This window comes from Triticum urartu, chromosome 7A (assembly GCF_056163025.1).
Source record: "Triticum urartu cultivar PI428250 chromosome 7A, HENAU_Tu73, whole genome shotgun sequence".
Taxonomy (NCBI): domain Eukaryota; kingdom Viridiplantae; phylum Streptophyta; class Magnoliopsida; order Poales; family Poaceae; genus Triticum; species Triticum urartu.
In genome coordinates, this window is record NC_141879.1 from 739296989 (window position 1) to 739369077 (window position 72089).

The 72089-nt window shown below is 47.0% G+C and overlaps 2 protein-coding genes and 1 pseudogene across 3 annotated transcripts in view; 1 reads left to right on the forward strand and 2 right to left on the reverse strand.

The window, feature by feature from the left end:
* The first annotated feature begins 15689 nt into the window (after window positions 1-15689).
* Window positions 15690-18781, forward strand: LOC147962542 (disease resistance protein RGA5-like; annotated as a pseudogene).
* Window positions 18782-25676: 6895 nt separating this feature from the next.
* Window positions 25677-29510, reverse strand: LOC125533669 (uncharacterized). Its single transcript, XM_048697043.2, has 4 exons — window positions 29128-29510; window positions 28389-28572; window positions 27511-28306; window positions 25677-25719 (listed from the first exon to the last, which is right to left on the reverse strand). The coding sequence occupies exons 1-3, from the start codon at window positions 29484-29486 to the stop codon at window positions 27512-27514; spliced, it is 1338 nt and encodes a 445-aa protein (XP_048553000.2). The 5' UTR covers window positions 29487-29510; the 3' UTR covers window positions 25677-25719; window position 27511.
* Window positions 29511-65841: 36331 nt separating this feature from the next.
* LOC147962543 (putative disease resistance protein RGA1) overlaps window positions 65842-72089 on the reverse strand; it is a 6676-nt gene continuing 428 nt past the window's right edge. The window contains exons 1-8 of one of the 2 annotated variants that reach the window (XM_087536357.1): window positions 68493-72089; window positions 68081-68392; window positions 67825-67958; window positions 67634-67746; window positions 67446-67541; window positions 67164-67255; window positions 66933-67062; window positions 65842-66810 (exon numbers count right to left, since the gene is read on the reverse strand). The exon at window positions 68493-72089 is cut by the window's right edge and continues 428 nt beyond it. In XM_087536357.1, the coding sequence (XP_087392483.1) occupies window positions 68499-72089 (3591 nt within the window). In that variant the 3' untranslated portion in view covers window positions 65842-66810; window positions 66933-67062; window positions 67164-67255; ... (3 more) ...; window positions 68081-68392; window positions 68493-68498. The remainder of the gene's footprint in view (window positions 66811-66932; window positions 67063-67163; window positions 67256-67445; window positions 67542-67633; window positions 67747-67824; window positions 67959-68080; window positions 68393-68492) is intronic. The other variant, XM_087536358.1, reaches the window with a different exon arrangement.

Below are 72089 nucleotides of genomic sequence, written 5' to 3' on the forward strand. Positions count from 1 at the left end.
ACCCACAGTGCCTGATGAAGCTTCAAGACCGCAAATAGACAAGCCCATGGAGAAACAACATCCTTGTGTATCTTGAGTTGCTGCATCACTTGATGGAACGAGATATGGTGTCGGGAACACAGCAGGATTAGCAAGTAATTTCGAGAGTAATCTTGTATGCGCCCTGGGCTCAGTTTGCACCGCAATAAATTGTTTTCAACATGTAATACATTTTTTCGCCGCATGCCAGGTGAGATGGCGAACTGGGTGTGCTTTCTGTGTTTGTGTTGTGTGGGACCGTGGGAGAGTGATTTTTCTTCAGAATGTTCAGAGTTCTATTGGGTTAAGGTGAACTCAGCTTATCGTACAGTCTTGTTCAAACCGTGATTTTTCTTCAGAAGGTTCAGAGTTCTATTGGTTTAGAAACATGTACAATTTGTCACGTTGTTTCAGGTCATCTAAATATGGAGTTCTAGACTGTATGATCTACTGGGTTGCCTGCGCCGGTCGTCGAAGCCTACCGAGGTGGTGCCCCACTGCTGCCAGCGTCTCACTGCACCCCTCCTCCACACCACAAGGACGACCAAGATATCAGGTTGTTGTTGTTGCTCTTCTACTACATCTTCAGGTTTAGAAAAGGCAACAACAACGTTTCACTGTGCGGTGTAGGCTGCGGCGGCAGGACCATTTTCCTCTTGAAATTGTTTTAATTTATGTGTTTCTCCTACTGCCAATAGAGGAGAAGAAAGGCTAGCACCGAGCTACTGTTGCTACTGCCTGTTTTAGCTTGCACAACCAATTTGGGCGTTACCAGGAAGAAGACAGAGAGAAAATTATGGAGTGAAAGAGATAAAAGAGTAGAGTGCCTACGTAGTGTGGATATGAAACGTGTGGTGTGTGAGAGGATAAGGGATGTGTGTTACTATTCACTGATAAAAATAACTTGTGGTTTAGAGAAAAAGCAACGTTCTATTTACCCAGTGCTCACGATCAGCTATAAAGCTTGAACTTCTTGAACTTTTTTTAACACTGATTCACACTAGAACTTTATAAAAGAATTTGAGATTATTTGCTCTAATATTTTCACTACTTACAGTTCAAAAACAAGAATATTTAAATTTCAAGATATGTAATACTTGACAATAAAGAAGAAAAATAACATTCAAAAAAGTCGAAAACTTCAATGACATAAACAAGCAGATTTCATTCACTCTCTCACTTCTAAACACATGGGAAAAGCCATGTAAAATTCATGCGAGAAGTTCATCATTAAAAAAAGGCGAAGTTCAAACGAGCACAAAAGGAAGAAAGTATCACGTCACTAATAATCAGAAAGGAAGTTCATCATTAAAAAAAGATGAAGTTCAAACGAGAACAAAAGGAAGAAATTATCACGTCACCGAAAATCAAAAAGGAAGTTAATCATTAAAAAAAGACGAAATTCAAACGAGAACAAAAGGAAGAATTAAAAGGCAAACTCTATAAATTTTGTTGCTAGAAGTTCAAGTGATCGGCTCGAGAAAAATTCATAATTCTTGTGAGAGAGGTTCACCTTGTATTTCCATGCTCGATTTTTTTTCGTATAAAAATCGAATACAATTCTTTAATCAAAATATAAAAAGGTGAAGTTCAAACTGAAATAACACAGAAGTTCGAAGTTTATTAAAACCTAGGATTTACCTGTTCAAAAAATAAAAAACCCAACGCCATTTTTTGCACTTTTAAAAAAACTCATAAACGGAAAAAATGGTTGCTAGAAGTTCAAGTGCTCGGCGTGGAAAAGTTCAAAAAATTCTTGTGAGAGAGGTTCACCATGTATTTAGATGTCCAAAATACATAAAAAATGTAGTTTTTTGTGCTTTAAAATAATTCTCTCAAACCAGAGAGAAGTTCAAAGTGATAACAACCGGAAGTTCACGTACTACATGGTGTGTATTTCATATAAGAAAAATACAATAAAGTGAAACTGAGTGAAGTTCAAACAGACATGTCCCAGAAGTTCAACTACTTCACGCGGTGCAAAAAACAACACGTCAAAAAACAGCACGTCAAAAACAGAGTGAAGTTCAAACAAACATGCCCCAGAAGTTCAACTAATTCACACAGTGCATTTTCATTCGCGATGAATGCATAAATCATGATCTCGCCATTTTTTAATTTACCTCAAAACGACAGCAATATCATTTGTATAAGTTCAAGTCCTCGGTCGGAGAAAGTTAAAAAAATTATTGTGAGATACGTTTGTATAAAAGGAATATTATTTGTGTAACACTCACGAATGGATGAGAAAATTACAAACAAAAATACGTCACAGAAGTTCAACGTGAAAACAGTAGGAAGTTCAACTACTGCGCTGAATGAATTTTAGATGAAAAACTTTTAAAATCATCGCGAGTATGAAAAGATGATCAACACGGGAAACTTGCGTGCTTACAGCAGCTTTCCATCCGTATATCACCTACTCAATTCCGGTGAATAGATGGAGAGCTACGAGCAGTGGATGGAGAGTTGCGGGCAAAAAAACACATGAAAAACAGAGTGAAGTTCAGGTACACATGCCGAGAAGGTCAGGTTCTTCACGCGGTGCATTTTCGAAGAATCTGTTTCGAAATAAAGGCAGAACGAGTGATCTCGCCGTTTTCGAAATTACATAAAAACGGTTAGGAATCAGAGAAAACCATCAACATGAAAAAGTTTCGCATTTTCTGTAGCTCTTCAGCGGTATATTATTTGCCCCATTCCGATAAAGTTTGTATAAATTACGGCAAAAATACGTTTTTCGCCATTTTCAAAACTGACATAAAACCGTAATGAATTAGGAGAAACAACATATACAAAAAAGTTTCCCATTTCTTCAAGCTTTCCAACGCCATATCATTTGCTGCATTTGGACGTACGGTTAAAACATTAGCTCAAAAATACGAACTCGATGGAAGTTGTACCGTTTTCTAAATTACTTTTAATCTGTTCAAAATTAGAAAAAACTTTTAACATGAAAAAGTAGCGCATTTTCATAAGCTTTCCAACGACATATTATTTGCCTCAATTGGATTAGCCATTTAGAAATGGCATCGAAAAAACGAACTCGGCTGTTCGGTTTGCGAAATTCTACGATTTTCCAAATTACTCTTTAACCATAGGGAATTAGAGAAAACTTTCAACATATGGAAGGAGCAGTTTTGCAGCAGCTTCCCAACGCCATATTATTTGCCTCATTCCGATAAACGGTTTAAAAATGCGATCGAAAATACGATTCACGTTTTTTGTATGATGAAAAAACGGTTTTCAAAACTGCTCTTAAACCGCTTACATTTTGCCAAAAATTTAACTTGGGTCATGATACTGATGTCCATAGCTTTCCAATGGTATATCACAAGCCCCATTTGGACACCTTTTAGCTGAAGTTCAACCTAGTACTCGGGGAAGGTCAGGCGCGTTACTCGGGAAGTTCATGTTGTGATCAGAATATTATTCTGATCCCGTGATCAGAATAGTGTTTATGTATATATATATATATATATATATGTATATTATCATTGACATCTTTTATGATTGGGAGCACTCATTAAAATATGACATGCTAAAGAGTTGATGTTGGACAAGGAAGACAACGTAATGGGTTATGTTTTCTTATATCTGAGATAAAGTATGTTGTCAGGGATCATCCAACATGTTGAGCTTGCATTTCCCCCTCATGCTAGCCAAATTCTTAGTACCAAGTAGAGATACTACTTGTGCTTCCAAAAACCCTTAAACCAGTTTTGCCATGAGAGTCCACTATACCTATCTATGGATTGAGTAAGATCCTTCAAGTAAGTTGTCATCGGTGCAAGCAATAAAAATTGCTCTCTAAATATGTATGACTTATTAGTGTGGGGGAAATAAGCTTTATACGATCTTGTGATATTCTTTCGCATTAAAGCGACGGACTGCATAATAAAGGTTCATATCACAAGAGGCAATATAATGTGACATTCTTTCGCATTAAGATTTTATGCATCCAACCATAAAAGCGCATGGCAACCTCTGCTTCCCTCTGCGAAGGGCCTATCTTTTATTACTATCTTCTATCTTATGCAAGAGTCATGGTGATCTTCACCTTTCCTTTTTCATTTTATCCTTTGGCAAGCACAGTGTGTTGGAAAGATCCTGATAGATATACCTAATTGGATGTAGGGGAGCATGAGTTATTATTGTTGACATTACCCTTGAGGTAAAAGGTTGGGAGGTGAAACTATAAGCCCCTATCTTTCTCTGTGTCCGATTAAAACTCCGTAACCACAAGTATCCCGTGAGTGTTAGCAACTATGAAAGACTAAATGATAGTTGAGTATGTGGACTTGCTATAAAGCTCTGACTAGACTCTTTCTGATGTTATGATAAATTGCAATTGCTTTAATGACTGGAATTATAGTTTGTTGGTTCTCAATAAAGTTTATGATTCGTACTTTGCATTGTGAATAGATTATTACTTGAGCATAAGAAATCATATGACAATATCTATATATGTTGCTGTTATGAGGATAATCATGATGCCTTCATGTCCGTATTTTATTTTAATCGATACCTCTACCTCTAAACATGGGTACATATTTATCGTTATCGGCTTCCGCTTGAGGACAAGCGAGGTCTAAGCTTGGGGGAGTTGATACGTCCATTTTGCATCATGCTTTTATATCGATATTTATTGCATTATGGGTTGTTACTACACGTTATGTCACAATACTTATGCCTATTCTCTCTTATTTTACAAGGTTTCACTAGTAGAAAACAGGGCTATGGTCCAGGCCGGCTCAGCCCATTAGTCCCGGTTCAGTCTAGAACCGGGACTAATGTGAGCATTGGTCCCGGTTCGTGCGGCTAAGGCATTAGTCCCGGTTCATCTAGACCTTTTGGTCCCGGTTGGTGGGATGAACCGGGACCAATGGGCCTCGCTCCTGGCCCACAACCATTGGTCCCGGTTCGTGCCACAAACCGGGACTAAAGATTAGAACTTTAGTCCCGGTTTGAGGCACGAACCGGGACTAATGGGGATGAGACCTTTAGTCCCGGTTCGTGCCACGAACCGGTACTAAAGGTCCCATTTTCAAACTATACCCCCCCCTGTGGATCGCCTTTTCAGTTTAAAAAAAAATAAAAGAAAATGATGGAAATGTCAAAAAAATAAAAGAAAATAAGTTTCACATGTGATATGTGGTCTAGTTGTTGGGAAAATTTACAAATATGAATTTCGACTTTATTTACAAAATCTCTCTGGAATTTGTAAAATGGGCATAACTTTTGCATACGAACTCGGATGAAAAAGTTTTTTATATGAAAAATCATCTACTCGAAAAGTTACATCCGATGGAGACCGCCTACGGCCTGTTTGCAGATTTCTAGAATCCTCAAATTCCAAAAGGAAAAAAAGCTATGCTCAAATTTCAGTTTTTTCAAATTTTCAGTAAATCTGGTCAAACTATGGTCAAACTACTTATTCAAGAAGTATTAGTGTTACTAAATAATTATTCAAGAATATTAGTGTTATTAAATAATTATTTCACCTTTTTTGAATTTTGGTCAAATCTGGTCAAACTATGGTCAAACTGTGGTCAAACAATGGTCAAACTACTTATTCAAAATTATTGTTTTTTAGAACAATAGTTTTAAACTCAAACAGTGAAATATGTGACTTCATGCTCAAGCTAAATTCCTGAGGGTTAATAGGATTGAGATCTTACTATTGTCAGGAAAACAACAAGTGCAGACAGCTGGAATTTTGGGCTGGAAAAGGAGCAAATATTAGAGACCTATTCTGCACAACTCCAAAAGTCCTGAAACTCCACGAAAGTCATTTTTGGAAATAATAAAAAATATTGAGCGGAAGAAGTTCACCAGAGGGGGACCCACCTGGCCACGAGGGTGGGGGTGCGCCCTACCCCCCAGGGGGCGCCCCCTGCCTCGTGGGCCCCCGTTGGCTCTCCGATGGCCATCTTCTGCTATATGAGGTCTTTCATCAAGGAAAAAAATCATAAGCATCCTTTCGGGACGAAACTCCGCCGCCACGAGGCGGAACCTTGGCGGAACCAATCTAGGGCTCCGGCTGAGCTGTTCCGCCGGGGACACTTCCCTCCGGGAGGGGGAAATCATCGCCATCGTCATCACCAACGCTCCTCTCATCGGGAGAGGCAATCTCCATCAACATCTTCACCAGCACCATCTCCTCTCAAAATCGTAGTTCATCTCTTGTATCCAATTCTTGTCTCCAAGTCCGGGATTGGTACTAGTAGGTTGCTAGTAGTGTTGATTACTCCTTGTAGTTGATGCTAGTTGGTTTATTTGGTGGAAGATCATATGTTCAGATCCTTTATGCATATTATTACCCCTCTGATTATGAACATGAATATGCTTTGTGAGTAGTTACGTTTGTTCCTGAGGACATGGGAGAAGTCTTGCTATTAGTAGTCATGTGAATTTGGTATTCGTTCGATATTTTGATGAGATGTATGTTGTCTCTAGCCTCTAGTGGTGTTATGTGAACGTCGACTACATAACACTTCACCATTATTTGGGCCTAGAGGAAGGCATTGGGAAGTCATAAGTAGATGATGGGTTGCTAGAGTGACAGAAGCTTAAACCCTAGTTTATGCGTTACTTCGTAAGGGGCTGATTTGGATCCATATGTTTCATGCTATGGTTAGGTTTACCTTAATACTTTTGTTGTAGTTGCGGATGCTTGCAATAGAGGTTAATCATAAGTGGGATGCTTGTTAAAGTAAGAACAGCACCCAAGCACCAGTCCACCCACATATCAAATTATCAAAGTACGGAACGCGAATCATATGAACGTGATGAAAACTAGCTTGACGATACTCCCATGTGTCCTCGGGAGCGCTTTTCCTTATATAAGAGTTTGTCCAGGCTTGTCCTTTGCTACAAAAAGGATTGGGCCACCTTGCTGCACTTTATTTACTTTTGTTACTTGTTGCTCGTTACAAATTATCTTATCACAAAAATATCTGCTACCACTTATTTCAGTACTTGCAGAGAATACCTTGCTGAAAACCGCTTATCATTTCCTTCTGCTACTCGTTGGGTTCGACACTTATACTTATCGAAAGGACTACGATAGATCCCCTATACTTGTGGGTCATCAGCCGCCTCTCCCCCTTGCTCCTTTATATACGGGGGAGGGGGGCACCTCTAGACACAACAATTGATCCCTTGGATCTCTTAGCCGTGTGCGGTGCCCCCCTCCACCATAGTCCACCTCGATAATATCGTAGCGGTGCTTAGGCGAAGCCCTGCGTCAATAGAACATCATCATCGTCACCACACCGTCGTGCTGACGGAACTCTCCCTCAAAGCTCGGCTGGATCAGAGTTCGAGGGACGTCATCGAGCTGAACGTGTGCTGAACTAGGAGGTGCCGTATGTTCGGTACTTGATCGGTCAGATCGTGAAGACGTACGACTACATCAACCGCGTTGTGCTAACGCTTCCGCTTTCAGACTACGAGGGTACGTGGACAACACTCTCCCCTCTCGTTGCTATGCATCACCATGATCCTGTGTGTGCGTAGGAAATTTTTGAAATCACTACGTTCCCCAACACTTGGCGGGCGCACGGGGGCAGCGCACGGGCGACGGCGACGGCGTGGGCGGCGGCCGGCAACGTCGTGGGCGGCAGACGACGACGGCGTGGGCTCCGGGGCGGGGGCAACGGCGACGGCGACGGCGTCCGCGGCCTGGCGGCGTTGAGGAGGTCTCCGCGCGCGTCGTCGGGGGAAACTGCAAGATCAAAACCAAAATTTTCACAAGTGTTCCTTATATACATGAAGCTTTAGTCTCGGTTCTTGGCATGAACCGGGACCAATGCACCCTTTTGATCCCGGTTGGTACCACCAACCGGGACCAAAGGCCTCTTTTCCGTAGCCCAAAGGGCGCGAAATAGAGACCTTTGATCCCGGTTGGTGGCACCAACCGGGACTAAAGGGGGGCATTGGTCCTTGTTGGTGCTACGAACCGGTACCAACTCCCCCCCATTAGTCCCGGTTGGTGCCACCAACCGGGACCAAAGGTCGTGTGCTGGAACTGGCGCGGTGCGGTGCGATGTTTAGTCCCACCTCGCTAGCTGAGAGGGGTTCGGAGTGGTTTAAAAGCCCTGCCGAGCCGACCACTTCGAGCTCCTCTCTACTGCAGGCTTACGGGCCTAAATCCACTCCCTGTACCTGTGGGCCTGCATCCTGGCCCCACTAGCGGGTTTCTAGTCGTATGCAGGCCGTGGTGGCCCGGTAGGTGGCACTTTTTTTAATATATTTTTTCCATTTTTTGCTTTATTTTTTGTTTTATTTATTTTATTTTTTTTCAACTTACAGCAAAATACTTACTAGTTTTTCAGTTATTCTTTTTGGTTTTAGGGATAAAAATTATAAACTTTCTGTTAGTGCCATTAATTTTCCAATTTGAATAGTTTAAATTTGAATGATTTGAAGTTTGTGTGAATCACTATTTTGTGATTAACTTTACTATAAAAATAGATTTTGGAGTGATTCTTATTCCTGCTATTTAATATTATTGTGTTTTATCATTATATTCAAAAACAGTTTTTGTTATTTTAGTTTCTAACAAAAGAATCTTTATGACAATTCGTTTTTTGTATTAAAGTTTCTAACAAAAAAGTTCTATATGCAAATTCTTTTTTCTTTTAATGTTTTGAACAGAAAATACTTTGGTAATTTTAATGTTTCTGACTTCATTTGTTCTTTTTCAGGCATTCATTTATATTTTTGAGCTAAATGACCATGAAATTTAAAAGCACTACTAATGATATCTGAAAAGGTTGAAAGTTGGCATGGTATCATCATTTCACGCCCACATAGCATGTGCTAAAAAGTTGAGAGGGTTACGGCAAAAACTGGATGCACTTCGTGTACAAAACGGACAATCTCTTTCGAAGTATCAGGGTTTCGGATGAAAACTCATCTGTTACAAAGGGATTTCATTTTTTGAACTTATTTGAACTCCAGACTCTTTGTGTGTTCAAAATGCACCATTCAAATCCACATCAGCAATATTCAACCCTTTCAGACTTCATTTGTTCCTTTTCAGGCATTCACTCATATTTTTGAGCTAAATGACCATGAAACTGAAAAGCACTACAAATGATCTCTGAAAAGGTTGAAAGTTGGCATGGTATCATCATTTCACCCACATAGCATGTGCTAAAAAGTTGAGAGGGTTACCGCAAAAACTGGATGCACTTCGTGTACAAAACGGACAATCTCTTTTGAAGTATCAGGGTTTCGGACAAAGACTCATATGTTACAAAGGGATTTCATTTTTTGAAATTATTTGAATTCCAGACTCTTTGTGTGTTCAAAATTCACCATTTAAAGCCACGTCAGCAATTTTCAACCCTTTCTGACTTCATTTGTTCTTTTTCAGGCATTCACTCATATTTTTGAGGTAAATGACCATGAAATTGAAAAGCACTACAAATGATCTCTAAAAAGGTTGAAAGTTGGCATGGTATCATCATTTCACCCACATAGCATGTGCTAAAAAGTTGAGAGGGTTGCCACAAAAACTGGATGCACTTCGTGTACAAAACGGACAATCTCTTTCGAAGTATCAGGGTTTTGGACGAAAACTCATCTGTTACAAAGGGATTTCAATTTTTTTGAACTGATTTGAACTCCAGACTCTTTGTGTGTTCAAAATGCACCATTGAAAGCCACATCAGCAATTTTCAAACCTTTCTGACTTCATTTGTTCTTTTTCAGGCATTCACTCATATTTTTGAGCTAAATGACCATGAAATTGAAAAACACTACAAATGATTCTTTTTAGTTGCATAAATTTTATATAATTTAAGTTGCATAAATTTTATATAATTTAAGTTGCATAAATTTTATTTTTTATTGATTCTTTTTAGTTGATTCATTTTCCTATTAGAGTTTTATTAAAGCTTTTTAGTTGATTCTTTTTGCTATTGTAGAATATATTAGTGGGTAGAAAACAAACCTTTGGTCCCGGTTCCAGACACCAACCGGGACTAAAGGTGGTGGGCCAGGAGCAAGGCCCATTGGTCTCCGTTTGTGTTTGGAACCGGGACCAATGGTCTCAGACGAACCGGGACCAATGGCCCCCGAGGCCCGGCCCGCGCCCTGGCCTCATGAATCAAGACCTATGCCCCCCATTGGTCCCGGTTCATGAGTGAACCGGGATTAATGGGCTTGCCCTGCCTAGTCCAAAGCCCTGTTTTCTTCTAGTGGAGGGATTGGCAGAATATGATGGATGTATTATTGAGCCTCGAGGGCGAGTATATATTGAGTACAAGACTTGGAGGGCAAGAAGCTTCTCCTGGAGATAAGGTAGGAGACGGATTACAAATCCTAGATTAGCAAACACATGTAGCCCAAGTATATCTCTAACATCCCCCCGCAGTCGTAGCGGTAGCGTCACAGATAATAGGAGCATCGCGGACAGCCAGACTGGAGAGAATAGCAACCGACGGGCTGACATCCCCCCACAGTCATAGCGGGTGTGTCGTGGACGGTATCGCGTCGCGGACATGTTGATTTTAGAGGAAGCCGACGAGTCGCTCAAGTGGATGATAGCCCTTTGTGCCGATGTCGAGGTAGCCGGGAGCATAGGGTGGTGTAGCCGTGGTCGAGGTAGCCGTGCGAATAATGCCATGGTCGATGTCAAGTCGGGGTAGCCGGTGTCGAGGAAAACGCCATGGAGCTGCAGGCACAAGCAGGCGCCTAGTTAGCATGGGCGCAGTGATATCGAAGTAGGGGTGCGCCGGGAGGTTGACGGTGTTGACGAAGCATCACGCCGAGTTGCCAAGCACGGGGACACGTCGTGGACGAAGGCACGCATCGGTGTTGCCAGCACCGGGCATGCGTAGACGGATGAAGACGAAGTTGACGAAGCGTCGCTCCAGGCTTGCCAGGTCTGAAGACACGTCTTGGACGAAGGCACGCACCGGTATTGCCATTACCGGGCATGCGTAGACGAGGGACCTGCACGAGCTGTACGCCATGTCGAGGAGTCGGAGGCCCAGCAGAGAAGAAGACTAGACAACAGTTGCGGCGCCAATCGGTGAGGGGCCGATGCCGCCATCGGTGGTCGGAGTAGACAAAGTAGTCGGGGTAGATGACGGCGACGCTGTCGACGGGCTAGTGCTGGACGAAGACGAAGGGGGTGGACGGGCAGCGGCGGCGGCCTGATGGCAGCGACGGCGGCTAAGTTAGTAGCGTGGCGGCGGTGCTCGAAGTAGGCGAGGAACCCAACAACGTGACGAAGACCGGCGCGGAAAGTGGCGTTCCCGCACCAAGGGAGGCGGCGCGGCACATACCACGAAAACTCTATGCAGGGGGATGGCGGTGGAACACAGGCCACGGCGCCACAGCCCGTAGGGGCGACGCGACGGCAGCAGGCGGTTCGGGGCGCCAGCGGGAAGACCTCGGGGCGGTGGTGGTGACCATGGGCCGCGGCTACAGCCCGAAGGGGCAGCGCAGCGGCGGAGCGCGTGTCGGTGCAACCACGGGGACGGCCTTGGGACGGTAGCAGGGACCGCGTATCACGGCACTACGGCCCGAAGGGGCGACGCAACGGCGACTCGCCAGTCGATGCAGCCGCGAGAAGAATCATGGGGCGGCGGCATTGTGGCCCGACGGGGCGACGCAATGGCCGATGACAATCTATATGGAAATCCCATGAAGGCGCGCGCAGAACGGTTGATCAGATCGACCGCGCGGTGCGGATGGAGTGAATCCCGTTCGCTCGGATGATCAGTCCAAGCGCTCGCGAGGTTGTAGTAGCTGCTCGCCGTGCGCTGTCGTCAGATGTAACAGGAGCCGATGATTGGTCCAACATGGACACGTGTTGTGCAGGATGACGCGCACGAGTCTGGGCTAGAAGACCAAGCACTAGCATGACCGGCCAACAACATGGATGCATGCCTCTTTGTGGGACATGGGAAGACCCACGCAGCACTCACGTGAGGGCCTAGGCCACTGTATCCAACGCGTGCGTGGGGCCACACGGCGTAGATCAGCAGCCAGCGCTCGGGTCGAGTGTGATGCAGCCGAGCTTGTCGAAGACGGGGTTGACGGAGGATTCCAGATCGATGAAGGCGACGGCCATCGGCGGAGAATCACGTGCGGAGACCACAGAGCTGGCCGCGTTGGCCGCACAGTTGATGAAGTGGCCGATGTAGTCGACACCGGTGTCGGAGTAGAGGCGCGTGAGGGTCGACGGCAGCGACGGGCGACGCAAACCGATAAAGCATAGATCGGAAAACCAAAGTGGCCGACAAGAGAGAGAAAAATCCGGATCAAAGATCGGGAAAAAGACTGTCTAAGGCAGCCGGTCAACACGACCGGCGGACCAACCCGTACGGGCGGCGCGGCCCCCGGCGGCGGTCATGGAGGCCGACCGCCCCAGTGGCGGGGCGCGGGGCGGAAGCGGTGGGCGACGGCTAGGGTTGGATCGATTAGGCTCTGATACCTTGTTAGAAGGGATAGAGGGATTGGCGGAATATGATGACTGTATTATTGAGACTCGAGGACGAGTATATATTGAGTACAAGATTTGATGGGCAAGAAGCCTCTCTTGGAGATAAGGTAGGAGATGGATTACAAATCCTAGGCTACCAAACACATGTAGCCCAAATATATCTCTAATAGTTTTGACTAGCTAGATGAAACTCTAGCAGATCCCTGAAAAAGTGATCAAACTTTAAATTTGCAGTATAGTTTAAAAAAACCGCACCAAATAGATCCTGTAAAATAGCAGATCCCGTATTTTTTTTACAGGTTTCGTATATTATCCCCCACAACTCTCATATATTGAGTTTTCAAGCCGTTTTTTAGGGAAATTGTAAACCGGTCAACACCAGAGTAGGATGGCTATGCTCCGCGCGAGCAACGAGCAGGCAGAGGAGCTCGGCAACAGCCGGCCGGAGCGTCGCCGGAGTGTCACCAGAGCAGGCGGTGGGCTGGAGCGGCATCGGAGCAAGTGGCAGGCCAGAGCAAGCCATTCTGGTCGGCCTGAGTTTGAGTTCATCCATACGTGTGTCTTGGCAAAGAAGAAGCGTGGAAAGAAAAAGGAAAAGAAAATATTATAGGGATTACGGGATCTGCTCCGTTCGATGCCTCGCAGTACTGCAAATTTGTTTTAGGGGGACCTGTATACTATTTGCATAGGACCCGTTTTTGCAGGATCAGCTAGAGATGCTCTAAATGAATCGTGTACACTAAGGTGTTTTTGGGTGAGGCAAGATCCTGAACGAGGTGTGAAAGGAATCATCGTAGGTTCTAACAACCCCATGAAGTTTGGTGATCGCATGTGTTGAACTAAAACTGGACTTCTACAAGTTATTTGCAAAGTGCATCATTGTGACCCTTTGGTCTCACTAGTAGTGGCAGAGCATGCACCACTCATCTTCTAAAAATGAACTTATTGAGTATCTCCTGTGCTCATTCCTTACATTAATTCTTTTCTTTAGGCTGTGACTATTTATAGGAGATGTTGAGGAATCCTGAGGCAGTCGAGGAGTACTTACACCAAGGAGCTAGACTTGTCAAGCGGAGTCAAAGGTTTCAACTACGTCATAGCTTATGGTGCACAAAATGAAGAGGAGGGGCAAAATAGCAACCGTAGTCTAGGAGTGGAATCGGTCATGGTTACTGTAGTAGTGACCAAGGCAAAATAAACAGTTGTAAGGTCATAGTAGTACCTTGTCTTTTGGTACAATAGTTTCCTTTTATTGAATCTACTTCGAACCTTGGTTTGTAATACAAAAAAGCTAGACTTACGGACTGGTTACAGAATCATCTTAAGGAATCCTCCCACTAACCAATCTCTCCTCCCCTTGAATTCAACTGTGGGCCCTGCTTTTGATTTACCATCCAACTAAAAACTACCACACATGTCCGTAACTTAATTCTGTAAGATGTGGTCCATAGGTGTAGCAAATTTTTTTGTAAAAACATTTGGTTTGTAAGTTTGTAAGTTGGACCTGATATGTTTCTGTTGCACTACTTTGAGGGATATAAGATTCATGAGACGATGCAAGGGAGCCCCACACACCTCCCTGTAGTGCCGCGGGCTCCAGGCTTGTGGAGCTCTGGGGCTACTCCTCCAGGGTGCTTCTGGTGCAAGGGAGCCTCTAGTACCAAAACGACCATCTTATGTTTATTTTATTTTTCTCAACTCCAAAAAATACCATTTTCTGCGGAAAAAATCAAAAGAAAACAAGAACTAGTACACCCTAACACTTCATTAATAGGCTATTTTCCAGAAAATGATAAAATTACATGTAAATCATGATAAAATGACATGAATAGTATAGCATGGAAGCTACTAAAATCAGAGATACATTTAGGACGTATCACGTACAGTGATGGCGAGATTCGTAAGAAGACCAATTTTGATTCCGTCCTACGGTTGATTTGCACCATGCATATTTAACTGTCGAGGTACAGGCTAATATACCATCTTAATTCTTTGTTTTGTGACCATATTAGTTAGGATATCGGGGCATTTGGTGATGCTGAGTGCCACTTGCTAATACAATAAGGCGGTCACCGTTGCTCTCCGTATTAAAAAGAAAGTAGATGCAATCTTTGAACGAGCCAGCGATGGAGTTCACATGGTCTAAAAAAAACCCGATGGAGTTCACATGCATGAGGCCGGAGCTGGTGAGAGTGGTTGTGGGATGACATTAGCAAGGAAGAATTTGATATAAGGGCTTGACTGAGTTTTTCTTAGCAAGTGGGCTTGGGAGCTAGAAATGCGTGTATAGCTATTTGTTTGTTTGTGCGTCTTTTTGTGGATGGATTGTTTCGTAGTCTCCACTTCAATCGATAAGGACAAACGGTTGGCGGTCATTTGCTTCTGAAACCGTTTCTTCTAATCTTTTCTGCCAGCCATTTGATCGCACTGAGACACAATGTCAGGCAGCATGAAATAAAAATATTCCTATGGCCGGCCATCTTCCCGATTTCATTCTAAAGAGTAGGTGTAAACTTTAATGCGACTACCATTGAATTCACATGCATGAGGCCAGAGGTAGAGACATCTAGTCAAGGTGGTTAGCAAGGGATAATAATAAAATAAAAGATGAAAGCTTGATCGATTGGTCCAACAAGCGGGGAGCCACATAGGCTTGAAAATGATGGAATTTTAATTAGTAGTTTTTGTTTGCTTATTGAAAAACTTTAGGCAGAATAATTTTAGGCGTACATATTTTTGTCAAATTTTAGGCATACATATCTTCTTTTCTTTTTTTGAAAAGGAGGTTGAAACCCTGAGCAAACAAATTTCTTGAAATTCAGGCAGAATAATGTTGTAACGGTTTGTGCAAATATGAGTAAATTGTGGACCTTTGTTTTACTGAAGTGTTAGGTCTGCACCAAGTTCTCCGTTCCAGACCTTTTCCCTACATGGTTGATATTTTCTAAAACTGTTCTATCATATTTCTTCTTGAAATGTTTATTTGTTGAATAGGGTAGAATTTTCCATTGCTGGATATAGAATTGAAATGAGTCTCTTTCTCTACCTGCCTCCCTGACCTCAATACCTCACCAGCCACCACACAACGGGAGCAAACAGATTCGTTGTAAACGAATAGCCATCCGGCTAGTGCAGAAATACCTATCCTCACTTTCCACACCCGGCACACTACACCCGCCACAAGTAGATCCGATCGAGAGGAGCAATGGAGGTTGCAGCAGGGGCGATGAGCCCACTCCTCCGAAAGCTTGGCGACCTGCTTGTGGCTGAGTACACCTTGGGCGAGCGGGTGAAGAAGGGTGTCCAGTCCCTCCTCAGGGAGCTGGAGATGATGTACGTCGTCGTCCGCAAGGTGGGCGACATGCCGCCGGAGCAGCTCGATGAGCAGGTCCGGATCTGGGCGGGCAAGGTCCGAGAGCTCTCCTACAACATGGAGGATGCTGTGGACGCTTACATGGTCCGCGTGTACGACGGCAGCCATGGTGACCTCGGCCCTAACAACATCAAGAACAGAGTCAAAAAGTTCTTCAAGCGAACCAAAAAGTTGTTCAGCAAAGGCAAGGCTCTCCATCAAATCTCCAATGCAATCCAAGATGCTCAGGACCTTGCCAAGGAGCTGGGTGAGCTCCGTCAAAGGTACATGCTTGAGGCACGTGCTGATGGTACGGGAAATGCCATTGACCCTCGCCTGAAGGCTGTGTATAGAGACATCACAGAGCTTGTAGGTATCAAGAACACACGGGATGAGCTGATCGAGAAACTATTTGATGAGTATGATATGTCTAATCCGCGACTCAAGACATTGTCTATTGTTGGAATTGGTGGATTGGGAAAGACAACCCTTGCAAGGGCGGTGTACGACAAGATCAGAGTGCACTTCAGTTGTGGAGTATTTGTTTCAGTGTCACGGAATCCTGACATAACAAAGATTTTCAAGAAGATGTTGTATGGACTGGACAAAATTAAGTTTGCAAACATCAACGAAGCTGTCAGAGACAACGAACAACTGATCGACGAACTGAGAGCGTTCCTTCAGGATAAGAGGTATGAATTCATTAATATAAACTCCAAGGCTATATCACTATCCTATCTTTGCTTAGAATAAGAAACCTTGATATGTATGTACTTATTGATAGTTGAACTAATGCTCCACAAAATATCACAGGTACTTGATCATTATTGATGACATATGGGGTGAAGAAGCATGGGAAATTATCAAGTGTGTTTTCTCTGAGAATAATCTCGGTAGTCGAGTAATAACAACAACACGTATAACCCGTGTCTCTGAAGCATGTTGCTCATCAAGTGATGATATTATTCTTAAGATGAAATCCCTTAATAGTGTTGACTCCAGAAAGCTCTTCAACAAAAGAATATTCCCTCAAGGAAGTGAATGTCCCAATGAATTGGAGCAAGTATCTAGAGAAATTTTGAAAAAATGTGGTGGAGTACCACTAGCCATCATTACGATGGCTAGTCTTTTAGCCAGTAATGATCAACATATAAAACCAAAGTATCAATGGGACAACATACTCAGTTCAATTGGTCGTGGACTTGCAGAAGGTGGTAGTGCAAAGGATATGCAGAGAATATTATCCTTTAGTTATTATGATCTACCTTCGCATTTAAAGACATGTTTACTATATCTCAGTATATTCCCAGAAGATAGCGAGATAAACAGAGACCGGTTGATATGGAGGTGGATAGCCGAAAGCTTTATTCAAGGTGGAGAGCAAGAAATTAGACTATTTGAGCTCGGGGAGAGGTACTTTAGTGAGTTGATAAACAGAAACTTGATTCAGCTAGTAGATGTTGACTTTGAAGGTAGGGCGCGGACTTGTCGCGTACATGATATGGTACTTGATCTCATATGTTCTCTATCCAGTGAAGAAAACTTTGTTACTATATTGGATAGTAAGCAAGGCAAAAACAGTTCAGATATCATTGTTCGTAGGTTATCCTTTCAGAATAACATGTCAGGGCTTACCACCGATCACGCCGATGCCACAAGTTTGTCAAAGTTGAGATCAGTTACTCTCTTTAGAACTGATGTTCATCTAATTCAGGCTATTTCAAGCTTCCAAGTTCTGCGTGTATTGGATTTAGAAGATTGTGATCTTTCAAGCCACCAAACTGATCTTAGGTATGTTGAGAATTTATCACACTTGAGGTACCTAGGGCTAAGACATACATGTATTGGAGTTCTCCCCATGGAAATAGGAAAGTTACAATTTTTGCAAACATTGGACTTAAGAACATGTGGATCTATGGATGTGCCATCAAGTATTATTCGGCTAGGACATTTGTTGTGCCTATATGTTGATGGGGGTATCAGATTGCCAGTGGGGATAGGGAACTTGGTGTCCTTAGAAGAGCTAAATAGAGTGCAGGTCGGTGGTACCCATGCGATTGAGAAAGAACTATCAAAGCTGGTGGAGCTGAGGGTGCTTGTCCAACGAGAGTGTATGTAAGTCTTTGTTGGTGTCCCTGGACAATCTACGGAAATTGCTTAGCCTAAGTATTTATAATAATGGTGATACAAGGTTCGATGTCAGCTGGAATGGTTGGGTGCCCCCTCCACAACTCAACACCTTTGAGTTTTATCGTTGTACCTCGACATTGCCTAAATGGATTAATGCATCATTTTTTCCCGTCCTCGGCTACTTGAGTATAGATGTGGATAGAGTGAGGCCAGATGTGGACATTCAAGTCCTTGGGAAACTGCCCACTCTTTGGTATCTCAGGCTAGGAACCACCAGAGCCCAATACACTCATGCAGAAAGGTTTATGATTAGCGAAGATGCATTCCCTTGCCTGAGAGAGTGTACATTCTTCCATTTTCAGACAGGGCCATCCATGTTTCCACGAGGATCAATGCCGAGGCTTGAATACCTTTTCTTCTTTGCCCGAGCATCGCACATCGCTGGTGGCAACTTTGACGTCGACATGCGACACCTCCCTTGTCTCCAAACAGTCCTCGTTTCTCTGTGGTCTGAGGAGAACTGCTTGCCAACGGTGCAAAAAGCGGCCGATATGCTAGAGCTCTCATTGGATGCCCATCCCAACCACCCCACACTTCGTTGGTATCAGGATGGTAAGTCTATTATACAAGCAGGATTCTGAAGACTTTGACATATTTAGTGAGCTTAACTCTCTCTGCTCCAGCAATTCAAATTAACGCTCATTCTTTTTCCCTTTGTTTCAAAGCTTTACGACCCGAGGATCTGGAAGAAGAATATGGCCCTGCAGCAGTGGTTACCGTTGAATGACCGAGAAGGCGAGCTAGTCGTGTCTTAGAAGTTAGAACCAACCCTATCCATTCAAATGTGCAGGTCAGCAACAGCTTTGCCACGCTGCTCCACAACTGATTTTGCTCTTTGTGTTATTTCTTCTCTGGCCGATGATCATGTGTGGTGCGCTTATTTTCGCCATGTGTTGTATAGATGAGCTTGTGGAGGCAAGTCATGTGTATGAGGTGGGTTGATATATGACTATAAATACTTGTGAAGGCAAGTCATGTGTATGAGGGAGTACCTTTTATTGTTTGGGGCTTTTACAGAATCAAATCAAAATATATGGACAGGTGATAAAAAGAATCAGTCATCAGGTCCTAAAGATTTGGTATTACAACCACTTTATATGAAGCCCGACAGAGCCCCCCGCATGCGATCGATGAGCTTTGGGCAGCCGATCACGCCAGAAAACCGCGTCCTCCCGATTGCAGCAGAGCAGGCGAGCAAGGGATGGCGGCAGCTGCTGAAAACGACAGCGTTCTGGTGCTTCCAAAGCTGCCAGCAGCACAGCATGAAGAACTCAACCTCCGACTCGACGACCGCTGCAGCCGCAGTTGTAAGAGCGGAGAGCTTGCAGACCGTAACTCCGTCGTTGATGACATTTACTTCCCTCCAAACGGCCATCGCGAACGAGCAGGAGAAGAGCATGTGGTCTGCAGTTTCCAAGGCAGCAGAGCATAGGGGGCAGCCGGCGTCCTCCGCAGCGACAATGCACTTCCGGAGCAGGACGTCCCTCGTGTGGTACGTCGCTGCACCAGCAGCCAGCAGAAAAACTTCACCCGCGAAGGAGCACGCGCCCCCCAGATCATGGAGGCGAAGCCAGCGCTCACCCCTCCAAACCGCAGGAGCCTGTACGCGGAGCTGGACGACAGGGTGCCTTTAGGGGCAGCGGCATGAAGGATCCGCCGCGCGTCCCCTCCGTCCCTCGCCGGCAACGCTGCCAGGAGCGCAGCGACCTCCGCATGCTCGCGCTCGCCCACTCTTGTCAGTCGGGGCACTAGGCAGTGAGCAAGGCCACGCGCGCGCACCTGCCCGGCCGTCACTTCCGCATCCAGGGCGTGGGAGAAGAGGGTGGGGTACGCTACCGCGACGGCTCTGCAGGGTAGCCAGCAATGCCACTAGAAGGAACATGTGTTCCCCTCTCCGACGTCGACCACAGAGATGGCGCAATAGAGCGGGAGGAACTGCATGATCATGGCCCAGTGCTCGCCAAGGGCCAGCTCGCTGCGAGCCAGGAGGGAGTGCCCACCCGCTCCGTCCCAAATCCAGGCTGCCCACCGAGACTCGGGGGTCGTGTGCAGGCGATGAAGCATCTTCAGCGGAAGACACATATTCTGGGTCGCTAGGTCGCGGACTCCCAGTCTGCCTTCACTCTTGGCTTGGCACACCCGCTCCCATGCCACAAGGCATTGAGCGCACGTGGCCCGCTTGGCAACATTCCAGAGAAAGGCGCGGCGAAGCCTGTCCAGAGCGCGGACCACGGACGGAGGCAGCAGCAGAGCCGCCATGGCATAGGTGGGGAGCGCATCCAGGACGGCGTCAATGAGCACCAACCGGCGAGATACTTGTCCACTTTTGCAATCAGTGGAAGTAAATCCGCAAACCGGAGTTTCTCCCATGAGAGAGGGAGGCAGAGGTAGGTTTGCGGAAATGATCCGGTGGCACAGCCTAGGGCGGGCACCACCTGCTCCAGGGACCGGGACCAAGGTGCTTTTGGTGAAGTTGATGACCAGCCCAGTAGCGGCAGCAAACTGGTTGAGGATTTGCCGAAGACGAACCGCGCCGTCCGCGGACGCACGCGTGATGATCAGTGTGTCACCGGCGTATTGCAACACCACCACAGGCGCATACGGAAGGAGGGGGTGGCGCAGCACACCATCCTAGCGAATGAGTCGCTGGATACGTCGGCGATGATGACGAAGAGGTAGGGGGAGATGGGATCCCCCTGCTTGAGGCCACAGCGCACCTGGAACCACTGCCCCGGCACGCCGTTCAGCAAGACCGCCGAGCGCGAGGAGTGGAAGAGGGCATCCATCCAGTCGCACCAGAGCGACGGGAACCCCCGAACCTCCATCGCAGCTCGCCAACTCGCCCAGTTGATGGAGTCGAACGCTTTGGCGAAGTCGAGCTTGAGGACCATCGTAGAGGCTTGGTGCCTGTGGCAACACTACACCAGTTTCGTGGCGTAGATGAAGTTTTCAGAGATGCTTCGCCCCCGCACAAAGCCCGACTGATCCTCGTCGATCAGGAGACGGATTTGTTGCTGAAGCCGCGTGGTCAGGCCTCTACACAGGATCTTGACGTTGCCGTTTTGGAGCGAGACGGGGTGGAAGGAGGCAGGAGCAGGAGACGGCATGCCGCTCCCTTTGGGAAGCAGGGCGACGTAGGCACGGTTTATTCAGTCGAGGCAGGCGGCGCCGGCGTGGAACTCGTGGAAGAGGCGATGAAGATGCGGCGCCACCACGCTCCAGGCCGCCTGGTAAAACGCAGGACCCAGCCCGTCGGGGCCGGAGCACTGGTGCGGTCGAGGGCGTCCACCGCCGCCTTGATTTCGGCCCGCTCGAAGGGGGCCACCAGCGCCGGCTCGTCCACAGAGGGGGCGCTAGCGTACAGGGCCGCCAAGTCGAAGTGCCAGACCGGCGTCCTGGGCCGGCCCAGCAGCGCGGCGTAGAAAGCATGCAGCGCCGCGGCCTTCCCTGCATGGGTGTGTACCTGACTTCGAGCACTGTCGGTTCGGCTATCCAGCTGGCTGTTTATCCGGGGTGACATCACCGTGTGATATGCAATGCGTGTAAATCGCATTTTATTTCAATGTCCTGTCACTTGCCTTGTTTAGTGCATGATCAGAGATGCGTTAGAGCTGAGCTGAGCACATGAACAGAGAAGAGTTTGTGGATCTTTACTTGGGGCCTGTCTCAGGCAGAAATTCATTTGATTCATTTCTACTCGCTTTTACTTACCGACTTCTATCCTTCATGTTACAGTCGCAGTGGCAGAGGCAGAAGCCGGTCACGCACACAAGGAGTCGAAGCCGGTCACGCACACAAGGAGTCGAAGCCGTCGTGGAAAAGATGGACGTGAATCTGAAAAATGGTGGTGAATCCCGGAGTGGAGCTTGACAGAGGTGGAGTTGGCTGGTAGTGTCTAGTTCACATTTGGTGTGGGATGAGAAACCCCCTTCCCGTGTTTCATTTTGGCCGGCTTTAGCGGGGGTGTTTCCATTTTCTTGCTGTTTTCGTGTGTGATCAATCTGCTGCTGTTGCAGAGGCCGAGGACCTTGTCAAGCTTTCAGTATAAACTGGGCCTTTGGGTCTTGATCTCCTCTAAAACACACAAAATTTGTATTGTTTAACTTTCTCAGATATGCAGACTCATCTGGGCAGTCACCGCTCAGGAATTATATGTTCCCTTATCCATCATATGCTGTCCGTAGTTCGTCGGGATCACAGCATAGGGTGATACGCAATGCTTTAGAGGATGTTGCGGAGATCGCATTTTATTTCAGTGTCCTGTTGCGGGGTTTGTAACGTGTGTGCTCAGAGCTGAGCACATTCACCCAGGAAGAGAGATGAGTTTTCTGGATCTTGTAAAGCTTTCGGTATAATAAGCTGGGCCTCCGGGTCTTCTCCTCTAAATTACGCCAAATTGTATTTTATTTTCTCAGCCATGCACACTCATCACTGCTCAGAAATTATGCTTTATCATGCATACACACATTCTGGTCCTCCACTTCAATCGATATACAAACGGTTGGTGGTCATTTGCATCTTGAAAACAATTTTTTTTGCCAACCCATTTTTAAATTGTTTGGCCAGCCATTTGATTGTGCTGATAAGATATACAACTTGATTTTTTTTGCCTCTTGAATGAAATATAAATATTTGTAAGGCCGGCCGTCTTGATTATGTTCTAAAGAGGAGGCGAATGGGACAACCACCGAATTCACAGGCATGAGACCAGAGCTAGAGACAGCAATGTGAGGGTGGGTAGCAAGGGATAATAATGAAACAAAGACGAAAGCTTGATCGATTGGTCCAACAAACGGGGAGCCACGTACGCCTGAAAACGATGGAATTTTAGTTTTTTTTTATATATCTGTTTACCTCATGAAAAATTACGGTCCTGCAGAACCGTTCCTGCTCCCTCCGGCCAAAGTTCCTACTCCATCTTACTCCATTTTAGGCGTACAAACAAACGTTTGAAAATCTGAGAAGAAGAACACCGTAAGATTTTGTGCCAATATCGGCTGATCAATGGCTTGAATGCTCATCACGAATTCTGGACCTTTGTTCAAGTGATAGCTAGGCCTGCACCAAGTAATCTATAATACCTAAATAGTTCATCCCCACTATGGTATTTCTCTTGGCATGCAGCCTATCCACATCACCAGCACTCCCACATCAGCGTTTAGTTAGAGACTTACATGTGGGACCAACCACTGTAGAGAAGAACCACGTGAGCTTCAGTTTACGCCGGTAGGACCCACGAGTCTCTTTTGCAAAGCTGTTGCCGCATCAGGCCACTCCTGGCTTGACCGATTGTTCAGTCTTCCCAACGACCCAACACGATGCCTCCTTTTCTTCCCCATAGGGAAACGTTTGGGGCCGGAGCGCCGGCCAAACCTTGGGCCGGTCGCTCCGCGCTGGCTCGCTCCCAAAGAAACCCACGCGCACGCGCCTGTGTGGCCCAGCCACATCTTATCTCTTTATCCCCCGTCCACTCGATGTTCTCTTCCACTCTTCAATTCATGGCGTCTCTTCCTCTTTCCCTCGTCCACACCCATCCCATCTGCAGCTAACAGGGAACAGCGAGCGAGCTCCCACCACACTCCCCGCCGTCGACCATCCATTGCTTAGGTTTTTTGCTTTGTTTTGCTGGTTGCAGCTTTTGTTTGGCCGGTTCCAGCAAAACGCATTGCCGGTGGCAGCAAAACATCTTGCCGCCACAGCTTTTCTGTCGCCCGGTTCCAGCACCGCCGAGATGTGGTTGCAGCTTTTCTTCTACCTGGTTCCAGCACCTTTGACCTGTGATTGCAACCTTTTTGCTACGACTGGCTCCGCCAGTGCTGGATATGGTGACCGCAGGCTGGAACCAGCAGCGTTTTGCTGCGACCCGTGGTGACCGCGGTCTGGAACGAGCTGCACCTTTTGCTGTGCCCGTGGTGACCGCGAGCTGGAATCAACAACGTTTTTTGCTGCGTTCGTGGTGACCGCGAGCCGGGGAGCGGACGGGGCGTGATGTTGCAACCGAGACTACGGCGTGCTGGAACGGGGCAACAAGAATGCTGGAATTGTGCAGGCAAAATGCTGGAAGTAGCGTCGGTGACCTCCAGCAGCCATTTTTTTTGCTGTAACCGGCAACCATTTTTGCTGGAACTATTGTTTATCAGAGCTGCGACTACTGAAGCAGGTTTTTATTTTTGCTACATCCGGTGAGCAATTTTTGTGGAACCAGCGAACATAGAGATGCGATGACCGAAGTTCTTTTAGTGCGCTGCGGCCGGCAAGCAAATTTTGCTGGGACTAATGAGCTTTTTTTGCTGCATGCGTTAATGGAGCAGGACGATGATGAGCCATGGAGTACATCTGGCGACCGCGGCGATGTGCGCCGTGAGCTCGACGGTAGGTGCTGCGACCGGGGCGGCGTGGAGCAGCGAGCTCGCCGGCGACATGGTGCTAGCTCGGCGAGGGCCACGAAGCGCTACATCCGGATTCGGCGGCGCACAGTGCGGCGCCGATGAGCGCGCACTACGTGCTGGAAGCAGGCGGCGGCAAGGAGCACGCGCGAGCCAGGATTTGCGGCGGTTTGACGAGGTCGGGGGCTGTTTTCCTTTTTTTTTGCGAAGCAGTTGTAAGACGGGAATCGCACGGTCCATATGACTCGTATCGCGCGGTTGGCAGGCGACCGGCCGAAACTTTCGGCCGGCGCGCTGGCGCCCAGTAGTCGCCTTCCCCATAACGACGCCTCCACTCCCTTTCTTCCCCATCGCACACAGCCACCTATATCACGTACGGCAGCAATCTTCTCCAATTTCCCAACAGATCCCATTAAAGCAAAGATAATAGCACAGCCGGCTGCTGGCTATATAGCAATGCCACGTCGTTATAAAGCCTTCTCTCATATAGTAGTCTGGCGTTTTGGCTGGCTATTAGCATGGCTCCATTTAATATGAAGTATTTATTGCTTGCAGGTGCATATGATCTGCTGTGATCTACAGTAAACAACATCTTTGTGGCCATTTCAAAGAGCATACATATACATGCCATCCATGCAACCAGGAAATAGGAAGACTGACTGGCATTTAGGCAACAAACATATGTCATACAGCATCATAGTACTCCAAACATGTCACACAGCATCATACTACTCCATAGCATCATGAGTAATTACTTAAGATTACATAAGTCTTTAAGAAAGCATTCAGCAAACATAATAGATAACATCTCCGGCAAACAAGCTGTTCACGACCACAAGCAACAATCATAGTTTTGATCTGGACGATGACAAAAGTCATAAAGCATGGAGGGTACTTCGCTGGAAAGGAGTAACCACTCATTTGCATCAATAACCTCCAACCACTGTATGGAAAAGGAACCGGGTCAAGCTTAAAAATTTAGCCAATGTAAACTTACAGCATGTGACATCAAGAAGTAACACTGAGTAGTAATGCTGGAGAAAATCACTTCTATAAATCCTGTATAGCTACACAGGTTCAGTAAAAACAAATACTGTAACAATAGGAAGAGGAACAAGCTATAAAGAAGACCTCACTCTCTATACAAGCATGTTGGCAGATCAAATAAATTTCTTGAGCAATAATACACTCACACTGACTAAACTATAGAGTACAGAACTATTTGGTTAACGAAAAGAACAATTTAAGATTAGAGAAAGTATACCTATAAATAACAGCTGCCGCAATCACCACATCACAGCTCACTCCTGAAATAAAAATGCATGTAACATATCAAGGTTACAGTAAAAAAAAGGAATATGAACATGCAGATATCAATATCCCACCATGATTAATTATGATGGCTGTTTTGAAACTTATGCCAGATATGCTCGACTAAATCACTTTTAAGTTGGGCATGTTGTGGATGAGCACGAATAGTAGCTTTTCTACGCAACACATCTGCGAAACATAGATTACCACCAACATTCACTTCGGGAGGTAGAGCAAATGAAGCCCCCGGAATCTCATTCAAGTCAATATGAATTTTTGCCTGCTCTCTCTCATCTTCGATTATCATATTGTGGAGAATCACACAAGCCGTCATGATCCTTCCAACACTCTTTCTCTTCCATAGACGTGCAGGCCGACGGACAATGGTAAAACGGGACTGTAATACCCCAAAAGCGCGCTCGACATCTTTCCTTGCCCCTTCTTGCTTCTGGGCAAACAACTTGTGCTTCTCTATTTGGGGAAATGGTATAGTCTTCATGAAGGCAGCCCATTCTGGGTATATACCATCAGCAAGGTAGTAACCTGTGGTATACTCATTCCCATTGACAGAAAATTGGACTTGAGGGGCTTCTCCTTTCAGTGCATCAAAAAACAGTGGGGATTGATTGAGCACATTCAGATCATTATTTGACCCAGCAACTCCAAAAAAAGCATGCCAAATACGAAGGTCCTGGGAAGCAACGGCTTCTAGGATCATCGTTGGTACTCCATAATCGCCGCGGGTGAATTGCCCCCTCCATGCAAGAGGACACTTCTCCCATCGCCAATGCATGCAATCAATACTTCCTAGCATTCCAGGGAAACCTTGAGACTCGTTAACCTGAAGAAGACGCTCAACATCCTCCCGTGTGGGGCGTCGCAAGTACTCCCCACCAAAAACCTGAATCACCCCCTTTGCAAACTTGTCCAAACACTCTAATGCAGTGCACTTCCCAATCTTCAAGTACTCATCAAGTGCGTCTGCAGGGGTGCCATAGGCTAGCATGCGCATGGCTGCTGTACACTTTTGCAATGGCGAGAGCCCTATTCTACCAGAACAATCTGCCCTATAAGTGAAATAGGGGGACCACTCACCTAGGGCATTCACAATGCAGAGGAAGAGACCTCTATTCATACGGAATCTTGTACGAAACATACTCTCGGGGTAGAGTGGATCTGCAGCAAAGTAATCCTCCACCAGACGCTCGTGAGCACCTTCATGATCCCTCCGAATGACCTTCCTTGGACCGTATCATCGCTGCAATGATCCATATCCGAGCCTAGCCTTGATTTTTATCATGAGCCTCTCAGCAAAGGAGTCTAGGACGTTTTGCTCAGCAACATAGGCTTCCATGATTTTGGATGGGGCTAGCTCATCAGAATCATCTGTGTATGATGATGAATCGGACATGGTGGGTGAGGAAGATGGGTCGGTAGGCTTGGTAGGAAGATGAGAAGTAGAGGAAGGAAGATGGGTTTGGGTGGAAGAGTTTGAAGAGGAGATGGAGCATTATATGGATGTGTCTTGTTTACCTGGGCGTATAATTACTATGGACTGCATAGAAGTTAAGTGTAATTTGACTATTGACTACATGAGTTTTTCCACTCCATGGTTATTTGGAATGCATAGAAGTTAAGTATAATTTGACTATTGACTAGATGAGTTTTTCCACTATTGCATGGTTATCTGGACTGCATTGACTATAATGTAACTAGAGTACTGGACCATTGACTACAATTTAAGTACATGACCACTTTTAATTAAGACAACGGACAGTAGGAAATACCTTAGACCATTTTGCCAAATAGCTTCTCCCTTAAACACTTCAATGCCAACACATGCTCAGATCTCACATCTTCAGGCATCCCGGTTGTGTCTTGCATCACCAATGAGCGATATGTTTCTAGCATGACCGACTCTTTGTGATCTTTTGCCGCAAGGTGAGCAAGCTTCCGTGCTTCAAGATTCTCAGCAGAAACACGCCTTTGGGTCTCTAACATCTCTTTGCGGCCTTCATTTGCTGCATTCTGGGCATCTACAAACTTTTGAAGCCCATCTTCAAGATCTATTATACAAACTTCATCCTTTATTTTTCGTTTCTGCTTCTCCTTAGCTTGCTTACCACCCGGTGGACGTTCATCTTCATCATCATCATCATCTATAGTGGAATGCTTCCCTACTTCATCATCAACACTAAGCTTCCTCTTGTCCGGCTCCAGATCTTCTAGGCGTTCCAAATATGCGTCCCATTTTGGTTCCTTTTTAAGAATCTCCCAGCAATGCTCAAACATAAACGGACCATCTTTTTTGTGATCTTCCTCATAAGTTTGCATTGCCCTCTTCTTTAAATCTGCATCAGATTCACCACTAGCATACAAAGCACTAGCCTCCTTATAACTCGCACAAAACCATGCAACCCTTTTCTTAATTCTCCCAAAGCGATCTTTCATTTGCTTGACTAGTCGTTCCCTGTTTTTTGGGGTGGTACTATTGTAGACAGCAGTAACATCTTTCCAATATTGTTCATTCTTCCTGTAGTTTGATTGGATTGGGTCATTGGAATTATTCAACCAAGCACTGACCTACAATATTATCAGAAGGGGTTAATTGAATTTGCTAGTAATGAAACACATGGAGCCAGCATGAATGCAAAAAGAGACATACCAATCGAAGATCTTCTTGTTTTGTCCATAGCAAGCGTTTTTCGGTCCTTCCACAATCACCACCATTTGTGTCATCGCCAGTATTGACTGGTTGCGATGAACTCCCATTGTGCATAGGTTGTGTGGGGCCTGCCGTGTTCTGAAAGTAACTAAGGTAACCACCAGGTGGGTGAGAATCCACTCCCCTGCTCAACGAAATAAAGAAACGAAGAGCGATCAGCACCGAACTACATGCAAGTATATACTCAAATTTGTAAAATCTGAATACAATACATTTGAGATGCATACTAGTTGATCACAGCAACTATTTAAAGGAAAAATAATCTGAATTGATCACAACAACTATTTAAAAGAAAAATCTGAATTGATCACAGCAAGTATTTAAAGAAAAAATCTGAATTGATCACAGCAACTATTTAAAGGAAAAATAGTTTATGCAGTCATATATCATACACACTATCATGTGGAAACTGAAAAGTTACACTACACTGCAATCCAAGATTCAGCAAACGAGAAGTCACGTGCTCCTGTACATCAAAGAAAGATCATCTAGCAGAAGAAACTTTTCTTTTTCTATCATTACTAAGCTACTAAAAATGAACTCTGAAAATAGACAGTAGAGTAGTAGATAGATTTCTGATGTTGTATCATCTAACTAGCATATCATACAAGTGTGTCAGCAGCTCTAAGAAATGACACCACGATTCAGAGTTGAGATCAGCAATGGAGAAAATTCATACCATGCTTGTGGATCAGAGTAGTTCATATTGCCAGCCATGTACCAAGGTGATGTAGAGTCACCGATGCAGGCAAGCGGTGCCCAACAAGGACCTTGAGCCGTAGGACCCGATTCACTTGGTTGCTGCAGACTAGCCGCCAGAGACTCTTGTGGTCTTGGGGGGATCCAAGTGCTTGTTCTCTGCTTTGAAGGGAAGGCCGATGGGATCCCCGGCGGCGGGGCGGACTTAGGCGCCGGCGAGACCAGCAGATGCGCCGGCGGCGGGACCAGGAGATGCGCTGGCGGCGGGGTGAGCAGAGGCGCTGGTGGAGGGGCTTCACGAGGTGCCGGCGCGCGCGTCCGTTTGGACTGCTGACCCATCTCCTTGATGTGCGCCGGCGACAGTTCTAGGGTTTCGGAAGAGGTGGCGATTTGGGGAAATTTGGAAGGCTTGATTTGGCGCGAGGAAGCTATTTGGGGCGAGGGCACGGGCTGATTTTTGCACGCGAAGGAGGAAGGAGAAGCGCGGGAGGCGGGAGAGGCGCAGGGGATCGAGAGCGCCGGCTCTAGCGCTCGCCACGGGCTGCAAGCGGGCGCAAAGCTCTCGTATCTTGTGCCGCAGCCCGGCGCTTGACGAAGCGCCCGTTCGCTTCTCTCTCCCTCTTTCTCTTCCCTCCAGATGTGATTTGGCTGACGTGGAAGGGCTTATAGCCAGCTGAGTCAGCCTTATTATACTTGCTCTTATTGTCTTGCAAGAGAAACAGATGGATTCCATTATTGTCTTGCAAGAGAAACAGATGGATTAATGTCCAAAGATGGAACGGGTGGATTTACTGCCCAAATCCCTGCTCTTCTACTTTCCAACCTTTCCCCTTCCATGTCGTTTCGATCCCCAGTCAATTATCATCTGGCTCCTCTGCTCCTCAATCTTCCTGTTCTACCAATCCACCTTCGCATATCGCATTGGCTACATATATGTCAGCGGCTTGCTTCCATCGCCTGAACTGCTTGGTGTCTCATCCAATGGGGATTTAATTGGCGCCAAGGAGCCACGGTGGTGGTGGCTAAGGTAGCCGGCTCACTGGGCATTGCCACCGCCATTAACTGCCTCGACAGGTTGCATCACTGTCCGCGTTGTTGACGCGGCCGACCAATCGGCACCCTCGGCGACGCTCAATTTTACAGCCATTGATGGGGTCATGTAGTGTACAAGAGCCGGCGTAGATCAATGGGCGGCCTCCACCCTCTACCCCTGGAACCGTAGCACAGATCATCCATGGCGACTGGTAGCATGCGAGGGTTGCAGCAGATCGATGGTTGAAGCTGCAGGAAAGGTAACCAGAAGGTGCTCCTTTTTCACTTTAGGCTGTCGTCTTTCTTCAGATATAGTAGATTTGTTGCGCCTCATCTCCCCCAATTAACCCTACTTAGAACCGTTTTGTGAATTGATTGTTACTATAACGCTCTCTCTTCTTTAATTGTTTGCCACATAAGCATGTTTGCGAATCCCAAGTGCATGATACCGCTTATGTTACCCCCACTATGGCCAGTCTAAGTTATCTTAGGTTGTGCACCACGACCAAGACGGAGGGGAAATTAGAGAACTTAATGCTTTTTTGCTAATTAATTGCATTGCATACAATGAACTAACCACTGCATGTCGTGTTTGGTATTCTCGTGTCATTGAAAGCATGCACGGCCCACTTTCTTATTGGTTGATATGTCACGGAATAAGAAATGAGGTGAGAGTTAATGTACCGTGCCTAAGTGTTTTGGGATTATTTGATTTTCGTAAGGTGACTTACACACCTAGATGGAAGGAGTAGGTGTTTTCACTTGATACTTCGCCTAGTAAATTAAACTAGTAGGAGTAGTAAACTTAACAGAAAGGATTAAGTTCACGTCACGTCTCGTGGATCGACGAAGTCGGCAGAGGGGGCCGGATTTGAAGAAGACGAAGGCGGTCCATCATCTCCAGCGCGCCGACTGCCGGTGTGACACGTCAGAGCCACAGTTCAGAGGAAGCGGGGCAGGGGATGGGATGCAGGCGAGTTACCGAGGGGAAACGGCAGGCGGTGGGCTCCAATCGAGGTTAAAGGGCTCGAATGCCTCGCCTGTCCCTGACGACAACGAGGAGATCACCTTCGCCATCGTCGGGTGGGAGGGAGGCGACCGACCTCGGCGAACCAAAATTAGAGGCAAGGGCCTGGAAGGAATTGTCGTGAAGTTACCGTTCGGGCCCAGCCCACGACACAGCCCCCACACTGGATTCTTCTCAGCTTTTGATTCTCTAGAATCAGATTATGCCACCCAATCAGTTTCTCAAAGAATCAGCCATCGAGTTGTTTTCTGAGATTGTAGTCTCAGTTTGTGGGATGAGTTGTGTGTTTAAATGTCTGTAATATCCCCCGATTGAAATTGTGTGCTGAATTGTAATGAGAGCCGATTAGCACTAGCCACTGGCACAACCTGCCTAAGCACTAGTGTGTTGCAAAAAATCACTTGATTTTTTTTCTCTCCACCTCAAAAAAAGAAAAAAAAAGGATTTGTTTTCTCTCCCTGTGTGTTTTTCCATTTTGCAGGAATTCTCTCTCTGTGTGTGTTGCACTGCCACATGGAGCACACATCGTTAATACGAAGGCAAAGCAACGGAAATTGGGCAAACCAAAACCGTAAAGGGAATGAATTCCTTCCACGTGCATGCACAATCTAAAATTGTACAATTTTTTATTAGTAAAAGTGTACTGCCAACAAGAAGCAGTGCTCCAGTTTCGTCAGGGCTAACGAGCTACTGCTAATTTGTCCAGACTGAAGCAGCAACAACGCGGACGCCGTTTTTTCCATTCGCGTTCCGTATGCAGCGCAAATCCAAGCTGCTCATCAGAGGTACAGTCTAATCAGCTGGTCAACTGTTTGTCAGCCATGCATGTACTGTATGTGAGGCCACATGCCATGGAAGACAGGCTACAGATTCGTTTTCTCACTACCTTTTTCATGCACTGCACTCTTTCTCTCCCATCCTCGAGTTTAGATGGCAGACCAGCCGCACAATTTTATCCGGTATTGCATAACCGACGTAGCTAATGACGCTCGGCCGGGTCAACAGATTATTTGTCTAGTTGCAATTTATAGTGTAGTTGAAAATTCTTTTAATGTAGGATGCAAAGTTCTTCGGATGATGAAGGTAAAGTACAACACATGTTAACACTCGGCACCACAAATCACAAGTATAAATTGCTTAAGAACTCTATGAAGGATTATTTGAACTTTACAATAAAGTCAGAAGAACTTTTGAGGAAACCAATAAAACCATAAAGTTCTTTTAGTTTTGAAGATAAAGTTCAGAAAGAGAGTTAATAAAGTGCTATACCTATTTTTCAAAAGTTATGAGCTATGCCAAAGTTTTTCAAAAGTTCCTCTGTTTTTCATAGCAAAGTTCAGATACCAATTGAACAAAGGTTAATTCTCTTTGAAACTATTCAAACAACGTTTTTTTCAGACCCACTTAAACAACAGGATAATTAAATTTGTAGCATTTAAATCGTGTTGTGTATTGGTCTGCAACAGTCATCAAATATAATCATGAAAATTACTCACTAATTGAGCTGTAGAGAGAATGCGGGCATGCAAGAGTCTAGCAACAGACCCACCTACTACCTGACATGCATGCGACGGAGAAGGACGTGCCCTTGTCAGCTTTCTTGCATGCATCTTCAATTATGGGCAGGTTTGGGCGGTGGAGATTGACGCTACATACGGAACGCGAATGAAAAAAGCTTTTTCCGCAACAAGGCGACAACTCTTACTCAGGTTGTTGCTTGCTGGAGCTGAACTGCACTAGTTAAAAGTAACAGGAAGCAAAGTTTACACTAGGGAAGAATTGATGTGCTGATCATCATCATCTAGAAACATGCTCTTATCTCTCACGTGCCAAGTTTTTCATATGCTGATGCTGTCGGTCGATTTGCTGTGATGATTGGTCGGCGGAGGACGAAGGGGGGAGATCCACCAGGATACTAACTAACGAAGAAGAGGAGGATGCGGTCTCGGAGGCTGGAGAAAGACTGCTTTCCAGTATTGAACCATAGCACTTCCTCCTCAGGGTTCACGTCTTCAGGTTCGTCATGAAGGAGGCAGGCTGACAGACACATGCCCGATGATGCATGCCACAACATACATGAAACAAATCAGCACCGAAAACCCGAATCATCGATCACGCAACCCACGGACTAGATGTGATATAATCAGTACCTTCGATTTGATCCATCCAGAACTACGCAGCACTCCGTCGAAAAATTTGAAGGCACAGGCTCACTGGTTATTTTTGTTGTCTGCACGGTACGACCAACTTCTAAATTGAGTGCTGGCTGCAAATTGTTCTGCAGAATCCGAGGAAATTATCAAAGGTTAGATAAGTGAGAACAAGGCAACGAGAACTCGCCGTCTAATTTAAATGTGTTCGTTCATTACTTTTGAAAGCTATTGATGAAGCGTCTCAACTCCCTTTAGGGAGCCCGCATGTATATATATTAGATGGCGAGATAACCCTCTCGAAGGGATATACATGTTCGGTTGAGGAGATTACACACAGAGAGAGAGAGAGAGAGAGATTTAGAAAATTGAGATAGATACTTAAACATAAAAGATCTACCCCAATGTGTGGCGCCCAAGGAACTAGTCCGGCCCACACAATATTACATGGTTAACATCCTCCCTTAATCTAAACTTTGCAAGTTGAGATTACGTCTAAACTCCTCAAAAGGTTTCGTAGCCAAGGCTTTTGTAAATCCATCTGCAACTTGATCTCTTGAATGCACAAAACAAATGTCCAATTCTTTGTTTGCAACTCTTTCTCTGACAAAGTGATAGTCCATCTCAATGTGTTTAGTTCTGGCATGAAAGACATGATTTGCAGCTAGATATGTGGCACCAAGATTATCATACCAAAGACAAGGAGTTTGTGTATGATGAAAATCAAGCACCTTGAGAATAGCCTTAACCCAAATGATCTCAGCTGTAGCATTTGCCAATGCCTTATATTCTGCCTCAGTACTTGACGTGGAAACTATAGCCTGTTTCTTTGCACACCAGAAGACTAAATTAGGACCAAAGAAAACTGCAAAACCTCCAGTTGATCTTCTGTCATCCAAACAACCTGCCCAGTCAGAATCAGAAAAAGCACTCACAAGAGTAGATGAAGATTTACTGAAGGTCAATCCAACACTCAGAGTATGTTTCACATATCTTAATATGCGTTTTGCAGCAGTCCAGTGTGCAGTAGCAGGTGCATGAAGAAACTGACAGACTTTATTTACAAAAAAAAGAGATGTCAGGTCTGGTAAGAGTCAAATACTGCAGTGCTCCTACCAAACTTGTGTACTTGGTGCCATCCTTCTAACTCAGAGGTTCTCCTTCACTGAGAGAGTGTTTTTCTGAACTCGACAAAGGTGTTGGCGAGGGTTTACAATTCTGCAACCCAACTCTCTGCAAAAGATCAGTTGCATATTTTTCCCGAGAAAGATGAAGACCACCTTCTCTGTTTTTCTTAACCTCAATACCAAGGAAGAAATGCAAGTCCCCCAAGTCCTTGAGAGCAAATTTTGAGTTCAACTCTGACAAAAGAGCAGTCACTGCTTCATTGGAGGAACTTGTAACAATGATGTCATCAACATAAATAAGCACAAAGATGGATATGTGTGACTTGTGATATATAAACAATGAGGTGTCAGACTTTGAAGGAATAAAACCAAGTTGCTGCAGCTTTGTACTTAGACGAGAGTACCATGCTGTAGGGGCTTGTTTCAGCCCATAAAGTGACTTATCAAGTCTGCACACATGATACGGTTTGTTCTTATCTTCAAACCCAGGAGGTTGCTTCATATATACTTCCTCTTCCAGAGCACCATGAAGAAACGCATTCAGCACATCTAACTGTCTGAGACTCCATCCTTTAGACATAGCAATAGACAACACAAGACGAATAGTAGCAGCTTTAACAACTGGACTGAAAGTGTCCTCATAGTCTATGCCATACCTTTGCTTGAAGCCCTTGGCAACAAGTCTAGCCTTATATCGATCAATGGAGCCATCCGACCTTCTTTTTATTCTAAAGACCCATTTGCAATCATCACATTTTTACCTTGTCGTGAAGGAACCAAATGCCAGTGCCATTTTTCTGAAGAGCCTGAAACTCATCACCCATAGCTGCCTTCCACTTGGGATCAGCAAGAGCCTCATGATGTGTGCGGGGTTCACCTGTGGATGCAGCCAAGCCATATTTAACTTTGTAATTAACGTGTTAAATAACACCTACGCGGAGACGTGTACGTGGCACCGTAGCAGTTGGCTACACAGCGGACTGCACAGATGATCCGCCAGCCACGGCAAACGGAATATCACCGCTTGGAGCTGATCCAAAGGGAGTACCAGCCTCGTCTCACTACTAGGAAAAGGCATGCTAGTGGCGCACCTATTTTGCCTTCTAATGGCGCACTACTGGTGCACCACTGGCATCACGCCATTAGAATTAAATTCTAATGGTGCACCGCTGGTGCGCCATTAGTATCTGGTGTTCTAATGGCACACCACGTAGTGCGCCATTAGTATAGCCTGCAGTGCGCCATTAGAATGCCTCCCAGAGGGCCATATGTACCCATGTGCTTTGGCATTCTAATGGCGCACCAGTAGGTAATGCGCCATTAGTGTGATTATTACAGTGCGCCATTAGTGTCTTGTGTGGTGCGCCATTAGTATGAATATTAGGGTTTTTTTCACAGGGGGCCATATGCACGATTCATGGTCCTACTAATAAATAGCATCGATTACATCTAAGTTGAACGACTGTCCAAACCAAAGAGACATACAATTCATTAAAGTTTAATTACAACATGAGCCAATCAATGTTTCAGAACTACACATAGCATCACTACTTTCGACTAGACTCATGGGACCGGAGCGTGGATGAAGCCGCCGTCTGTCGTGATGGTCATGAAATCGCGGGCGTTGTCAGCCTGCATTTGTAGCGTTGTGTCTATCTCACTGTTGGACAATTGATTTCTGAGGTAGAACTGCCCCGAGGTATGAAGGACATCTTGATATATGATTTCCGCCAAGTCCGACTGGATGCGAAACAATTCTTGTCTGATATCCGCGTCCTGGATTGCCGACAAGCTCGCGGCCCAATCTTTGAGATTATTTGGTAGCAGAAGGTGATGATGGTCCCGTACGATCGCCCGCATGTGATGGAGGGCGTAGTAGGCATCCTTCTGACCGCCAGGCGGCTGCTTGACGCAGGAGAACGTCGTATTGTGGCCGAACACGTGCCTGCCGTACCTACGAACTGACCTGGTGAAGATGCCTCCAGATTTGGCGTAGCCGGAGAGAATATCATCAAGAACTTTCTTGATATTTGTGTAGTCCATCTCGGAGTCACGGTTCGGGTCCAAATACGTGGCCATGGAATATTTCGGGCTTAAGAGGATGAGTGTGCAATGTGTGTCACTGCACAGAACACGGAATGTTAGAAAAAAAAGAACGATCGAAATGTAAGAAATCATATGTTACGGGGCGGTTGAGGGGACGACTTACTCGGGAAAGTAAGGCACGAGGAAGTTATCCTTATCTGGGTTTGCCAGAATGACGCCTTCGAGGTGTGAACTCGCGACTTGGCGGTCCCCAGCCCTGCCCAAGAGTTTGGCACGCATGTAGAAGGTGTCGACTATCACGATGTCCGGGGTCTTGTCTCTAATGATCCGCATCTCCATACTCAGCGAAAACAGCCGAACGAAGGTGTAGTGCAACGGATGAATCTTCAACATAGCAAAGATGTCATCAAACCGCAGGACGATCGTACCCCCGATGTCGCCATCCACAAAGCCCTTGCCCTCTGGCACCTTGGCCACGAAAACCGGGTATGCCACATCATTCTCTCTGAGACGCCACTTCTCCAAAGAAAGAACACTGTCGTGCAGACTCCGCATAGCACCGGTTGTAGCATTGAGCATATTTGTCGGTAGCATCGTCCTACCCGCCACATGCACCCTCCTCGAGATATCCTTAGGTGAAGGTGGCCCGTCCTGAGCACGGATCGTACTCGGTGCCGGCTGGCTCGCACCCTTGTTACTCTTTCTTTTCTGTCCCTTCTTCTTCTGTTGTAATGGGACCGAGTTCTGCTCACAGATCGCCTTCTTGAGTGTGTTGGGGCTGATAATATTTGGCACCTCGGCTATCTGAGGCTCGGTGAAGTCGGCAGCTGGAGGCGTCTCCTGAGAACTGAACGCCAGACGACGCCTATTGCAACTGGGTTTCTCCGCCGTACCAGCTAGACCGCAGTCGTCTTGGTTGGGTTCTTGAGAAAGAGGCCCGCGGAATTCTTCATCGTACCTATGTTCGGCAAAGTACTTATCGACGTTGCTAAATGTACGGCCATCGTCGTTGTCGTTGTTGTCGTCGTCCACATCCTGTGCCATATGCATGTTCGGATCCTGTGCCATAGGGATGTCCGGTAGCGTTATGGCGGTCTTGCCATGGCTTGGCGCCGGCATGACTGGCGGTGTTGTCTTTGGGGTGGTGTCCCCCGCCCCCAAACGAATCTGGCTCTTTGGCCAAAGCAGGGGCCAGCTTAGGCAGGCGCTGAGGGTCATCAGATCATCTTCGTTGGCCCCGGCAGGTTGAATCGGGGGTAACAACTCGTCGCAGCCTGGCAGCACCCGAACCAGTTGAACCCTATACACAATGGGTGGCATCGGTTTACCGTGGAACACGGGGTTGCCCGGTTGAACGATTTTTCCCATGGCGACATCGACCAACTCGTCGTTCACGAAGTGCAGGAGAGTGCACGGAACGTCGGCGGCGCCCTGCGAAAACATGTAGGGCGTCAGGGATGCCCAGTCAAAGGCAAGGAGATGAAGTCCTCGGCCGAGAGGCTTAATTAGTTACCATGATGATGGCGTCGAGCTTGGCTAATGTTGAGGCACCGCCAACGGCAGGCGTGCAATTGACGGAGGGGCCGCTTGCTTGCGTGGTGCCGGCCGGCATACACCCGGGTGCATTAAGCTCCAATGCCAGCCGTGCCGGCGTCGGAGACACCAATACCGCCGCCTCCGGAGACACCAATGGAGCCGCCTTCTCGTTGTGCGAGTTGCTGGCCATGAAGCTGGGAATCGGGGGCGGCCCCTGTTGGCCACCCGCAATCCACGTAGTTATCCCATGAATCAAGGTAGGCATAATGCCGGTGAGCGTCGATCCCAGTTGTTGTTGCACTTGCTCTTGGACAATCTCCGGAATCCGCGCCACTTGTGCCTTGAGTGCTTCAACCTCGCGCGACTGGCTTTCCGAGCTGGTCTTTTTCTCCTTTCGCCCACCAGCGGTATAGTATGACGACCATTTTGTGGACAAGCCTTTGCCGGCCACACGACCAGCTGACGACGGCTTAGTGAGCTTGTCCTTGTTTTTCATTACGTTCAACGCCCTATTTAGAGTGCTGTCCCAAGCAGGGGTGCTCTGAGACGACCCCGCGCTACTGCTTTCAGTCTCCTTCGCCAGAACAAGCTCAAGCGCCTTGGTCTTCGGATCCGTGGTAAGCTCCTTTGTTATCGGGTCCTCCTTGTACCAGGCCCTGACATAGTTCCTGGTCTGCTTGTCACTGCTGTATTTCTCGAAGCGGGGCGGTAGGCCTTGCTCGGCACGCTCCGCGTCCTCCTTGTCCCATATAGGCTCTGCCACTCTGTAACCGCCGGGACCGAGTTTGTGTTCCCCTAAGTTCAACTCCCGCATTTCTTTCACCCACTGACTTGATTCGGACGTTGCACTGCTCTCGCACTTGATCTTGAACTCCTTGTAGTCCTCTTCGCTGATCAAAGGATTTTTCGCCTTGATCTTCTCATAACTATCACCTTTCTCAATCATTCTCTTCACCGCGCTTCTCCAAGTAGACAGGGCCTTGCTCATCCTCGTGAGGGCGGCACTGTTCACTTTATTCCCTGAGAGGCGTGTGTTTTCAAATTCAGCGGGGAACTTGTATCGTTCGTGCAGCTTCGTGAAGAGGAGGTTGCGCAAATTCCCTCGGTCCTTATTCCTAAGGTTCTCGGTGTTGATCGAGACGGTGCTCCGGAGAATGCACCCAAGCTGAACCGAGTACCCCTTGACTATATGTTTGGGCTCCGTTGGATGCCCGTCGGAGTCCACTTGAGTAAATTCCTCCTTGATGGTGCGGAGTGCGTTCGGGCGCCGGTCCTTCCATTGCTTCTTTGGTTGGCTGCCATCTGTGCCTGCGCCGCCATCATCAGTGGTGGCATCCTCGGCGGCACCATCAGTGGTGTCATCCCCGACGCCACTAGGGGTTGTGTAGTCAGGATCGGTGTCTTCCGCGGCGTCCTCATAGCGGTGAGGTTGTTCCTCCATCTCCTGGGACAGCTCCTAGAATTGCTTGCCACCCGAACCGGCGGCCTCATCGTTGTGGGCCATGTTTCGCTCTAAATAGGAAAAAAGTTTGGTCAAAAAGTTGGTTATTGTCAAGGAACAACATCATGGTCTCATCATTTAGGGTTTGTCAACACCGAGGCATCCTAAAAGCTAAGCTTTTATCATTTAGGGTTTGTCGACGCCGAGTCACCCTAAAAGCCTAAGCGTACATCATGCATTAGTCGCAAGTACCCCATATGTCCTATTTTTAGCAAAGTCATGCTAAAATTCACGGAAAATTTCAGCATGACCTTTGCTGAAAATAGGACATATTGAGTACCTGAATTTGCCGGAACGGAAGTTAATCGACATTCCGGCAAACTCAAGGGCCTCTCGGGGTACCTGCAATATCATTATCCCCGCATAATGAAGTCGCCAATGGGTCATTTCAGAAGATCACAAGTAGCATCATCACAAGTACAACATCATCTATAGCTTTATATTAACAAAGCATCAGCACATATACAACAGACCACTTATGCCAACAGTATGGTTTATATCAGATTCAGAGTTAGAAACAGGAAAAACCGGTGCTTCAAAGCCTACTGGACACAATTTACATCTATCAGTACGGGATGTCCTGACTAATTTCAAGTGTTCACAGGTGAACTTGTACCATGGATGAGCCTAGTGCTTCATATTCAACTGAACAGAGATAACATGGCATAACACCATACATAAAGTGATGAGCATACATACTACTGTCCAAGAAAATAACTAAATAGTATTGTGTTAAGTTCAGTTTGAAAATTCAGTTACTGCTTGAGTGATTGGACACAAAAAATTACTCCCAAAAATTACAATGGCTGTATATATTCACTGTAAAAGCTGTCAAGTTCTATTTCAGCTCAAGTTTCATTACAACACAAACACTGTAATTCATCTGCTCACAGAAAAATTAATAATCAAAATCAAATTACAATAGGGGTCCCAGGTTTGACCCCATGATACGTGCTATCCTGGGATTATTCCTCTTCTGAACAAACCATCATGCATCATTTTCTAACCAATGCATAGCTCAGGAAAACCACTTGCTTTGAACAGAACTAGCTGATTACCCCAAATCTCATGGTAAAATTAGCAAGGCAGAGCATTTCTCTTACATGACCATAGCAAGAATGACACACTCAACTTCATTGCTTCAACCACATGGACAACAGAGCAAATATTGGAAGTTGACAATATACTTTAGATTCACACATGCTCCCCTAATTATTTTGTCTGTATCTTTAGATTATCTACTTTAGGCACAATCATACACAATTCTGACTAATTTGTCATGGGAAGATGTAGAGAACGCAATTACACCTAAAGTTGCCATGAGATCAGTCCATTCATTTTACACAAAAAAAGATAGAAATGTACATTAAATCAAATTTCCATGGACTAGCCCTGAAACTTTTACAAGGCTTATAATTTGCCATGATGTTGTGTGAATTTATCAGTCGCATGATCGTATCAACCTTAAAATCCAAGCACGAAGCTAACTCTACATATAATCTGGTGAGATAGCAGCAGCAATATCAAAAAAGCGGAGACATCATACATACCACCTGAGCATCGCCCACAGACATCCAGGTACATCACCCACTATTATTGCCTGTAAAAAGCCCTAATATCCACTAGTATTGCCTATTGATCATATTTGTCACTAAAACAATCACTGCCACAGTCGAGGGGAGGGAGGGAGGGAATGGGGAATGGTGGAGAGAGGGAGGAAGGAGAAGAGGTACCTGGTCGCCGGAGGGGTCGGGGTCGGGGTCAGCGAAGGTGTCGGGGTCGGGGTCCAAGCTCGTCCGGGTCCTCACTCGCCGCGGTCGAAGGAGAGCAGGGCCGGTGGCGGAGGACGGCAGGGGCAGGCGGGGTGGGTGCGTCGGGGTCGCGCTCGTCGTACTTATGGCGCTCGAAGCGGGGAGGTAGGCCTTGCTCGGCACGCTCCGCGTCCTCCTTGTCCCATATAGGCTCGGCCACTCTGTAACCGTCGGGACCGAGTTTGTGTTCCCCTAAGTTCAACTCCCGCATTTCTTTCCCCCACTGACTTGATTCGGAGGTTGCACTGCTCTCGCACTTGATCTTGAACTCCTTGTAGTCCTCTTCGCTGATCGAAGGATTTTTTGCCTTGATCTTCTCATAACTATCACCTTTCTCAATCATTCTCTTCACCGCGCTTCTCCAAGTAGACAGGGCCTTGCTCATCCTCGTGAGGGCGGCACTGTTCACTTTATTCCCTGAGAGGCGTGTGTTTTCAAATTCAGCGGGGAACTTGTATCGTTCGTGCAGCTTCGTGAAGAGGAGGTTGCGCAAATTCCCTCGGTCCTTATTCCTAAGGTTCTCGGTGTTGATCGAGACGGTGCTCCGGAGAATGCACCCGAGCTGAACCGAGTACCCCTTGACTATATGTTTGGGCTCCGTTGGATGCCCGTCGGAGTCCACTTGAGTAAATTCCTCCTTGACGGTGCGGAGTGCGTTCGGGCGCCGGTCCTTCCGTTGCTTCTTCGGTTGGCTGCCATCTGTGCCTGCGCCGCCATCATCAGTGGTGGCATCCTCGGCGGCACCATCAGTGGTGTCATCCCCGACGCCACTAGGGGTTGTGTAGTCAGGATTGGTGTCTTCCGCGACGTCCTCATAGCGGTGAGGTTGTTCCTCCATCTCCTGGGACAGCTCCCAGAATTGCTTGCCACCCGAACCGCCGGCCTCATCGTTGTGGGCCATGTTTCGCTCTAAATAGGAAAAAAGTTTGGTCAAAAAGTTGGTTATTGTCAAGGAACAACATCATGGTCTCATCATTTAGGGTTTGTCGACACCGAGGCATCCTAAAAGCTAAGCTTTTATCATTTAGGGTTTCTCGACGCCGAGTAACCCTAAAATCCTAAGCGTACATCATGCATTAGTCGAAAGTAACCCATATGTCCTATTTTTAGCAAAGTCATGCTAAAATTCACGGAAAATTTAGGATGAGCTTTGCTGAAAATAGGACATATGGAGTACTCGAATTTGCCGGAACGGAAGTTAATCGACATTTCGGCAAACTCAAGGGCCTCTCGGGGTACCTGCAATATCATTATCCCCGCGTAATGAAGTCGCCAATGGGTCATTTAAGAAGATCACAAGTAGCATCATCACAAGTACAACATCATCTATAGCTTTATATAAACAAAGCATCATCACATATACAACAGACCACTTATGCCAACAGTATGGTTTATATCAGATTCAGAGTTAGAAACAGGAAAAACCGGTGCTTCAAAGCCTACTGGACACAATTTACATCTATCAGTACGGGATGTCCTGACTAATTTCAAGTGTTCACAGGTGAACTTGTACCATGGATGAGCCTAGTGCTTCATTAGTCAACTGAACAGAGATAACAGGGCATAACACCATACATAAAGTGATGAGCATACATACTACTGTCCAAGCAAATTAACTAAATAGTATTGTGTCAAGTTCAGTTTGAAAATTCAGTTCCTGCTTGAGTGATTTGACACCAAAAATTACTCCCAAAAATTACAATGACTGTATATATTCACTGTACAGGCTGTCAAGTTCTATTTCAGCTCAAGTTTCATTACAACACAAACACTGTAATTCATCTGCTCACAGAAAAATTAATTATCAAAATCAAATTACAATAGGGGTCCCAGGTTTGACCCCATGATACGTGCTATCCTGGGATTATTCCTCTTCTGAACAAACCATCATGCATCATTTTCTAACCAAGGCATACCTCAGGAAAACCACTTGCTTTGACCAGAACTAGCTGATTACCCCAAATCTCATGGTAAAATTAGCAAGGCAGAGCATTTCTCTTACATGACCATAGCAAGAATGACACACTCAACTTCATTGCTTCAACCACATGGACAACAGAGCAAATGTTGGAAGTTGACAATATACTTTAGATTCACACATGCTCCCCTAATTATTTTGTCTGTATCTTTAGATTATCTACTTTAGGCACAATCATACACAATTCTGACTAATTTGTCATGGGAAGATGTAGAGAACGCAATTACACCTAAAGTTGCCATGAGATCAGTCCATTCATTTTACACAAAAAGATAGAAATGTACATTAAATCAAATTTCCATGGACTAACCGTGAAACTTTTACAAGGCTTATAATTTGCCATGATGTTGTGTGAATTTATCAGTCGCATGATCGTATCAACCTTAAAATCCAAGCACGAAGCTAACACTACATATAATCTAGTGAGATAGCAGCAGCAATCTCAAAAAAAGTGGAGACATCATACATACCACCTGAGCATCGCCCACAGACATCTAGGTACATCACCCACTATTATTGCCTGTAAAAAGGCCTAATATCCACTAGTATTGCCTATTGATCATATTTGTCACTAAAACAAACACTGCCACGGTCGAGGGGAGGGATGGAGGGAATGGGGAATGGTGGAGAGAGGGAGGAAGGAGGAGAGGTACCTGGTCGCCGGAGGGGTCGGGGTCGGGGTCGGGGAAGGGGTCGGGGTCGGGGTCCGAGCTCGTCCGGGTCCTCGCTCGCCGCGGTCGAAGGAGAGCAGGGCCGATGGCGGAGGACGGCAGGGGCAGGCGGGGTGGGTGCGTCGGGGTCGCGCTCGTCGTACTTTTGGCGCTCGAAGCGGGGCGGTAGGCCTTGCTCGGCACGCTCCGCGTCCTCCTTGTCCCATATAGGCTTCGCCACTCTATAACCGCTGGGACCGAGTTTGTGTTCCCCTAAGTTCAACTCCCGCATTTCTTTCCCCCACTGACTTGATTCGGAGGTTGCACTGCTCTCGCACTTGATCTTGAACTCCTTGTAGTCCTCTTCGCTGATCGAAGGATTTTTCGCCTTGATCTTCTCATAACTATCACCTTTCTCAATCATTCTCTTCACCGCGCTTCTCCAAGTAGACAGGGCCTTGCACATCCTCGTGAGGGCGGCACTGTTCACTTTATTCCCTGAGAGGCGTGTGTTTTCAAATTCAGCGGGGAACTTGTATCGTTCGTGCAGCTTCGTGAAGAGGAGGTTGCGCAAATTCCCTCGGTCCTTATTCCTAAGGTTCTCGGTGTTTATCGAGACGGTGCTCCAGAGAATGCACCCGAGCTGAACCGAGTACCCCTTGACTATATGTTTGGGCTCCGTTGGATGCCCGTCGGAGTCCACTTGAGTAAATTCCTCCTTGACGGTGCGGAGTGCGTTCGGGCGTCGGTCCTTCCGTTGCTTCTTCGGTTGGCCGCCTTCTATGCCTGCACTGCCATCATCAATGGTGGCATCCTCGGTGGCACCATCAGTGGTGTCATCCCCGACGCCACTAGGGGTTGTGTAGTCAGGATCGGTGTCTTCCTGTTGTGTTTCGTAGTAATTTCAAAAAATTTCCTACGCACACGCAAGATCATGGTGATGCATAGCAACGAGAGGGGGAGAGTGTGATCTACGTACCCTTGTAGATCGACAACGGAAGCGTTAACTTGGTTGATGTAGTCGTACGTCTTCACGGCCCGACCGATCAAGCACCGAAACTACGGCACCTCCGAGTTCTAGCACACGTTCAGCTCGATGACGATCCCCGGACTCCGATCCAGCAAAGTATCGGGGAAGAGTTCCGTCAGCACGACGGCGTGGTGACGATCTTGATGTACTACTATCGCAGGGCTTCGCCTAAGCACCGCTACAATATTATCGAGGACTATGGTGGAAGGGGGCACCGCACACGGCTGAGAATATGATCACGCGGATCAACTTGTGTGTCTAGGGGTGCCCCTTGCCTCCGTATATAAAGGACCCATGGGGGGGGGGTGCGGCCGGCCCTAGTAGGAGGCGCGCAGGAGGAGTCCTACTCCTACCGGGAGTAGGACTCCCCTCCCTTTCCTTGTCCAAGTAGGAGAGGGGGAAGGAGAGAAGAAAGGGGGGGCGCCGCCCCTCCCTCCTTGTCCAATTCGGACTAGGGGGGAGGGGCGCGCGGCCTGCCCTGGAAGCCCCTCCTCTTCTCCACTTTAGGCCCATGAGGCCCATTAACCCCCCGGGGGTTCCGGTAACCCCTCGATGCTCCGGTTTTATCCGAAACTTCCCCGGAACACTTCCGGTGTCCGAATATAGTCGTCCAATATATCAATTTTTATGTCTCGACCATTTCGAGACTCCTCGTCATGTCCGTGATCACATCCGGGACTCCGAACTAACTGCGGTACATCAAAACTCATAAACTCATAATATAACTGTCATCGAAACCTTAAGCGTGCGGACCCTACGGGTTCGAGAACAATGTAGACATGACCGAGACACGTCTCCGGTCAATAACCAATAGCGGAACCTGGATGCTCATATTGGCTCCTACATATTCTACGAAGATCTTTTATCGGTCAGACCGCATAACAACATACGTTGTTCCCTTTGTCATCGGTATGTTACTTGCCCGAGATTCGATCGTCGGTATCCCATACCTAGTTCAATCTCGTTACCGGCAAGTCTCTTTACTCGTTCCGTAATACATCATCTCACAACTAACTCATTAGTTGCAATGCTTGCAAGGCTTATGTGATGTGTATTACCGAGAGGGCCCAGAGATACCTCTCCGACAATCGGAGTGACAAATCCTAATCTCGAAATACACCAACCCAAAATGTACCTTTGGAGACACCTGTAGAGCACCTTTATAATCACCCTTTTACGTTGTGACGTTTGGTAGCACACAAAGTGTTCCTCCGGCAAACGGGAGTTGCATAATCTCATAGTCATAGGAACATGTATAAGTCATGAAGAAAGCAATAGCAACATACTAAACGATCGGGTGCTAAGCTAATGGAATGGGTCATGTCAATCAGATCATTCACCTAATGATGTGATCCCGTTAATCATATAACAACTCTTTGTCCATGGTTAGGAAACATAACCATCTTTGATTAACGAGCTAGTCAAGTAGAGGCATACTAGTGACACTCTGTTTGTCTATGTATTCACACATGTATTATATTTCTGGTTAATACAATTCTAGCATGAATAATAAAGATTTATCATGATATAAGGAAATAAATAATAACTTTATTATTGCCTCTAGGGCATATTTCCTTCACTTCCGCGGCGTCCTCATAGCGGTGAGGTTGTTCCTCCATCTCCTGGGACAGCTCCCAGAATTGCTTGCCACCTGAACCGCCGGCCTCATCGTTGTGGGCCATGTTTCGCTCTAAATAGGAAAAAAGTTTGGTCAAAAAGTTGGTTATTGTCAAGGAACAACATCATGGTCTCATCATTTAGGGTTTGTCGACACCGAGGCATCCTAAAAGCTATGCTTTTATCATTTAGGGTTTCTCGACGCCGAGTAACCCTAAAATCCTAAGCGTACATCATGCATTAGTCGAAAGTAACCCATATGTCCTATTTTTAGCAAAGTCATGCTAAAATTCACGGAAAATTTAGCATGAGCTTTGCTGAAAATAGGACATATGGAGTACCCGAATTTGCCGGAACGGAAGTTAATCGACATTTCGGCAAACTCAAGGGCCTCTCGGGGTACCTGCAATATCATTATCCCCGCGTAATGAAGTCGCCAATGGGTCATTTAAGAAGATCACAAGTAGCATCATCACAAGTACAACATCATCTATAGCTTTATATAAACAAAGCATCATCACATATACAACAGACCACTTATGCCAATAGTATGGTTTATATCAGATTCAGAGTTAGAAACAGGAAAAACCGGTGCTTCAAAGCCTACTGGACACAATTTACATCTATCAGTACGGGATGTCCTGACTAATTTCAAGTGTTCACAGGTGAACTTGTACCATGGATGAGCCTAGTGCTTCATTAGTCAACTGAACAGAGATAACAGGGCATAACACCATACATAAAGTGATGAGCATACATACTACTGTCCAAGCAAATTAACTAAATAGTATTGTGTCAAGTTCAGTTTGAAAATTCAGTTCCTGCTTGAGTGATTTGACACCAAAAATTACTCCCAAAAATTACAATGACTGTATATATTCACTGTACAGGCTGTCAAGTTCTATTTCAGCTCAAGTTTCATTACAACACAAACACTGTAATTCATCTGCTCACAGAAAAATTAATTATCAAAATCAAATTACAATAGGGGTCCCAGGTTTGACCCCATGATACGTGCTATCCTGGGATTATTCCTCTTCTGAACAAACCATCATGCATCATTTTCTAACCAAGGCATAACTCAGGAAAACCACTTGCTTTGACCAGAACTAGCTGATTACCCCAAATCTCATGGTAAAATTAGCAAGGCAGAGCATTTCTCTTACATGACCATAGCAAGAATGACACACTCAACTTCATTGCTTCAACCACATGGACAACAGAGCAAATGTTGGAAGTTGACAATATACTTTAGATTCACACATGCTCCCCTAGTTATTTTGTCTGTATCTTTAGATTATCTACTTTAGGCACAATCATACACAATTCTGACTAATTTTTCATGGGAAGATGTAGAGAACGCAATTACACCTAAAGTTGCCATGAGATCAGTCCATTCATTTTACACAAAAAGATAGAAATGTACATTAAATCAAATTTCCATGGACTAGCCATGAAACTTTTACAAGGCTTATAATTTCCCATGATGCTGTGTGAATTTATCAGTCGCATGATCGTATCAACCTTAAAATCCAAGCACGAAGCTAACACTACATATAGTCTGGTGAGATAGCAGCAGCAATCTCAAAAAAAGCGGAGACATCATACATACCACCTGAGCATTGCCCACAGACATCCAGGTACATCACCCACTATTATTGCCTGTAAAAAGGCCTAATATCCACTAGTATTGCCTATTGATCATATTTTTCACTAAAACAAACACTGCCACGGTCGATGGGAGGGAGGGAGGGAATGGGGAATGGTGGAGAGAGGAAGGAGGAGAGGTACCTGGTCGCCGGAGGGGTCGGGGTCGGGGTCGGCGAAGGGGTCCGGCTCGGGGTCCGAGCCCGTCCGGGTCCTCGCTCGCCGCGGTCGAAGGAGAGCAGGGCCGGTGGCGGAGGACGGCACGGGCAGGCGGGGTGGGTGCGTCGGGGCCGCGCTCGTCGTACTTATGGCGCTCGAAGCGGGGCGGTAGGCCTTGCTCGGCATGCTCCGCGTCCTCCTTGTCCCATATAGGCTCCGCCACTCTGTAACCGCCGGGACCGAGTTTGTGTTCCCCTAAGTTCAACTCCCGCATTTCTTTCCCCCACTGACTTGATTCGGACGTTGCACTGCTCTCGCACTTGATCTTGAACTCCTTGTAGTCCTCTTCGCTGATCGAAGGATTTTTCGCCTTGATCTTCTCATAACTATCACCTTTCTCAATCATTCTCTTCACCGCGCTTCTCCAAGTAGACAGGGCCTTGCTCATCCTCGTGAGGGCGGCACTGTTCACTTTATTCCCAGAGAGGCGTGTGTTTTCAAATTCAGCGGGGAACTTGTATCGTTCGTGCAGCTTCGTGAAGAGGAGGTTGCGCAAATTCCCTTGGTCCTTATTCCTAAGGTTCTCGGTGTTGATCGAGACGGTGCTCCGGAGAATGCACCCGAGCTGAACCGAGTACCCCTTGACTATATGTTTGGGCTCTGTTTGGATGCCCGTCGGAGTCCACTTGAGTAAATTCCTCCTTGACGGTGCGGAGTGCGTTCGGGCGCCGGTCCTTCCGTTGCTTCTTCGGTTGGCTGTCATCTGTGCCTGCGCCGCCATCATCAGTGGTGGCATCCTCGGAGGCACCATCAGTGGTGTCATCCCCGACGCCACTAGGGGTTACGTAGTCAGGATCGGTGTCTTCCGCGGCGTCCTCATAGCGGTGAGGTTGTTCCTCCATCTCCTGGGACAGCTCCCAGAATTGCTTGCCACCCGAACCGCCGGCCTCATCATTGTGGGCCATGTTTCGCTCTAAATAGGAAAAAAGTTTGGTCAAAAAGTTGGTTATTGTCAAGGAACAACATCATGGTCTCATCATTTAGGGTTTGTCGACACCGAGGCATCCTAAAAGCTAAGCTTTTATCATTTAGGGTTTGTCGACGCCAAGTCACCCTAAAAGCCTAAGCATACATCATGCATTAGTCGCAAGTACCCCATATGTCCTATTTTTAGCAAAGTCATGCTAAAATTCACGGAAAATTTCAGCATGACCTTTGCTGAAAATAGGACATATGGAGTACCCGAATTTGCCGGAACGGAAGTTAATCGACATTCCGGCAAACTCAAGGGCCTCTCGGGGTACCTGCAATATCATTATCCCCGCGTAATGAAGTCTCCAATGGGTCATTTCAGAAGATCACAAGTAGCATCATCACAAGTACAACATCATCTATAGCTTTATATTAACAAAGCATCAGCACATATACAACAGACCACTTATGCCAATAGTACGGTTTATATCAGATTCAGAGTTAGAAACAGGAAAAACCGGTGCTTCAAAGCCTACTGGACACAATTTACATCTATCAGTACGGGATGTCCTGACTAATTTCAAGTGTTCACAGGTGAACTTGTACCATGGATGAGCCTAGTGCTTCATATTCAACTGAACAGAGATCATGGCATAACACCATACATAAAGTGATGAGCATACATACTACTGTCCAAGAAAATAACTAAATAGTATTGTGTTAAGTTCAGTTTGAAAATTCAGTTACTGCTTGAGTGATTGGACACAAAAAATTACTCCCAAAAATTACAATGGCTGTATATATTCACTGTAAAAGCTGTCAAGTTCTATTTCAGCTCAAGTTTCATTACAACACAAACACTGTAATTCATCTGCTCACAGAAAAATTAATAATCAAAATCAAATTACAATAGGGGTCCCAGGTTTGACCCCATGATACGTGCTATCCTGGGATTATTCCTCTTCTGAACAAACCATCATGCATCATTTTCTAACCAAGGCATAGCTCAGGAAAACCACTTGCTTTGACCAGAACTAGCTGATTACCCCAAATCTCATGGTAAAATTAGCAAGGCAGAGCATTTCTCTTACATGACCATAGCAAGAATGACACACTCAACTTCATTGCTTCAACCACATGGACAACAGAGCAAATATTGGAAGTTGACAATATACTTTAGATTCACACATGCTCCCCTAATTATTTTGTCTATATCTTTAGATTATCTACTTTAGGCACAATCATACACAATTCTGACTAATTTGTCATGGGAAGATGTAGAGAACGCAATTACACCTAAAGTTGCCATGAGATCAGTCCATTCATTTTACACAAAAAGATAGAAATGTACATTAAATCAAATTTCCATGGACTAGCCGTGAAACTTTCACAAGGCTTATAATTTGCCATGATGTTGTGTGAATTTATCACTCGCATGATCGTATCAACCTTAAAATCCAAGCAAGAAGCTAACACTACATATAATCTGGCGAGATAGCAGCAGCAATCTCAAAAAAAGCGGAGACATCATACATACCACCTGAGCATCGCCCACAGACATCCAGGTACATCACCCACTATTATTGCCTGTAAAAAGGCCTAATGTCCACTAGTATTGCCTATTGATCATATTTGTCACTAAAACAAACACTGCCACGGTCGAGGGGAGGGAGGGAGGGAATGGGGAATGGTGGAGAGAGGGAGGAAGGAGAAGAGGTACCTGGTCGCCGGAGGGGTCGGGGTCGGGGTCGGCGAAGGGGTCGGGGTCGGGGTCCGAGCTCGTCCGGGTCCTCGCTCGCCGCGGTCGAAGGAGAGCAGGGCCGGTGGCGGAGGATGGCAGGGGCAGGCGAGGTGGGTGTGTCGGGGCCACAGTGCGAGGGGAATGGGTGGAGTGGGGGAGGGTTCTAATGGCGCACCTCCCCCTGGTGCGCCATTAGAATTTTGTTTTAGTTACTAGCCCAACTGGTCAGGTTATATCCCACCTAACACTATCTCCATTAGAACACGCCCACTAGCTTGACTGGTCAGCATGCAGCACACATAGTAGGAGGTCCTGGGTTCGATTCTCAGGCTCCCCAATTTTTGTTTTTATGCATTTAAAATGTTGTTTGATATTTATTTGTGTTTAAATATGTTCAAACTTGTTTAAATCATAACAGTAATATTTGTTTATAAAAACAGTAATAATTTTTTAAAAAATATCATCAAATTTGTTATTTGAAAATATTTATGAATATGAAAAAATATCATCAAATTTATTATTTGAAAATATCATGCGTTCCTGGGTCGGCGGCGGGGGAGGGTGCGGTGGCTCGTCGTCGGCGGTGGAGTAGGGGAGGGTGCGGGGGGTCGGTGGCGCCGGCCGGTGGAGCGGGGGAGATGGTGCGGGGGGTGCTCGGCGGCGAGGGGGACTGGATATAAAAAAAAGAATAAAAAAGCTATATATTCTAATGGCGCACCGTAGTGGCGCACTGTGTGGCGCCATTACTATTTAGCACTAGTAATGGCGCACCGCACCATGATGCGCCATTAGTATGTTTGGAAAAATAAAAAAAAATATTTGTTACTAGTGGCGCACCATGTGTCTGGTGCGCCATTAGTGTCTTCCACTCTAATGGCGCACCAGCACATGGTGCGCCACTGCTATATAGGAGTGGCGCACCACATGACAGGTGCGCCATTAGTGTCCATTCCATCTATAGCCCTTTTCCCAGTAGTGTCTGTTGTGTCCTCCTATCCCACCGGATCGTCTGTGGCCGTTTATGCCACAGAGGAGGAGAAGGGAGCCGCAGAGGATCCCACCGGATCCAGCTCGAGGCGCGTGCTGTCGCCCGCAGCCGATACAGGCGACCGAGTGGGGCCCCGCCTAGCATAGATGAAGGAAATATGCCCCAGAGGCAATAATAAAGTTATTATTTATATTTCCTTATATCATTATAAATGTTTATTATTCATGCTAGAATTGTATTAACTGGAAACTTAGTACATGTGTGAATACATAGACAAATAGCGTGTCACTAGTATGCCTCTACTTAACTAGCACTACAAGAAATCTGTTAATACGTGACGGATCCAATCCGTCACCGGCCTGCACAAAACTGTCATGCAGGGGCATACGTGACGGATTTGAAATCCGTCATGTATATCGCGTCATAATTTGACCACTACACGCTCCTTGATGGACCATCCAAAACCGTCACGGATAATGAAGGTTCCTAGCCGTCATGGATGGAAGTTAACTGACATGCTCATAATGGCGTTAACGTGTGTACCACATCATCATCTGACATGGATCTGACGTGGCAGCCCATGTAGTAGTCATCCCATCAAATTTTTTGGCCCACTAAATTTTAGCTCAGTCCAAGATTGTCGGCCCATATAGTAATCAACCCAAATATTAGAATTTCAATCCATTATGACACGGCCCACTAATTTCAATTCAGGACATTAACCCATGTCTCATTTCACTTGGTCCATGGAAATTTAAGCCAATAATAATTTAACAAAAAATATATGCTCATGTCATTAAAAAAAAGTAGATTACATAAACACACTAGAAAATATCTGTACATGAGCACAAAAAAGAGCCAAAAATATTAAATTTACAAGCATATCTCGAAGAACACTATGCTACTCTACAACCAGCGCCGCCCCCATCAAGCAAGGCCCAACGCTCGTTGATCATCAATCACAGGTCGTCCCACATTCCTAGCCGTGTGATCCACCCCTCCACACCAAAGTCGTGAGAACACATGTCTTCGTTGTTGAAAATGCTCCCATAAACCAATATCTGCCACATGATTAAAAGTATGTCACAATATATAATATTATAGCCAGTAGGTTAAACTAGAAGTAACTTACTACTTCCTCCGTTCCTAAATATAATTTTCTTAGAGATTTGAATATGGACTATATACGAATAAATATAGCCTTATTTTAAAGTGTATCAACTTCATCTTTCCAATCTCAGGAACACTTCATTTTTCCTACACTCTCTTTCTTGACTTGGAATTCTTTAATCTCATGTATCAACTTCATCTTTCCAATCTCAGGAACACTGGAAATAAGTTCTTTTTCAGAAACAAAATGGTGTATATTGATAAGATGACTAATGTCATTAGGAAGTACATATCTACCACCTCTAGGGTCCAACAATATCAAGTGATAGAGTCTTGATAGTGATCTTGGCAAAGTGATGTTCGATGATGTACTAAGTTTCAGGTATCGGAGGTGGATAAGGTTTGAAAGGTAGCGTGGGAAACACTGTGGGGACTTGACTGCTATAAATAGGACACGAAGACCCTTTATTTCCTTGAAAGTTTCTTTCAAGACCTCCTCAATTGTTTCTCCATATTTCCTATAAATCATCAAAGTGCGCAGATTTACAGTGTCTATCTTGCTCCTCAATTTCACCATCTCTCCCCTAAAATTTCCGTCACATTTATCTTCCATGGTAATGGAGATGCGACGAATAGAGTCTGGGATGGCATCAGCTCTAAAATTAAGACCGCTAGATATATTGAGACATTCTCCCATGCAATGTACCCTGGGAAGTGGTTGATCCCATGCGAGGCCTTCTAAGGTTTGCAATTGCAGTGTTGCTACCATGGGGTGGAATTATTTTGAGCAACTCAGAGACACGGTCACAAATGGAGTGTATTTCCTCTATCACCGACTTAATCTTTTTGGACATGGCCACTCTGTCAAATGGCAACTTAGGAACAGGAGCAGCAGCTTCATCATGATGTTGCATCATATGTGAATGAGAAAAGCACGCGAGACAGTTACCAATGGTGTGGCAAACGGAGTGATGGATGTGGCGGCAATGACCAAAGGGGCCATTGCCCAGATCTGGCACAGCGTACTTGGTGTTGTCAAGCTTGTCCTGGATGATGAAGTAGTGGAGCTCGTCTAGAGCATCCTCGGCCTTGTCGGCCTTGGCTGTGAGTTGTTGCAGTAGCTCCTACAGGCCGGGGTTATCGCCGGCCACACCCCTCTGCCGGGCCTCGTGCAACAGCCCTTGTGTGTACAACAGGTCCCTTCTGATATTCTCGGAGTTGATGCTGAGTTGGGTGCTGGCGACGTAGGCATCCACCAATTCGTCAGAGAGCTGCTTCACCACTCTGCCGACGAGCCCGCTTGCCGTGCCAAGAACTGCCTCCATCTCCTTGGGCTTGCCGTGCCAATCCTCATCATGTTCACCGCATTGGACTTTGAAGGTTGCTTTGTTACGATGATTCCAAATGTATGGCTACCATTTTTTCTCACAAGTTACTGTACCAGATGGATTGGAGATTTAGCAGATTAAGTCCATGATTGACCCGTTAAATCATGCAGCCAAGGGGAATGTGGTGGCTGGTAGCTAGGAAAAGGAAAGAAAATGTTGCTTACGCATACTAGCAGACACATTCGGTGCGTAGAAACACGATGATGAAGCCTCATCAGGACCAAATACAGCGTGGGCTTGTAATTGAAGCTAGAAAATTTGGCAGGCGGAAGGCAGGCTCGCCTCACGCGAGCGTCGAAGGAAGAAGGGCCAGAGAAGGCGAGCGTCGTGACGACGCGCCGACTAGTACGCGCGGACGCTAGCCTGCACAGGAAGCGGGGAAGGGGATGCAAGCGAGTTAATAGAGGGGAACGGTGCGCAGTCTTGTTAGCAACCCTGCAGGCGTCGACACCGAAGACACACCAGAGAGCACTGTAGCAGATCAAGGCGTTGCCGACAACAGGAAGCAAGACGCAGAGCCCGCGCTACGGCCCAAGTCTTCACGGCCCACGAACCTTCCCCAGTGGCTTGCAGGCCCGAACTGGGCCCGTTGATCGGGTGTACGTTAAATAGACGTCTCTCTCCCTCGAGAGGGGTTGGCTAGGATTTGGACGGCTGAGGCCGTGGCTTGTATCAGATAGAGGTGCGGGAGGTTGGGTGGTTCCTCTACCGAAATTCAAATTACTAGTTCGATTCATACCAATCCATGGCGAGCGCGAGCAATTCCGGCGAGTAGCTCACATCTGGTATCAGAGCCTCCGTCCTGGAGCTTCCAATCCACCCCCACCGCACGCGCTACACCGACGCCAGGCGATGGAGGAACTCAGCCCCGAGAGCCGCTCCGTCTACGAGCTGCTTCGTCACGAGTTCGCCGACGACCTGGATCGGAAGCTGAAGACTCAAGGTGAGACGCTCCTCCAATCCATGGCCAAAATTATCAACGCGAACAACACCACCCTCGACAAGCTCATGACCGCGCGGGCGGACCGCATCCGGGACGAGATCGCCCTCGACCTGGAGCAATTGAGGACGGATCTGCACAAGCACGAGGAGACTGAGCCGGATCCGAAGGCCGACTCCAACCAGGGTTCGCGTGGTGCTGGGCGAGGTCATGGATGCATGACCAACGCCCTTGGCTTCGACAACGAACACCGGGGGAAGGCACATAATGTTTATGTACCTCCTTCGGTGAGAGGTGCGTGTGATTCACTACAGTCCCCCCGAATTTTTTTGCCCCGTGAGTTTCAGTATGTGGATGCTTCTGATCATTCATCCTTTTCTTCTCAACTGGAAATGCCCAATTCGATGGCTCCAATCCTCGTCTTTGGCAAAATCGGTGTGAGGACCAGTTTCGCCTATGGAACACACCACAACACCGATGGATTTCTCTGGCAACAGCTCAGTTTGAAGGCACGGCAGCCAGATGGTTGGAGTCTGTTCAGCGACGCATGCAAAATTCATCCTGGACTGAATTTTGTAGTGCTTTGCAGAGCAGGTTTGGTCGCAATCAACATCAGACGCTTCTCAGAAAACTGTTCCGCATCGCTCAGGACAGCACTGTGGAGGATTATGTTGAATGTTTTGCAGAGATATATGATCAGTTGACAGCATATGAGGACGCTCCAAACTCCCTCCATTACACTACCAGGTTCCTCGATGGGTTGAAACCCGGAGTTTGGATAGCTGTTGCATTACAGAAACCCAAGGACCTTGATGCAGCCTATGAACTGGCATTACTGCATGAGGAATTGGGGGAAACTCTCAGTAGTTCATCAGGACCAGTGTCTAGGAGAAGTACTACTGTTCCTTCTTATGGTAACAGTAAGGGCAGGCCACCAGAGGAGAGGAAGGACACTGCTAAAAGTACTTCAACTGAGGATAAATGGTTAGCTCTGAGAAACTAAAAGAAATCCAAGGGTTTGTGTTTCGTGTGTGGAGAGAAGTGGGCAAAGGATCATGTCTGTAAACCTACAGTTCAGTTGCATTTTGTGCAAGAAATGATTGAGCAAATGCAGTCCAGTTACAGTGAAGAGTCTGAATCTGATAATGATCAACAGTCAGTTTCCTCAGTCCACACTATTAAGGTGTCGGCAGCAGCTTTGGGCAGGTAACCAGAGGCACCAGTGCTGCAACTGGAAGTCATACTACAAGGCCAAGTACTGCAGTTCTTAGTAGATTCGGGAAGTACACATTCCTTCTTGGATGCCAAGTATTCTTCTATTTAGGGTGTCTCTCCTATCAAACCTATCACAGTTACTGTTGCAGGTGGAACAACAATCCAGTGTCTGCATCAGATAAATGACTGTAACTGGCAATGCAATGGCCATGGATTTTCCTCTGATTTCAGATTATTGCAGTTACAAACCTATGTTGGAATACTGGGATTGGATTGGCTTGCACAGCATAGTCCAATGTATGTTGATTGGGTAGAAAGGTGGATGTCATTTACAAAGGAGGGCCAAACTGTTACTCTACAAGGAATTTCTTCTGAAGAATCTAGTTATACCTGTGTAGCTCTTTCTGCTATTCAGATGGGAGAATCAGATCCAATACCTCCAGAGATGCAATTGCTTGTCGAGGAATTTGCTGATGTTTTTGCTACACCAACTGAACTTCCTCCCCGAATGCACTGTGACCATAAGATTCCTCTTATTCCAGGGGCAAGGCCTATATCTATGAGACCTTATAGAGTTGTGCCACAACTCAAGGATGAGCTGGAGAAGCAAATTAAAGAAATGCTCAAAGCTAGAATAATCAGGCCTAGCAACAGTTCATTTTCCTCTCCAATACTACTAGTTAAGAAAAAAGGTGGAGAGTGGAGGCTGGTGATTGATTACAGAATGTTAAATGCCATCACTCTTAAGGGCAAGTTTCCCCTGCCAGTTATTGATGAGCTGCTAGATGAGTTGTCAGGAGCTGCTTGGTTTACTAAACTGGATTTAAGAGCAGGTTATCATCAAATCCGGTTAGCTCCAGGAGAAGAATATAAAACTACTTTCCAAACCCATGATGGTCACTATGAGTTCACTGTTTTGGCCATGGGGCTTGCTGGAGGACCCGGCACTTTCCAGGGGGCTATGAATACTACTAACAGGAAAACTACTCTCTGTTTCTTTGATGATATCATGGTTTTCAGCAAAACATATGCAGAGCACTTGAAACATGTCAGAGAGGTGCTCTGTCTCTTGAGAGCTGATCAATGGAAGGTCAAACTTGCTAAATGTGCTTTTGCCCAACAAAAGATTAATTATCTGGGTCACACCATTAGTTCTGAGGGAGTTTCAACAGATCCTAGCAAGGTAGAGACAGTTCAGAACTGGCCTACTCCCAGCAATGTCAAGGAAGTCAGGGGATTCCTCGGGCTCAGTGGGTATTACAGGAAGTTTATCAAACAGTATGGTATTATTAGCAGGCCCCTGACAGATCTGTTAAAGAAGGGGGTTCCTTTTTTGTGGACTTCTGTTACTGATGTCGCCTTCAATACACTCAAGCAGGCCCTAGTGGAAGCACCAGTCCTGGCATTGCCACAATTTGATAAGCCTTTTGTGATTGAAACAGATGCATGTGCTACTGGAATAGGAGTTGTTTTAATGCAAGAAGGACATCCTCTGGCTTATGTAAGCAAAGCTCTTGGCCCTAAAAACAGAGCACTGTTAGTATATGAGAAGGAGTATATGGCTATTCTCTTAGCTGTAGAACAATGGAGGTCTTATCTTCAAATGCAGCAGTTTACTATTAAAACTGATCAAAGAAGCTTGATACACTTGCAAAACCAGAAGTTGCACACTGTCTGGCAATAGAAAGCTCTCACAAAATTAATGGGAATGAACTATCAAATTGTTTACAAGAAGGGAATTGACAACACTGCAGCTGATGCACTTTCTAGGAAACCACACCCTCAAGTTTTTCATATATCCAGAGCTCAACCAGTGTGGCTGGAGGAAATTTTTAATAGTTATGCTCATGATGATAAGATTACTGAAATTTTGCAGCAACTGTCTGTGGACCCAGCTGCTAAACCTAACTATCAGCTTGTGCATGGTCTCTTGAGGTATAAAGGGTGTATTTGGATTGGTAAGAACTTGGAACTGCAGCATAAGATCTTTTCTGCATTCCATGACAGTCCTGTAGGAGGACATTCAGGGTTTCCAGTTACTTACAACAGGATCCATTCCCCGTTTCGTTGGGCTGGCATGAAAGCTTTTATCAGGAACAAGGTGCAATCTTGCATGGTTTGTCAACAAGCTAAAGCTGAACGAGTACATTATCCAGGTCTTCTCTCTCCATTACCTGTTCCTAAATGAGCCTGGGAAACTGTTACTATGGATTTCATTACTGGGTTGCCAGTCTCCTGCCAGTTTGATTGCATTCTGTTGGTTATTGACAAATTCACCAAGTATGGTCACTTCATGGCTCTGCGACACCCGTTTACTGCTCAAAAAGTTGCAGAGATTTTCCTGGATAATGTTTACAAATTACATGGTATGCCTGAACTCATTGTCTCTGATAGGGATCCTGTTGTTACCAGTAATTTCTGGCAGACTCTTATTAACAGAACTGGAACTCACTTGAATATGAGCTCGGCGTATCATCCAGCTACTGATGGACAGACTGAGCGAGTTAACCAGCAGGTGGAGTGCTATTTGCGGAGTTTCATCAGTTCTCACCCTACTAAATGGAGTAAATGGTTGTCGCTCTGTGAATTTTGGTACAACACCAATTGGCATTCTGCTATGGGGAAGTCACCATTTGAAGTTTTGTATGGGCAACCTCCCAGGTATTTTGGTATTTCTCCATCAGACACAATTCCTCCTTTGGACATTCAACAGTGGTTGCAAGATCGACAGGTTGTAGTTGAGTCTGTTAGGCAACACTTGTTGCGAGCTCAAGAGAGAATGAAACAGTTAGCAGATAAACACAGGACTGAGAGAGTTTTTGATGTGGGCGAGCTGGTTTTCCTTAAGTTGCAGCCTTATGTCCAGTCTTCGGTGGTGCACCGAGCGAATCATAAGTTGGCTTACAAGTACTATGGTCCTTACAAGATAGTGGGCAGAATTGGGGAGGTGGCTTACAAGCTAGAACTTCCGGAGGGCAGCAGAATACACCCAGTCTTCCATGTCTCACAGCTGAAGAAAGTGGTTGCACCGACCTGTCCTATATCAAGCACATTACCCTCTGTTAATTCTCATTTGCAGATTCCTGTCCGTGTGCTTCAGAAGCGTGTGCGGCAGAAGGGCAAGCGCACCGTCGCACAAGGGTTGATCCTGTGGAGCGATTCTACTCCTAAAGCAGCGACATGGGAGGACCTGGAATCACTCAAGCAACAATTTCCCCGGGCTCCGGCTTGGGGTCAAGCCGTTTCTCAACGGAGGGGGGATGTTAGCAACCCTGCAGGCGTCGACACCGAAGACACACCAGAGAGCACTGTAGCAGATCAAGGTGTTGTCGACAACAGGAAGCAAGACGCAGAGCCCGCGCTACCGCCCAAGTCTTCACGGCCCACGAACCTTCCCCAGTGGTTTGCAGGCCCGAACTGGGCCCGTTGATCGGGTGTACGTTAAATAGACGTCTCTCTCCCTCGAGAGGGGTTGGCTAGGATTTGGACGGCTGAGGCCGTGGCTTGTATCAGATAGAGGTGCGGGAGGTTGGGTGGTTCCTCTACCGAAATTCAAATTACTAGTTCGATTCATACCAATCCATGGCGAGCGCGAGCAATTCCGGCGAGTAGCTCACAAGTCTCCTGTCGAGTTTGAGGTGTGGGTGAACCTGTTGCCGCACACGACGAGGAGATCGCCGTCGCCGGCCTCGTCGTCGTGTCCCACCGACAGCAGGATAGCGGCGAGGCAGATGGGCCTGCAAGGGATTATTGTGATAGTATCGGCCCAGCCCAACACTGCTGGATTACTGTGTGTGCGGCCCAGCCCAGCCAGGACTAGTGTGGGTTTTTCTTTACTCCGTATGTAAGATTTGTCCGAAGTTGTCGGAGTAATTGGACACGGATACCCCGAAGACGGAAAGACAATATTTCAAGACATCGGGGCTAGCAAAGCCCCTCAGTCTGACTGTCCGGCCGCTCTTGCCGGCTACCCGTCCGACTGCTCTCCCCAGCCGGCTGCCGACTGCGCCAACTAGCCGGCTGCTGACTGCAGCCCGACACCGACAAGACCCCGACGTGGCGGCCATACCGCGGACGAGACGGCTGTACCTCGATGCCATCATGTATAATGTCACTTGTCCCCTGGCACTATTTATGAAGTGACCCAGGGGACAAGCGTGACACCCCACCATACCCCCTTGCTCCCATGCCACCACATAGCTTACATACTAAGCTAGCCATGCCTATATAAGGCACACACCCATCCATCCACACTCACTCAAGCATGAGCTCACACACACCCATTCGGCCATAGGCCATGGGCATAGCCGGCCACTAGAGCATGTCTCATGCAGGCATACACCAAGTCAGATACCCACGGTACTGATCTCAGATACAGCTCCAGGAGCGCTTTGTACTAGACATATCAGATACACTCAGACATGCAGCAGTAGGAGTATTATCTCTCCGGAGAGCTCCGAAACTGGGTAAACCACCGCGTGCTACTCGCATACCCGCTCCCGGGCCTATCAGCAGCAGTCTTACCCTCACACTAAACCCTTGTGGCATCTGCCGACTCGCAAGCCCCCCGTGAGAAATACCACGAGAGTTGGCGCCCACCATGGGGCGGTACTACTGCTATGCTACCGCGCTGCTGCTGGTTTCGCAGTCCGGGCGGGACCGTTTTCTTCATCTCCTCCGCCGCGGCGTCGCGCCCTCTCTCCGGTAGCGCTCGGGGGCTCGACATCGACCCGCCCCCGGAGCGGCCGCCAGGGGTGGCGCGTCCTCGCCGTCGGCCTCGTCATCTTCATCATCACCACCGCAACGCCGTCCGTCTGCGCGGGCGCCGCGCGCGGGGTTTCATTTCGGTCGGTCGTGTCCATCCACGCGCCGCTCGCGTCTGCTCCCCTTCGTGTTGTGCTTTGCTCCGGCCGAGACGTACTTTCGCTCCATATTCCATTTATGCTAGCTAGCTAGATGCAAGTCACGCAGTGGTCAAACCATAGCCACATACTAGCGATACACAAGCCAGATAATGCTTGTACGCTGCCAATACACATCCCAGACATTAGTCAAACCATGGCCGTATAACACATGTACAATGGCCAGATACAATCGAGACACTATTCATATACTCCTATTGGCCAGATGCAAGTCAGCCATCGCCCGTTCGCCGGCCACGGCCGCTATCATGCAGTTGGCCACGCCGCCGTAGTGCTCAAGCTCAAGCGCGAGCCCTCCCTTGAGGCGCCAACGCGCACGCTCCTCTCCTTCCCCTCGCGGCCATGGCGTCCTTGGCCCCTGCCTCAACACCGCGGGCTCCTCGCCCCGTACTGCTACCGCGCCGGCTGCGACATCTCCGCATCGTCCCCTTGGGGTCAGCTCCTCCCCCGCGCGCCGGCCTCGCGCAGCGCCGGGTTCCAGGCCGCGTCCGCCTGCCTCTGCGTCACAGCGTGCGGGCCGCCCCACGCCGGCTGCGCCATCTCTGCTCCGGCCAGGCTGCTGCCCGCCCGTGGCCGCCTGCTCCGCCTCCGCGCCCGGCCGCTGGTTCCAACTCGCCCAGCCGCCGGGTCCACCTTGCCTAGCAGGCTTCTCCGCCCCTCCGCGCCCCGTCGCCCAGCCGCGTCCGGCTTCCCAGTGCCGCCCCGCTCCTAGCCAGGCGACGACCACAAGGTGTCTGGCCGCTCCACCTGCCCGGCTCCCCTCGCGCTCAGCTGGAGCTCCGCCTGCTCCTCCCAGCCGGCTCTGCCCACTACCCGGCGTCCACGTGCCCGGCCCCTGCGCGCGCCCTCGCGCGGCACCGCTCCTCCGCTGGCGTCGGCCGAGTCCCCGACTCCGCCCTGCCGGGCCGCCTCCGCCTCGCCGCTTGCCCGCGCGCTGGACCCTGCCGGCCGACTTCGCCTCCACCAGCGGCCGGGTTCTCCACCCAGGCCGGCCCCGCCTTGCGCCCCGTTGCCGTCTCCACCAACCTCGCCCCACGCCCCTGCCGGTTTCCGACCCGACGCGTCCCCGCTCCGGCCGGCTCGCCGTGTCGGCGGCCCTGCCGGGTCGCCACGCCCCGGCTCCGCCGCCTGCCGGCTCCGCTGCTCCACCAGCAACCCGGACGGCCGGCTCCGCCGCCTGCCGGCTTCCGCGTGCCCTGGCCGGCTTCCGCGACCCGGCCGTCGACTTTCGCCGCGTCCCGCCCCTGTCCGGCTGCTCATACAGAGAAAAAGATTGGCCGGCTACTCAAGGGGTCGACTTCAAAAAGAGAGAGAGAGAGAGAGAGGGGACGGCCGGGGCAAGAAAGAAAAAAGGGCCGCCTGCCCAAGGGCCGGCTGGAGAAAAATGGCTAGGTGCCAAGCCGGCTACGAAAAAAAATTGCGTCCGACTGCCAGATGTGCGTCCGACCGTTGGCTACCTGGCCGGCTGCAAAGAGCCCGACGGCCGTGTCGGGGTCCGCCTGCCCAGCCGTCTGAAGAAGAAAAAGAAGAAGACAAGGTAGTTGCCGGAAGATCCGGCCCGACTGCTCAGCAGTCGGCCCGAATCTCGGGGGCTACACCCAGCGGGTGCGCTGACGCGCCACCGCAAGAAGACAAGGTAGTTGCCGGAAGATCCGGCCCGACTGCTCAGCAGTTGGCCCGAATCTCGGGGGCTACACCCAGCGGGTGTGCTGACGCGCCACCGCAAGAAGAAGACAAGGTAGTTGCCGGAAGATCCGGCCCGACTGCTCAGCAGTCGGCCCGAATCTCGGGGGCTACACCCAGCGGGTGCGCTGACGCGCCACCGCGAGAAAGAAGACAAGGTAGTTGCCGGAAGATCCGGCCCGACTGCTCAGCAGTCGGCCCGAATCTCGGGGGCTACACCCAGCGGGTGCGCTGATGCGCCCCCGCGAGAAAGAAGAAAAGGTAGTTGCCGGAAGATCCGGCCCGACTGCTCAGCAGTCGGCCCGAATCTCGGGGGCTACACCTAGCGGGTGCGCTGGCGCGCCCCCGCGAAGATTGCAGACAAGAGAAGAGTTTTGTCCGGCTGTCAGTAGCCGGCAGAAAAAAAAAGGGGCGCTGCAAGACGCCTCGCCGCCTGGCTGGTCGAGCCTGACCGGCCAGGACTCCCCTTCGAGCAACCGGAGGCTCGAAGGCTGCACCCAGCGGGTGCGCCGACGCACTCCGCGAGCGTCGAGCCGCGCCGGCTGTCTTCGACGACCGCGACTACACAAAAATCAATGTGAGCTCCTCACCCGCATATTTTTTGCACCACGCAAGCACGGATAACCCCGAGCGATGCTCGGGGTCTATCTCCGCATTTTTATTATAGTTGCATCACTGTTCGCCCCGGCGCCAGCCAGAGTTGGCCCGGGGGCTGGCCGCTTGGCCTGAGACGTTAGTTCCCGCAGACGGCTTAGTATCGTGCGTGGTACCAAAGGCCCACTCTTAGTCACAGACCGCAGAGCGGCTGTCCGACTAGCAAGAGTGAACGCTGGAGGCCACCCACGAGAAAAACGTCCGGGAAGAAAAACGGTTCGGGCGACCCGGTCGTTTCTTTTATGAGTATCTACTCGGTTGAATCTGCTCCTAGACTCTGAGTACTGTACACTCCACTTCGCGGCCCACTCTCAGCCACAGACCGCAGAGCGGCTGTCCGGCAAGCAAGAGCACAAGCCAAAGAGTGGAGGGAACACGAAAAAGATTGAAGGGGGCTCGGACGAAACCGAGTCGGCACCCTCCGCATAAAACTTGCACTACTAAAAGAAAGCATATGATATATTTGCGTGGACTAACCTTGTCCTTTCTGATGATCATTTCCATGAACATTTGCCAAAAAAACCTCCGCCCAACTTTGCCAAGTTGCTCGGAGGCTTGGGGGCTACTGTCGGAGTAATTGGACACGGATACCCCGAAGACGGGAAGACAATATTTCAAGACATCGGGGCCAGCAAAGCCCCTCAGTCCGACTGTCCGGCCGCTCTTGCCGGCTCCCCGTCCGACTGCTCTCCCCAGCCGGCTGCCGACTGCGCCAACCAGCCGGCTGCCGACTGCAGCCCGACACCGGCAAGACCCCGACGTGGCGGCCATACCGCGGACGAGACGGCTGTACCTCGATGCCATCATGTATAGTGTCACTTGTCCTCTGGCACTATTTATGAAGTGACCCAGGGGACAAGCGTGACACCCCACCGTACCCCCTTGCTTCCATGCCACCACATAGCTTACATACTAAGCTAGCCATGCCTATATAAGGCACACACCCATCCATCCACACTCACTCACGCATGAGCTCACACACACCCATTCGGCCATAGGCCATGGGCATAGCTGGCCACTAGAGCATCTCTCATGCAGGCATACACCAAGTCAGATACCCACGGTACTGATCTCAGATACAGCTCCAGGAGCGCTTTGTACTAGACATATCAGATACACTCAGACATGCAGCAGTAGGAGTATTATCTCTCCGGAGAGCTCCGAAGCTGGGTAAACCACCGCGTGCTACTCGCATACCCGCTCCCGGGCCTATCAGCAGCAGTCTTACCCTCACACTAAGCCCTTGTGGCATCTGTCGACTCGCAAGCCCCCCGTGAGAAATACCACGACAGAAGTCAAGCTTCATATAGTTTGGCTAAATTTATATTGTGAAAATATGAACATTCAAAATAATAATGTTATATAATATAAAAATTATTAGTGTTGAATTTTTCTGAAAAAATTGTTAGTGTTGATATATTTTCAGAAAAATTAATTTCATTATGCATCTCTGCGTTATCCCTTTCTTCGGCTCTCCTTCAGGCTTGCCTACATTGGTGACGCCATGGTCGTCTGCAGCATCCCTGTCGTCAGCCTGGTGTTGCTCAGTCGAATCGACTCACGCCCAAATCAATTTTCAAGCGACTTGCAAACGGCAACTGAGATTTTATTGAAGTGTGCTGCAGCTTAATAGTAAGTATCTGAAAAACAATCAACGCTTCACGTTCTTCTGAGTCAACAAGCTATGCAGCCACAGGTAGCTGTCAGCAGTTACAACATAACTTTTTCACAGATTCTTGCTTGATACTAGCAGTTACAACACTTGTGAATTGCAATAATATGCTCTAGCATTTAAATACATTTACAGTAGGGATGCATCAATGGAGTGATCAATGAAGAAGAAACATTTGTGTGGCCTAGCTAGCATTGTCCATTTTCAACGCACATTCTGATACGAAAACAAAGCAACAGAATGCTGGAAGAATGGACAATTTATTCAAACTGTGCTGCTTAACACTAATTACGGAGTACATATCTGAAGAGCAAACGATGCTCCAGGTTCGTCGAGTCAATAAGCAAGCTAGCTGTCCACTCTGAAGCAGCAGTTCGTTACAAGACTTGAACCTTTTCTTTCCTTGCTTGATAGCTGGATGTAAACCACAATCATTAAATACCAGACTTTTAAGTAAGTTTACATTAGGGAAGAATTGTTGTACTGAACTACTGATCAACACTACAGAAAAGCACGCATGATTTTCCGAGGCCGCATCATCATCATCATCTCTGGCGTGCCAAGTTCTGTCCATGCTGCTTGCTCCCGTCGACCGACCCGGCAAGATGAGCAGCGGGGGAGGAAGGAAGGAGGAGTGTAAAGAGGCATTTCTTAGAGAGTGAAGAGATCAAATATGATTTGTGTTGGTGACCAAAGGTGTGTTTTGTATACATGCACCACACGATGTGCACTTGAGAGCCTAACAAATTCCTAGATGCTGCTCGAAACTGTGTTTATTTACAAGGACTAAGAGGGGAGGTGGAGGAAGATAGAGTGGCGGGGAGCTCAGCTCAACGGTGGTGTCAGCAAGCTAGATCAGGACGTGGCGGCGCCACCAAGGTCTGGCCAGGAGAGCAGACGCGGTAGAAGAGATGGTGGCGAGGCAATGCCATATATAGGAGTGGAGAAGGCGGTGGCGGAGGCTGGAAGGAGACGGCGGCAGGGAGGGAGGGAGGATATCAGGCGGTCCTTTGGGGAAGAAAACAGAGGAGCCAAGTGTCAAACAGAGATTCAGAAGGAGGGGAAACCTGCACGATGATGAAGCAACATACTACATGAATCAATCAGTACCAGAAAATCACAGTGACAAGATGCAATGTAACTTCTCTAAATACGTACTGAATCACCACCTCTTGATGTAATTAATTACCTTTGAAACGACCGTTGCAGAACTGCGCAGCTCTCTGTCGACGCATCAAGACAGGGGCTCTCTGCAGCTGCAGGTAATTAACTTCTGAATGCCAACTTGTAAATTCACTGTTGGCTGCAAATTGATTGTTCTGCAGAATCCAAGTAATGATGAACGTAGTAAGACTCAGAAACTCACGAACATGAGTGCTCAGTTTATTATTATTTTCAGTCGATCTACAATTAATCGAACCTGCTGAACTGGTAATGAAACTCTGACGGATGCAAGTGAAACATCACCATCAAGCGATCACCAAAGTCTGCATAAGATGTACTGTAATCAACCTGTTCCAATGTTGCACGAAACATGTTTTTATTTAGCATTCAAATATATTCATTCAGAAAATAAAAGCTAATTAAACTTTTTGCTTTAGACCAACATGAATGGAGCAAAGAAGGTGTGCGTTGCCTACACCATATACACTAATTAACAGCCACTTGTATCATCTAAAACTGTTCAGATAGATCAATATACCTAATAAATTGTTCAGACAGAAACTGTAGGGAAAGATGCAGTTGGCAGTGTGGGAGGTACCATGGACCGACCAAGATCAAACAACGTGTTTTGGCACTGAGATATTCAGTAAAGGGTGAGTAAACATAATTGCATGATGATTTATGCCGCAAACAAAAAGGAGAGAATTCAGAAAATGTGCTGCTTACACCATATTCATTCAAAGCGTTTTCTCTTCCTCTTCTGTGAAGCTTTCCAGCCGTTGATCATCATTCCAAAACTCCAACGTTTGTAGAGTAGCTAACATCAAGTAAACTGCAGACTGGAGCACAAGCACCGCTGAGAATGCTAAACAAAAAATTAAGGGGGGAAAAAGAGGGGGAAAGAGTGATCAACTGACCTTTGAAATGGTCATGGTATAACTGCATAGGTACTGCAGAATGATACTTCTGTTACTTTAATTGTTATTGTTTGGATGGAGCAACCAACTGAACCAAGTCCTGAATACCAAACACACCATCGGCCGTAATTGTTCTGCAGAATCAGAGTGATGATCGTAAGGTCAAAAAACGAACGCATCAATGCTTAACAAAATCTACCTTGATGAAACTGCATTGAATAAGTGAAGTTTACATGGGCATTCGAACATACAGTACCTTGGAGCAACGACCAGCCTCTGCTCGGCAGCTGTCTCTGTCGGCTTGCAAGAGGTCATGATCATACTTGAGATCTTCAATCATAGATTCCTCTTCCTCTGCAGGGTTTTGGTTTGGGTTCGTCAATAGGAAGGGGACCACTTGAACCACATGAAACGAGCAAAGTGTCGTCTTGGCCTTCCTTCAAAATTTAGCATGCAGCTTTTGCTGCTAATTAAACATGCATACTGTAGCGCTCCTACTCCATCTCAAATACTAGCGGCCAGTGTGCTCCAGTATGAGACACAAGACCAGGAACCCCAATTAAGCCACCTGTCAGAACTAACAAATTAGTTAGCACCACAAAACAGTGGAGAATAATTTCCTTTCCTCATAAGAAAAGAAACAATACATGGGTATATGAATAAATTACCATGTGCTAGCAAATCGTCACCCGAAGCTCTGGGTTTTTTTCTTTTGATTTCTTGACTTGCTCTTTCAGCTCGGGACTGCAACCCAGTATGGTTATGTCTCCCACTGAAGTGGGGAAGCCCCCTTTGGGAAGAGAGGGAAGCCCCCTTTGGGAAGAGATGGAAGGACAATAAAGGACACGTAGTTCCCAAAGAGATGGAAGGCTGTGCAACCCTCGAGGAAGGGATGGCAAATTCGGGCAATCCAGAAAATCGATGGAACGGAGGGAGGTGAGGAGTTCAAGAGCTCTATTTTCCTCTTCCGTGAAGCTATCTGACCGCTGATCAAACCTGAATTTTAATGTTTGGAGGGTAGCGGAGAGGAGGCTGCAGATGGGATCAACAAGCACCGCTGAGGTGCAATCCACTTCAAGTCTTGTCAATCGGTGGAAGGAGCCTGCGGGCAATAGTAGATTGGCCGTTGCTACCACCAATTCTGATAACAGATCCTCTGAGACAGAGCGCCTAAGACATTCTCTGCTGTTACAGACCACCAAACTGTCCAGGTTGGCTATGATGAGAGGATTAAACCCATCCGCTGCTAAATTCTGACAGTTCACCAGTTTTAGATCAGTGAGACAAGTGAGGTTGGAGAGCAGAGCCATTGACTGCATGCCTGACTCTCCTTCGATCTCAAGACTCACCAGGGAAGCGGGGAAAGGCTTGTTGGTGTGAGCTGCTTCAATGGGCCACTGAAAGAAGTTGCCACAATTTAATATTCTAAGCGATTGGAGCGACATGATGTCCTGTAGTCCATGGCACATCACATTGCATCTGCTGATATCTAGCCTTGTAAGTGATTTCAGTTTGTTGATCTCTATCAGCGAAATATGTGATACAGCTCTAATAGTCATTGTCTCTACATTATGCAAGTTATGCAAGGCCAGCTCACCTCTATACCTATCAATTTTCATGTCCCCTTCAGAATAAGACAGTCCTGTGGAACCAAGTCTCACATGACAAGATGTCAGTGTGGACGTGTGAGGCATGGGGAGCAGAGACAACTTAGGGCAATCGACAATAGAAAAACTCGACAGATTGGTATAAGATACAGAGCACTCCATGAAGGGCACTGCACGGAGATTTCGACAATCTTTGCAAAGGATGGATTCCAGCCTTGAAAACGAAGGGCCATTATCCCCCCCAACCCACTCGATAAATTCAGGTAAACTAAGAAGAACGATCTGCTTCAAATGCACAAAGCTTCTGTCTGCAGCACCATCAAAGTCAGGTCTGATCTCACGAAGTGCAGGAATGTTGATCAACGTGAGTGACGTGAGATGCAATAGCTGCCCAAAAGGTGGAAGAGTGCCCCAAGACACACCCTCTAGGTGGAGAGACTGCAACATTTTGATGCTAATGTTACCACACAACCAACTAGGGCCAGTTGTACCACCATGATTTATAATGCTAAGTGCTCCAAGATTAGGGTGTGGCTGAAGACCATCAAGAACATCAGATTCTGCGTTATGTTGGTGATTTGTACTCCAAACTAACCTCAGCTTTGTCAAATCTCTTTTACAAAAAAGCTTAGACTCCATAGCCTCTTCCTTGGTTGCCACCTTCTCAAGATTATGAATACTGAGTTCTCCTCCAAGCTCTGTTAGTTCCCCCAACTCTCTCAGTTCAAATCCAACACTCTCTTTCCTAACACAAAATTTTTTTAGTTCCCGCAAGCATTTCATCTTTCCGACCCCAGGAACATTGGACAGGATTTCTTTCCCAACACAAAAATGGCGTAAATTGATAAGGCGGCTAATGTCTTTAGGTAATTTATAACTAACATCCAGGTCTAGGAATTTCAAGTGATAAAATCTAGAAAGTGTGCTAGGAAAATTCATTTCAAACTCAATGTATGAAAATGGTCTAGTAATTTTTAGGTACCGGAGGTGGATAAGTTTTGAATAGCTGGGTGGCAAAGATGTTGTGGACACTATATATAGGACACGGAGACCCTGTATATCCTTGAAAATATCTTTGAAAACTCCATCAATTGTTTCATCATACTCTTTAAAAATCATGAAAGCTCGCAAATTGGCAATGTCTATCTTGCTCCTCAACTTCATCATTTCTCCCGTAAAATTCCCTTCAAACCTGTCTTTCATTGTGAAGGATAAGTGTCGAACAGTTTGTGGGATGGCATCAACTCTAAAACTTGGACTACATATGTTGAGGCACTCTTGTGACGAAACACTTCGAGAAAGTTCATGTAATAAATCATGCAGTGCATAGTATTGATCCCCAAAACCATCAACTTGCTTCACGAGAAAACCATTCTCTACGAGTTCTTCTATATAATTCTCATCTTTTTCTATGATTCCAAGTGCAATCCAAAAGCATGTAATCTCGACAGTCTTAAATCTAAAATCTTCAGGGAACAAGGCAAAATATGAAAAACATTTTTTAAGATGAAATGGAAGGTAATCATAGCTAATCCTTAATGATGCCATAATGTCATCATCATTTTTATGTTTTTGCCACTCGTTGTTTTCAAGAACTCCCATCCAATGTTCCCGAGAAAAGTCCTTCCTCAATAGTCGACCAACTGTTTTGGCTGCTAGAGGTGAGCCCTTCAATTTCTTTGCAATATCCCTTGCAAGATCATCTAAGTCCTCTTGGTCATACTCACGCTTGTTTCCCCCTAATATTAATGCTCTAAAGAATGTGAAGAAGTAATCAAACTCGAGACCTTGCAATGCTATTGGGCCAATTGTTTTCACCATTTCAGCTTTAGATGGAAATCGAGTTGTGACAATAACCATGTTGCCCTTGGTTTCCCCTTTTCTCAAAGGAGCCAGCAGGTCTTCCCAACCCTGATTATTGCATTCCCATATATCATCGAACACAATTAAAAACCTTTTAGACTTGAGTTCCTGTGTGATGAATTTGTGGAGCTGGTCTAAATTTGTTGTTTGATTCGGAGAGTTGCTTCCTTGTATGCAGCTAAGGATCTGTTGGCTGAGCTTAAGGACATCAAAATCAGTCGAGACACATACCCAGACCCTAACAGCAAAGTGCTCTTGTATCCTTTTATCATTGTAGAGATGTTGGGCGAAAGTTGTCTTTCCAATACCCCCTGGGCCAGCTACAGGAAGAACAGAAAGGGCTTCACCGTGATCTGTGGCAGTGGTGAGGATACTGTCTATGGTTTTCTCAAATATGGCTGTCCGCCCATACAATGTATCTTGTGTAATGGTTGATCCTGTGACGCGTTGTCTTGGGTTGACTGTTGCTGGGGTGGGGCCATAGTGTGGAATTATGTGGAGCAACTTGGATACAGGCTCACACAGGGAGTGCAGTTCCTCCATCACTGACTTAATTTTCTTGGACATGGCCACTCTATCGAATTTCAGATTATCAACTGGACTATCTTGACGAGCACTATCAGTCTTGGTTGCATTGAGTGGGTTAAGAGCACCAGAGGCAGCGGCACCATCATGGCCATCATCTTGCATAGGCGACGAACAAGAAAAGCATGCGAGGCAGTTACCAGCGACGTGGCGAAGAGCGTGGCGACCATGGCGAGCATGACCACGGAGGTCATCGCCCAGATCTGGCAC

What these genes read in the sequence shown, in the direction of transcription:
- LOC125533669 (XM_048697043.2), bottom strand. Translation starts at nt 29,486, where the DNA reads ATGGGTCAGCAGTCCAAACGGACGCGCGCGCCGGCACCTCGTGAAGCC. An exon ending in TACTCTGATCCACAAGCATG is followed by an intron (nt 28,573 to 29,127) that starts GTATGAATTTTC and finishes TTCGTTGAGCAG; the next exon opens with GGGAGTGGATTCTCACCCAC. An exon ending in AACAAGAAGATCTTCGATTG is followed by an intron (nt 28,307 to 28,388) that starts GTATGTCTCTTT and finishes ATAATATTGTAG; the next exon opens with GTCAGTGCTTGGTTGAATAA.